The 65,103-nt window shown below is 41.3% G+C and overlaps 2 protein-coding genes and 2 long non-coding RNA genes across 7 annotated transcripts; 2 read left to right on the forward strand and 2 right to left on the reverse strand.

The window, feature by feature from the left end:
- The first annotated feature begins 12,102 nt into the window (after window positions 1–12,102).
- LOC306826974 lies at window positions 12,103–13,632 on the forward strand. Its single transcript, XR_013779554.1, has 2 exons — window positions 12,103–12,620; window positions 12,735–13,632. It is a non-coding gene; the product is annotated as an uncharacterized lncRNA (long non-coding RNA).
- A 5,336-nt stretch (window positions 13,633–18,968) lies between these two features.
- LOC306826489 lies at window positions 18,969–20,415 on the forward strand. The gene is made up of 3 exons (XR_013779434.1): window positions 18,969–19,499; window positions 19,581–19,750; window positions 19,832–20,415. It is a non-coding gene; the product is annotated as an uncharacterized lncRNA (long non-coding RNA).
- Window positions 20,416–26,850: 6,435 nt separating this feature from the next.
- LOC306826470 (uncharacterized protein) lies at window positions 26,851–60,217 on the reverse strand. 4 transcript variants are annotated; one of them, XM_079347830.1, is made up of 5 exons: window positions 60,057–60,217; window positions 47,047–47,160; window positions 46,260–46,319; window positions 27,308–27,354; window positions 26,851–27,229 (listed from the first exon to the last, which is right to left on the reverse strand). In XM_079347830.1, the coding sequence occupies exons 1-5, from the start codon at window positions 60,061–60,063 to the stop codon at window positions 27,137–27,139; spliced, it is 321 nt and encodes a 106-aa protein (XP_079203956.1). In that variant the 5' UTR covers window positions 60,064–60,217; the 3' UTR covers window positions 26,851–27,136. The 4 variants fall into 4 exon arrangements, 1 of the variants encoding a protein (XP_079203956.1); XR_013779406.1 differs by lacking the exon at window positions 27,308–27,354; XR_013779407.1 differs by lacking the exons at window positions 26,851–27,229; window positions 27,308–27,354; window positions 46,260–46,319; window positions 47,047–47,160 and adding exons at window positions 48,591–48,650; window positions 59,864–59,977.
- On the reverse strand, window positions 29,302–34,845 carry LOC306827149 (uncharacterized protein; the record flags this gene model as incomplete). Its single annotated transcript, XM_079348816.1, has 9 exons — window positions 34,809–34,845; window positions 33,981–34,262; window positions 33,555–33,845; window positions 33,388–33,465; window positions 32,411–32,470; window positions 32,244–32,312; window positions 29,729–29,767; window positions 29,536–29,649; window positions 29,302–29,306 (listed from the first exon to the last, which is right to left on the reverse strand). Exons 2-9 carry the CDS (start codon window positions 34,087–34,089, stop codon window positions 29,302–29,304), a joined length of 765 nt encoding a protein of 254 aa, XP_079204942.1. The 5' UTR covers window positions 34,090–34,262; window positions 34,809–34,845.
- Window positions 60,218–65,103: the final 4,886 nt, after the last annotated feature.

Genomic DNA, 65,103 nt, shown 5'->3' on the forward strand with positions numbered 1-65,103 from the left:
TATCTTATTTAACTTATTTATTTAGTTGTTGTTGTTTAGTGATAGATAGATAGATAGATAGATAGATAGATAGATAGATAGATAGATAGATAGATAGATAGATAGATAGATAGATAGATAGATAGATACTTTATTGATCCCGAAGGAAATTCAAGGTTACGGTTAGTTGCACTTTTCAAACACAAAAGCTCCTGCCTTGACTCAGTTTTCCTCTTCACTCTTCTGCTCTTATCCTATTCTTCTCTCCCTCACTCACTTATTCTACAACAGAGCAACATAAAGTTATATTATTCTTATCTAATCACACATTAAGCAATATATATCAAGACAAAACCACGTTTGATTTAGCTTTTCTCACTCTGTGCCTATTTTCACAAATTAATATTTTTTTCATTTACATTTTTTTCTATTACTGTTACTTTGTCATTTCTTTTCATATCCATGATTTTAAAATGTGGCTGATGAAATGTAATGTGTTGTACTAAGTATTATAATACAATAATAATTATACATATATAATAATATGATCAAATGTTTCTCATCAGATGTTCATAGGCCTGGCTGCTAATATTTGTCAGAAACTTGATGCTGCTGTCTGCCTTGAAAAAGTTGTGTTTAATCTCAATGAGGTTTTCATTGTTCGGTAAAAGTTTAATACAAAAAAAGAATTCATGAATAAAGAGGCAGAATATCAAAACATATAGTACTTGCATTTATGGAGCAGTGTGTTTAGCAGACACTCGGGGGAGTCAGAGTGAAGGTTATTTCTGGTCTGAACAGAATATCAGTCATATGAGGTGATAACAGCAGGGGGGTAGAGGTCATTTAATATATAGAGAGAGTCAATATCAGAGAAGTTCTGAGATCTGGCATGAATAATTAAATAAACACAAGTATATTTTGTCTTTACACAGTCAGATCCTGTGAGTGTGTCTAAAAACATTTTTATACAAACATTTTAAAATAGACTTTAGCTTATATAGATATGTTACTCCTATTAAAACTTTTTAATTCATGATCAATTATTTTCAAATGAACTGAAAGGCCTTCTTTAAAGAAAAAACTGACTGTGTGTGTTGTACATTTACTAGAAACACAACTGGGATATTGTTTGAGATTATGAAGGCCCTAATGTCACCCATAAGAAAAACAAACGATGCTGCTGTTCACCTTGGATCAGGCCGGCAGTCACTGACCTCTATAATCACATTTAAAATCTAAAGACATATTCAGAGTTGTATTTCTGGTGAACTTACTTTATAATCTGAAGAACTCTGAGTTTGTCTTTGTAAATGTTCTCTTTTCTGTTTTTGCTTTAGAAAGGCTCTGATACGCCGTCGTACTTTTCTGCTGTCATGTGTGAAGCTCTTTGTTCTCCTCCTTTGAAAAGTGCTACATGAATAGTCAGTTTGTTTGTGTGTTTAATGTTGTTTCAAACATCCTCTTATCTGTGAAATGTTTTCGTCTAAAGTGAAGGATGAGCGTAAAAGATAGAAATCAAGAAAGAGAAACGTCTACAGTTCAGAGGAATAAATATTCAACACATTATTTAAACCTTTACAAAGAAAACAAAGATACACATGTTCATAATGATGTCTAATGGCTGATACACCGTAGTCTTCTTTCACAGATGAAGACAGGAAACATTTCAGGAACTGGTCGTGGATCTGAGAAGGGCTTCAGTGTGGTCGTTGTGGAGGATTACTGGGAGTATATCTGGACAATAAACTGGACTCGTCCAAGAAGACGGAGGCCGTCTACAAGAAGGGCCTGAGCCGCCTCTTCTCCCTGAGGAGGCTGAGCTCCTTTAACATCTGCAGGACGATGCTGAGGATGTTCTATGAGTCTGTGTTGGCCAGTGCTGTCCTTTTGTGGCTGTGTGCTGGGGCAGCAGGCTGAAGGTAGTGGACTCCAACAGACTGATCCTCCAGTGACGTTGAGGGGATGGAGCTGGACTCTCTGACGGAGCGCTGTCACAGAGCACCATGCTGTCTCAGGTGCAGGTCAGCTTGGAGAATGTCTCCCAGCGCCTCCTGCTGGTCAGACTCAGGAGCACATTCATGGCATTGGGAATGAGGAAAACCTCCATGTCCTTTAAAGGATGAATACACGTTTGATTGAAGGATTGATCCTCCATTATTCATCATTTATTATTGATTTAAACTGTGCAGTACTCTGGATCTTAAACGCTCAATAATCTGTCCATTAACTCAACATGCAATACTGAAACTACTGAGAAATACTCTCTGTGCTTTTGTACATGGCTCATTTATTTCATAATCTGCACTTTATACAAAGCTTATTCTGTAATAACATGCTGCTTGTTACACAGCTGTAACACTCTGTCTTGTACTTAATGCTTTATCTCTTATTTAGATTCCTTATTTCAGTCATATTTCTGTTTATTTCACAACATTTCTTCTTCTATGTTTTGTGTTAGAGCTGCTGTAAGGATCAAATCTCCTCCTGGGGTAAAAGTATTTCTGATTCTGATTCAAAGATTGAACACAAACTTGAAACTTTCCACTCTTCATGATAAGAGTTCCTTCTTGTGTCCCTAAAGTGATTGAAACACATCCACATCAGTGATGAGATCAGTGTGTCTTCACATTAACACCTGTCTATTAACACACAGGAAACAGAGGATGCTTACTGTATCCTGTCTGTTGATACTTAGCTCCGCCTCCTCCCTCCTTCAAAACCTCAGACTCTGTAGAAAACCACACAGCAGCTCCAGCCCAGCTGTCAATCATCAGTCAGCAGCAGGGGCTGATGGGAGTTCTGAGGACCTGTTAGAAAGCACCCGGCTCAGTCTGACCCCACAGCTCGTCCTGGTTTGGCTTCACTTCTCCTCAGGTCCACCAGAGAAAAACAACAAAATGTTTCTCCTCCCTGCTGTGGCTCTGTGCTGTGTGTGCTCAGGTGAGTGTTTCCAGCCAATCAGGAGCCAACAAACTCAACCTTGAATAAACCAGCCCTGTCTCTGTGTGATGAATGTAACTCAACTGTGTGATTATACTGATCTGGTTTTAACATGACCTCATGGAGGAGGTGAAAAAATGAATGTGAATAAACCGTCACACTAACCTTCATCTGTCTGTTTCTCTATAGCGCTGGCTGCCATGACAACAGAGCTCAAACAGGACGGTTTGTCTCTGACCAGGAAAGTTGGAGAAAAAGTCTCCTTCACCTGTGAACGTTTAGACCAGTGTGATCTAGTTGGTAGTTATGTGTTCTGGTACCAGAAAAAAGACAGAGAAACATTCACAGGGATTCTGATGATTGATAGGAGTAACATGAACAAAGATGTTTACAATCATCCTCAGAAAGATGATTTCTCAGCTGTGATCAAACAGAACCTCTGTGAGCTGCAGATCCAGAAGGTTAATTCCTCTCATTCAGCCACATACTACTGCTCCTGTTGGAAAGATGTTCCCCACAGTGAGAAATGATCGGAGCAGGCTGAACAAAAAGCAACAGATGAGCAGAAGTCAGATAAAGTTTGTGACAGGAAGACAGCAGTAAACCACAGCTCACTGAGTCCTTCACCTCCATCACACACACAATGAACTGAGGGATTATTTTACTGCTGTCTGGATTGATTCTTTATTTGATTTCTTTCAAATAGATAATAATCCTGACAGCTAGCTTGACAACCACACATTACAGAATTAATGAACTAACTAATAGCAGAATCATGGGGTTTGGTCAATTCAGCACATTTTCACTTAAGACTTAACTCTAAACAAATTTAAATACAACATAATATAATTCAGTCTGGTTGTCACAACACAGGAACCTTAGAGTAAACCAGTGTCTGGGGGGTCAGAGCAAAGGACAACCAGAAACAACTAGAACAGCCAGAAGACACCGATCAGCTATGCAAATTAGAAGCCTGTCTCAAGAACATCAGGAGCTGATGGCCAGAAACTTCTTACTACTCAACTCAGACAAGACTGAAGTTATTATGCTTGGACCAAAGAACCTCAGAGAGACTTTCTCTGATGATATATAACGGCCCTTAGTGGTATCAGCGTGGCCTCTAGTAACACTGTTAAGAACTTAGGAGTTCTGTTTGATCATGTTGGGGATTTTCCACGGCGGCACCATTATGTAGGGACCTTCCACGGCGGCAATATTACGTTGGGGTTTTAGGATGTAACATTTAGTTGTCGAATTAAATTTAATAATTAAGTTTACTTAATTATGAACGCTAGCCGTCCACGCCACAGAAGCATACTCTCATCAATGCAAATGTTGGTGTTAGGTTGATACATTTGACTGAATTTAGATATAAGGTAATATAAGACAGGGCAGGCTTTGTACAACCTGTCAGTGCTATTTGCTGGCCTTGATTCATAATCATTGGAGTGTAGAAATCTCCATATGATTTCAAACCGGTTGCGGGACATGACCTTGTTGAAGTAGGGGGTGACCAAAATGTCATCTGTAGACCAGTACATTTCAAGGTCAGGCTTACGAATGATATGATCAAGAGCAGCATCATCATTTAGAGGTCCAGGATGCTCAGTGAAAAGAAAGTCTTTTGGCTGCCAGTTCATTTCTTTCCACATCAGATTACCTGGACCAGGACCTGCACCTGGCTGGTTTACAGGGCCTCTTGCTTGGTCACCAGGTACTTGACCTCCACCACACCCATAAGATCCACAGGTCCGACCTCTGCCTCTTTGCTGTGTTTGACCTGTAAATAATTAGAATGACAACTTTTTTATTCAACAGTGTGATGTGCACAAAGAGAGAAACGTTATTTTTCGGCCTCTTCATATCATATCTTACCTTTTTCACCTTGGGCAGGTCTGTATAAAGGACACCTGGGCCTTGAATCCCTGGACTGTGTGTGTAAAATGACAGTAAAATGTCATTCAAATATTCATTTGGTAAATAGTTTGGGGATTTTCCACGGCGGCACCATTATGTAGGGACCTTCCACGGCGGCAACATTACGTTGGGGTTTTAGGATGTAATATTTAGTTGTCTAATTAAATTTAATAATTAAGTTTACTTATTATTTATTATTAAAATAAATCAATAAATATTATTAAACTGAGTTTAATAAACCTTGGGGCACCACCCTGTAAACAGGGAACAACCAAAATATTACAAATATCAGTCTCAAATTATTTAATGAAATACAAATATCATTAATAATTAATAATCTGTATTTAATTGAAGGTGTGAAATCCGAACACAAAGCCCTTTCACCCAGCCTAAGTCACAATGCAGATACACAGTAATCACAAACAACGACTTTTTAAGATATAATAGAATTTATTTAACAAAGCAACATCAAGTTAATCGATGAAACTCAATCAAACAAACAACTATTATAAACTAAACTACAGGTAACAAACAAAAACAAACAAGCGTGGTACTGTGTGTGTGTTTCTGTGAGAGTGAGAGAGAGAGAGAGAGAGAGAGAGAGAGGGACCACACGTGGTCACGTGATGGCGGACACAGGACGTGATCTATGTTTCTGGTCTGGAAAGCCACAGATCTCTATGTGTGTGCGTCTACCGAAAGGTGTGTGTGTAAAGCGAGAGAGCGAGAGGGAAAACAACGCACCTCGAAAGCTCAATCTCGGCCTGGAGCTCACATACAACTCAGAGCATAGTTAACTTCACTTACCAGAAGCCAGTGGCCGAATTTGTATCAGACGGCGTTCACACTAGTCTTTCTGATAGTGAGTCTATTACCCGGTTATGACGCGAGAGTTCACAGGGAAACACACGGGACACAGCGGCACAAATAAAGGAAACAAAATAGGTTTTACTCATAAAACCTAAGACACAGTGGTCAAACACCAAGCAAATATTATCACCGTTTCACAATAATAACTCAGTTATTAAACACTCTCTATATCTAACTGCCCAGACCTAGCTAAGCCTCACTTGTAACCGTTTTGTCCACGGTTGATGAAAGGAAGAAAAGAGGTCCTGGAACGGCCTTTCTGCAGTTGTTGGGTGATGGCGACGCGTCCAAGGGGTTTGAGCAGAGCCGCGGTGTCCTCCGTCGAGCGAGGTGATCTCCGTGGATGTCCTTTCTTTAAAGGACGGAACGAGACGTAATCCTTTCAGTCTCTCTCTATACCATTTTACTACAGGAGAATTAAGACGCTCTTCTTTGAGATGCGTTCAAGTGGATGATCTAGGCTCGGAAATTAGGACGTCGGTATGCTTCAAGGCCTTTGGATCAGCTGCGTGCCAAAACTTTTAAACAAAGAGAAGCGCTTCACACCTGTGTGTTAGGTGTGGCAAAGCATTCTGGGAGTACCTGCAAGGCATGCTGGGATAAAGAGTCTTTTGTCGTAGTTCTCCAAAAGTACCCAGCCTGAACTTTGCCATCCTGGCTGGCCCCCAACAATCAGGATAAGTCCTTTAACTCTCACATTAAACACATTTCAAGGACAGGTTATTTTCACCTTGGTAATATCTCTAAGATCAGGCAGATGTCGCAAAGCCATGAAGAAAAACTAGTTCATGCATTTGTTACCTCCAGGTTGGATTACTGTAATTTAGGGCTGAAACGATTCCTCGAATAACTCGATTACAAAAATTCATTGAGGAATTTTCGTTAAGTTTTTTTTTTTTTTTTTGCGTCATCAAAACTTTGGTATGAGTATAAAACACGTTTAATGTAGCTGCAGCTACCTTCTCCTCTCTCTAACACACAGACACTTCAACACGCACACGCGCGCACACGCGAGCGCGGCGCGCCCCTTTTAACTTTTAGTCAGCACACAGTTGATCCGTGATCCAGACGACCGAGTCGGGAACACGTGATCCGGTCAAACGGTCGGCTTTTCTCCGTTCACTCTCTCCGTGTTTGCAGCTAACATAACGATAGCAACGTCCTCTCACAGTCTCTGTCATAGACACGTCTATCGTCTCTGTAGTCTGTGAGCGCGCTGAATGCACGCGCTGCAGGAGCAGACAGATACACTTTTAACAATATACAGGCTGATAATATGGAAATTGAGAAACGTTAAATATATATTTGCTAAATTATTATTCCACAAACAAGTTATCTCTTGATTTAGCTTTGAAGACATCAGACATTTCATATCTTTTTTTTTTTAAAGGATTATTTTTGGCCTTTTTGCCTTTATTGATAGGACAGATAGAGTCGGAAAGGGGGAGAGAGTGGGGAGAGACATGCGGGAGGGTGGCCACAGGCCGGACGCGAACCCGGGCCGCCCGCGCGAGGAGTAAAGCCTCGCAACATGGTACGCGCGCTGTCGCTGCCGCTGAGCTATCGGCGCCCCCCAGACATGTCATATCTGACATAATGATTGATTCTGTGATTGATTCAACAGAACATAATGCTTTCGCTATTAAATGTACTGTAACAGATGTGTAGGCTACACAAACCAGTATTTGCTATTTCAGCCATTAAAACGTGTTTGGCCTGTATTTTTCATCTACCTGCCACCTTGACCAGTGAATCAAAAGTTTATTTGGGACCCTGTCAGTAATATGGTGAGTGTCAGCAGCTGTGGAGCAGAGGTGGTTGGTTGTAACAAGCAAGCGTTACCATGGTAACTGCAAAGAAGCAGGTTTGTAGGGACGATCCAAGATGAGTTAAACCTTAATTAAGCAAAAGTATGATTTATTCGATTACTCGATTAATCGCCGGGATATTCGATAGAATACTCGATTACTAAAATATTCGATAGCTGCAGCTCTACTGTAATTCTCTTTCATCAGGGTGCTATGGTAAATCTCTAAAGACCCTTCAGCTAGTTCAAAACGCTGCAGCTCGTGTTCTGACGAGAACTAGGAAAAGGGACCACATTACTCCTGTATTGTCCCGAACGGACCCAGCGGCATAGACCACATCCTGCTTCACCTTTAAACCACTAGCGATAGCCTTAACAGGCGAAGTCTATATTCAGAATCTGAAGTTACAGTACATCACTAACGGTCTCTGTGTTTCAGACTGAAATCAAAGAATAATCAAAAATCCCATGCAGGCTTGGTTCTTTGTGTACAAGTGTGCAACATGTTTAACACTAAACGTGTGCCATACGCACCACTGTCCCTCTCTCTTTTCCGGCTCTCCTCCCAGGTGGATGACTGCTGTGGCCTGGCGGTGCCCATTTGTTGGCACAGTAAGCCGTTGGTGCGTCTACCAGGCCCACTCGTGGCCACGTTACTGACGCGGCGGCGCCGTTTGTTGGCACATTAAGCCGTGTTACGCACCTACCAAGCCCGCTGTTGACGCGCGGTTACTCCGGCTTTGCGCAGCTGTCTGCTGGCGCCGTGGGAGACAGGTTGCCGAGTTGGTTTGGAACGAGTGGTACGCGTTCTCGGTAAGTCGCTGTAGTCCAGTTTCCTTTGTCTGTGACACTGCTCCTAGCTGACTGTCCTGCTTTTATGCTGCAGTGTCTCTGCGCTGCGGCCGGGTAGGCGTTCTTTTCCTCTGTTGTTTCGGAGGCGGTGCCTGCATCCCAAACTGACCTGGTATGTACTGTCTATTCATAGATCACATTTCCTTTATTATGGCATTAATCTCTGTTTTGTTGTTTGTCAGTTGTTTCGGCCATCAGCCACAGCACTGCTGTTTCGGCTACCTCATGGAAAACTGGCTTATTTAGGAACGAGCTGTGCGGTCGGCTCGGCTTGGGCGCGGCCTTCAAAAGATGGAAGACTGGTTGCAGGCGCAAAACTAAAATGAGCATGGACATTTTTAGCATTATTGCCTCCTGCTCTTATTATTGGTGTCTCGTTGTTTGGTTTGATAATTCATTTTCTTTTTCAACCCCACCCTCCAGGTGGTGTTGTCGAGAAAATAATACACTGCCCATGCCACATATGGGAGGTAGAGCCTTCAGTTATTTTTCTACCTGAATCAATTTATTTGGCACACCTGTTCATTCAGTTGACAGCGATAGACGTAGATAATACATAGACATACAGCCCGATCATACAGCTGCAACTAGTCTACAGCACAAATGTCTTTATTTTTATATTTTATTGCTGATGCAGCTCAGTGCTCACGTTTTTTAAATAGCAAATAAAGTATATGGTGCAGTATGTTCCTGATATTAAAGAGAACACGAGTTCACAGCGCATGTCCTCTGAACTTAATCCACACACAGGATGCACAACATCACACAGACTCCACAGTCCACAGTTTAACATCAGCGCATTTACTGATGCAATTAAATACGATTTAATGGGATAGAGGACTGAGAGACGTGAAGCTTGTGTTTTGTTTGTTTCCAAACTGCTTGCTCTGTTTATACAAACAGCACACGATCTGTGGAGACTTCTATTTTATTATCAATAATTACGTATTAAACAAACATTATTCTACCTATTGAAATTTGTATATGCACTTACAGTATATTCTCAATTATTGCCTTTTTGTGTTTCAGAACATATCAAAATAAGAATTGACTTCTTCTAAGGCCCTTATCAGACCATTTTAAGTGTTAATTTACTAAAAAGTGTAACCTGCTATATGCTCTTTAACAAGAAACTAAGAAACATCTTTAGAAAACAAACTCTGGAGATGAAAACAGAAAATATTCAATTTTAGCTGAAAAAGTATAATATTAATAAATGTGCTCAGACACGATGCTTCCTCTCAGTGTCATAGACAGACAGACAGACAGACGGCCCGACCAACCGAAGATAGATAGATAAATGAATGGATAGATAGAAACTTGACATGGATGAGTCGTTCAAGAGCTTCTAGCATGGACTTGTGTGTTTATTGCTCTCTGTCTCAATTCATCCCCTCAGTGATCCCAGAATTGGAGTCTGTGCTGATCAGCTTTTCTTCTCGGACCACTTCTACACAACCACTCCTCTGACGGACTGACACACTGTCTTTAAGTTTGCCCCACAGCAATGTAATGTACCAAGAAGGATGATGTGTTTTTGTGGTCAATAAATAGACTTGAGCTTTTACACAGCACGTCACACCTCCGCATTCACACGCTGATGGTAGAGGTTTCTATGTAGAGAGACTATCAGAAGGAACTAATCTCACTCATACAACACCAACGAAGCAGCAGGAGCAACTACAGGTTAAATGTTTTGCCAAAGGACACATCGGACATGTTGCTGAAGGAGCTGGGAATTGAACCCTCCACCTTCTGGATGACACCTGGAGGCACAGCGGACCCAAATACAGGGGGAAAAATACAGCTTTTTCATTTGCACCTTGTCATTGTGTATGAATGAATTATTGATACTGATGGATACTTTACATAGCAGCCTCTACCATCAGTGTCTGAATGTGGTGTGAATAGCTCGATGCTAACACATACAGGAACATTTCAATAACTGGCTAACAGAATTAACATCCTGATTATTTTAATGTAGCAAACATCTATTTTACTTAAAGTAACTCAACAAACACCAGCATACACACTCGTACTTACAGGTATGTTTCCTAAACTCTGTGGAGACAAACTTTAAAAAAACTGCTGAGTCATCCTCGTCTGATCTGCTGCTCTTAATAAACAGTCAATGCTCTGATCCAGTGACACTGCATGACTCGCTCTTGCCTGCTGGATCACATAACTACATTTAGTACTACGTGGGTAATGGACCCTGGACAGTCTGTAGTAATACCGGGGGGCTCGATGGCAAAGTGAAGTGAGAACAGCTTTCTATCATGAGATCATAAATGAGCAAACTAGCAAAGAGTGGAAAAAGAGAGCTCAGATCATCCCCAGTGCTCGATCCACTGGTGGAGTTACAACAAAGTGAAGTCATTGATTTCCTCCTCAGGGGACCAAGAAGGTCTGTACGACTCTTCAAACCAGTCCATTCATCCATTCTTCAGTTCAAACATTGTAAGAAAAGAAACAACAGACATCACTGTTAAAGGAGAAACATTCAGAGAAGAAGAAACAAGGAAGAGACGCTGAGGTAGAAATGTGTTTGAAGTTTGATCCTGGTTCATGATTTGTGTTGTTCAGCAGCAGACAGGTTTTTGTATCACATCTTTTCACTGTGGGGGAGGATACTTGGTTCCCAATCTTTGGCTCTGGAACGAGACTCTTTGTTTCAGGTAAGAATAAACTTTGATTTCCTTCAGTCGTCTGAAATGTGACTTTAATGACTTATTGCTGCTTGAGACGTGAAATATTAAAGTTTTTATAATAAGAGGAGATTGTTTTCAATGCGTGCAGCTATTGAGACATAAAAAGATGTTACCTCTAAATAGATGTTCAAATCTCAACACATAAAGTGATTCTGTTTTCTGCAGTATAAAGCTAATAGATATAAATATGATGTTAATAATGTTACAGACATCCAGAACAACTGTTCTTTCAATGAAACTACATCATTGACAATCTGTCTTTTTTATTTATAATCTCTGCAAATTAACTGTAAAGTTTAAAGAGTTTGAGGCTCAATAAGAGGTTCATTAAAAATAACTAACAAGGTTTCAGGACAAGAAGTACAGCTGACGAGGCGACTCCAAAGAGTTTCTGATCTTGACCGACGTAGAAGAAAAAAGACTTTGTCTGAATGAAACACTTTAAAAAGGATCAAATAGTCAAAGCGATGATTGTTGGACTCAAACTTGAAGATGTTCTTGATGCTCATGCTGCTCATTGATATTATTCTATAATACAGAATGAAAAACTGTTTTTCAGAGACAATCATTTGAACTATATGTTGTCTAATATCACATGTTATCATTCGTCCATTTTAATGTCTCCTCGTGGATTTATGAAACCTTTGTCTTTAGTTTATAAATCAACTTTGACCTTATTTTACATTTCTAAACACAACATTGAATATTTCACAAATAACAAACTGAAATAACTGTGGTGAGGATTATAATATAATGGAATAAGGAATGATAATATACTTTCCTTGAAGGTTGATATGTAATTTGTATTTAAACCCAGATCAATATCAGTTTTTTTATTGAATGAAAATATATTTGAATGAAAAGATAAACTGCATGATAAAACATAATCTAATGTATAAATACAGAATATAACAAAGTATAAAATGATATTATTCTATTGCTGCTATAATCCTACTTTGTTTTTATTTTCATGGATTTAATTTGTACTCACTTCAATGTTTTCTTTTCTTCTTAAACAAATCTAACTGATCTGGTATTATAATCAACAGATTCATGTATCTTCATTCACCATCTTTAATTTGATATTATTCATGTGTTTGTGTTTTCACTTCAACTGAACTTGGAACTGTAGTAACGAGTGTTTCAGAGAGCAGAGTTCATGTAGTTTTAGGATCACACTGAATGCTGCTGACTGTGTGTGTGTGTGTGTGTGTGTGTGTGTGTGTGTGTTACTTGTTCCTCTTTCATAGACGAGCAGGTGGCGAAGCCCGTGGTGAGCGTGTACCCGGCGGCATCCAGAGGCCGGCTGGAGGAGAAGAGCTCCCTACTGTGTGTGGCCTCAGCCATGTTTCCTCCTGTGGTCAGATTCTCCTGGAGACGACGAACGGCGAGCGGACGTTTAGAGGAGCTGCCCTCTGCTGACGGACAGCAGCTGAAGCTGGGAGAGTCTGGATGTGCTGCCTCCATCTTACAGATCGATCAAAGAGAGTACATCTGTGAATACAGCTGCTATGTGCAGCACGAGGGGGGAAAAGATGAAGGTTTGGTGACTTTATGCAGCGTAGATTCATCTTTATTTAGTGATTCTGTTAAAAGAGAGAAAAACAGAAAACTGACATTGTTGATTTTATTTTTTTCTGTTCCATCTCCTCCAGTGGATCCCTCTGTCCCGTCTCCATACAAGGTGAAGCTGCTCTTGCTGCTCTACACAGTGCTGACAGTGAAGAGTCTGGTGTACTGCTGTGGACTCTTCCTGCTGACCGTCCTCAGGAACAAGAGTCTGTCCACAAACTGCACACATGCTGGATGACTAAGTTATATTCTATTTTATATCCCACCATCATCTCTGAAAGGTATCTAATTTATCGCTTAGATGAATTTAAAAATCTCAATCATGAATATATATATAGGATTGTTTTACACTGTAAAACAAATCCTATATTATATACAGTAAAAGTGATTGTTTTGTTTAATACTATAGTAAATGATGCACAGTGTTTAGAGCTATTAGCGGCTGTAATCCATTCTGAATGACTCAGTCTCTCGTAACAAGCTCTCATTAAAGTTTCACACTGCAGAGAATAAATGTACAGGAAGATATGAATACAAGCACGCACATTAACCAGGAACAAAAAGCTCTCAAAGAAAAGTAAACTTGTCAAAAGTCAGTGTGTGGATTTGTCAGCAGGTTCACTGTTGACCCTTTTAAACAGTGGTGTCAGTGTTGATGTAAAGCTCTACGCTGATGATACTCTTCTTTACATGTTAACACAAAACATTTCTCAGCAGCTTCATTGGATGATTAAACATGTTGTTTTGGTAGGGACTTTACATAGACTGCTTCTTTCTGCTAATTTAAAGGAAAATATTTTAAAAAATCAATACAGAATTACAAATTGAAGCAGAAGTTACTAAAGATCTCATGTAGTTTTTTAGTGATGTTATATATTAGATAGTTGACGTGAGCCTGTAATAAAAGTAAATTGAGTGTAAAAATAAAAATGTATGTTTGACTGAGGAGCTGAAAGAATAAAGAAGTCTGCAGATAATAAACATTGTTGTGTCATTTCTTTAAAATGTTTTGATTTCAAATGAATCCTGAACAAAGCTTTCCCTTTACCTTCTGAGCCCGACTTTATACATTATTAGTTTTCAGTGCATGGTGCTGTGTAGCCCAGTGGTTATGAACCATATAAAGGGTTATTTCACCCGAGGCGGGCGGCCCGGGTTTCACTCCGACCTTCTGCTTTTCATCGCATGTCAATCTGTTTCATTGGGCGTCAAAGTGTCAGCGATGGTTCATTTTACATTTAGATGTAAGATGAATGCTTCTAATGCAAAGTGATGTAAAAAAGGACGGTACCTCGTGTGTCTAATACAAATAAAATAATGACTCTATTCATGTAGCACTTTTCAAAGGAGGAGAACAAAGAGCTTCACACATGACAGCAGAAAAGTATGACGGCGTATCAGAGCCTTTCTAAGCAAAAACAGAAAAGAGAACATTTACAAAGACAAACTCAGAGTTCTTCAGATTATAAAGTAAGTTCACCAGAAATCAAACTCTGAATATGTATTGAGATTTTAAATGTGATTATAGAGGTCAGTGACTGCCGGCCTGATCGAAGGTGAACAGCAGCATCGTTTGTCTTTCTTATGGGTGACATTAGTGCCTTCATAATCTCAAACAATATCCCAGTTGTGTTTCTAGTAAATGTACAACTTTTTAAACACAAACATTCAGAGTGTTTTCTTCTAAATTAAAGGCTCCGTTTTATTTTAAAGAAGGTCCTCATGTTCAGTCGGAGTAAAGAAATGAAAATGAAGACCCGTGTTCATGAGTAAATACTCCTGACTTACACAAGGTTTCAGTATTTATCAGCTAAACATTTTAAAGTTTGTATTATTTTTGTTATGTGTCATTATTCAGATTTGTTGTGTTTAACGTCATTCTTCTTCTTCTTGTCGTTATTACACAAAGAGCCCACTCTAATGAAGATTAAATGTGATCTTATTGTGAAAAGAGCTTATTAGAGATGTTTCACATTATCAGAGTCTCAGCTCTGAGTTCATTATATAAACAGATAAAGAGCACAGATCAAACCTGAGACAGTTTTCAGCACTAACTAAAGTTCCTGGAACAGTTATTAAACCACATTCAAAGGTCGTAACTGTCGATGTGTTATTAATGTGACAAACCTCAGATAACGGTGAGGAGGAAGCTGCAGCAGAGAGGAAGCCCACAGAGCTCGTCTGCTGCAGACAACAAGAGTTTGATCCTCTGTTGTTTTATGAGTCCTGATAACCTCCGAGAACAGAAACATATCTGCTGCTGTATGAACCCATCCACTCCTCTACCTCCCTCTGCTGGATTTCAACTATCACTGAGTCTGCAAGGTGTTTTCCACTGAGATAGAGGTGGACCAGAAGAGAGTTCAGAGGCATGAAACCACAAACTGAAACCTTCAACTACTATAGTATTAATTACAGTTTACCGAAGAGCTATGATCAGAGGTGTGTCATCAGAGGTGTATGTATGGATGACTGATGATACGACCCATGAAAATATCAGATGAGCAGTTTTTTACGAGGCCGCAGACATCGCAACTCAGGGAGCCCTTCAGACCTGTGGTCCTCATCTCTCACCTGATGAAGACCATGGAGAGGATCATCCTCAACAACCTCCGCCCCCTGCTGACTTTGAACTTGGATCCCCTGTAGTTCACCTACCAACCAGACATCGGGGTGGATGACGCGGTCATCTACCTGCTGCACAGATCCTGGACTCACCTGGAGAACACCGGCAGCACTGTGAGGGTCATGTTCTTTGACTTCTCCAGTGCCTTCAACACCATCCAGCCCGCACTGCTCAGGGAGAAGCTGGCTGGAAGGGAGAGTCACCTGGCTGCATGGACGACTGACTACCTGTCCAATAAACCACAGTACGTGAGGCTCCAGGACTGTGAGTCTGACATGGTGGTCTGCAGCACAGGGGCCCCACAGGGGACAGTGCCCTCCCCCTTTCTCTTCACCCTGTACACCTCGCACTTCTGCTACAACACTGGGAGCTGCCACTTGCAGAACTTCTCTGATGTCACCGCCATCGTGGGGTGTTTGCCCAAGGGCAGCAAACAAGAGTACAGGCAGGTCATCATGGACTTTGTCAACTGGAGCGAGCTCAACCACCTTCAGCTCAACGCCACCAAGACTAAAGAGATGGTGATAGACTTCAGCAGGAAGTCACCTCAGACTGCACCGGTGAACATCCAGGGTCTGGACATTGAGATGTACCTGTGTGTTCACCTCAACAATAAACTGGACTGGTCACACAACACAGACGCCCTCTACAAGAGGGGCCAAAGTCAAATGCATCTGCTGAGACGACTGAGGTCCTTTGGAGTGTGCAGGACTCTGTTAGGGACGTTTTATGACTCTGTGGGGGCTTCTGCACTTTTCTATGCAGTGGTCTGCTGGGGAGGAGGGAGCACAGAGAGAGACAGGAAGAGACTAAACAGACTGGTCAGGAGGGCTGGTTCTGTCCTGGACTGTCCTCTGGACTCTGTAGAGGAGGATTTTAGTGAAGCTGACATCCATCATGGACGACTCCTCTGGTTCAGTAAAAGTTGAATAAAAGAATAAAGATGCAGAATATCAAAACATGTCGTACTGGCATTTATGAAGCAGTGTGTTTAGCAGACACTAGGGGGAGTCAGAGTGAAGGTTAATTCTGGTCTGAACAGAAAATCAGTCATATGAGGTGATAACTGCAGGGGGGTAGAGGTCATTTCATATATAGAGAGAGTTCATATCAGAGAAGTCTTCTGAGATCTGGCATGAATAATTAAATAAACAAGTATATTTTGTCTTTACACAGTCAGATCCTGTGAGTGTGTCTAAAAACATTTGTATACAAACTTTTTTAAATGGACTTTAGCTTATATAGATATATTACTCTTATTGAAACTTTTCAATTAATAATAAATTATTTTCAACTGAACTGAAAGGCCTTCTTTAAAGAAAAAAAAAGTTGTGTGTTTAAAACGTTGTACATTGACTCGAAGCACAACTGGGATATTGTGTGAGATTATGAAGGCACTAAAAGTCACTGACCTCTTCTCAGATTTATGTTTGTTTTTGTGTTTAATGTTGTTTAAAACATCCTCTTAGCTGTGAAATGTTTTCGTCTAAAGTGAAGTCCTCTTGATTTCAGAGAAATAAATATTCAACACATTATTTAAACCTTTACAAAGAAAACAAAGATACACATGTTCATAATGATGTCTAATGGCTGATATACCGTAGTCTTCTTTGACAGATGAAGACAGGAAACATTTCAGGAACTGTTCGTGGATCTGAGAAAGGCTTCAGTGTGGTCGTTGTGGAGGATTACTGGGAGTATGTCTGGACAATAAACTGGACTGGTCCAAGAAGACGGAGGCCGTCTACAAGAAGGGCCTGAGCCGCCTCTTCTCCCTGAGGAGGCTGAGCTCCTTTAACATCTGCAGGACGATGCTGAGGATGTTCTATGAGTCTGTGGTGGCCAGTGCTGTCCTTTTGTGGCTGTGTGCTGGGGCAGCAGGCTGAGGGTAGTGGACTCCAACACACTGATCCTCCAGTGACGTTGAGGGGATGGAGCTGGACTCTCTGACGGAGCGCTGTCACAGAGCACCATGCTGTCTAAGGTCATCTTGGAGAATGTCTCCCAGCGCCTCCTGCTGGTCAGACTCAGGAGCACATTCATGGCATTGGGAATGAGGAAAACCTCAATGTCCTTTAAAGGATGAATACATGTTTGATTGAAGGATTGATCCTCCATTATTCATCATTTATTATTGATTTAAACTGTGCAGTACTCTGGATCTTAAACGCTCAATAATCTGTCCATTAACTCAACATGCAATACTGAAACTACTGAGAAATACTCTCTGTGCTTTTGTACATGGCTCATTTATTTCATAATCTGCACTTTATACAAAGCTTATTCTGTAATAACATGCTGCTTGTTACACAGCTGTAACACTCTGTCTTGTACTTAATGCTTTATCTCTTATTTAGATTCCTTATTTCAGTCATATTTCTGTTTATTTCACAACATTTCTTCTTCTATGTTTTGTGTTAGAGCTGCTGTAAGGATCAAATCTCCTCCTGGGGTAAAAGTATTTCTGATTCTGATTCAAAGATTGAACACAAACTTGAAACTTTCCACTCTTCATGATAAGAGTTCCTTCTTGTGTCCCTAAAGTGATTGAAACACATCCACATCAGTGATGAGATCAGTGTGTCTTCACATTAACACCTGTCTATTAACACACAGGAAACAGACGATGCTTACTGTATCCTGTCTGTTGATACTTAGCTCCGCCTCCTCCGTCCTTCAAAACCTCAGACTCTGTAGAAAACCACACAGCAGCTCCAGCCCAGCTGTCAATCATCAGTCAGCAGCAGGGGCTGATGGGAGTTCTGAGGACCTGTTAGAAAGCACCCGGCTCAGTCTGACCCCACAGCTCGTCCTGGTTTGGCTTCACTTCTCCTCAGGTCCACCAGAGAAAAACAACAAAATGTTTCTCCTCCCTGCTGTGGCTCTGTGCTGTGTGTGCTCAGGTGAGTGTTTCCAGCCAATCAGGAGCCAACAAACTCAACCTTTAATAAACCAGCCCTGTCTCTGTGTGATGAATGTAACTCAACTGTGTTATTATTCTGATCTGGTTTTAACATAACCTCATGGAGGAGGTGAATGTGAATAAACCGTCACACTAACCTTCATCTGTCTGTTTCTCTATAGCGCTGGCTGCCATGACAACAGAGCTCAAACAGGACGGTTTGTCTCTGACCAGGAAAGTTGGAGAAAAAGTCTCCTTCACCTGTGAACGTTTAGACCAGTGTGATTTAGCTGGTAGTTATGTGTTCTGGTACCAGAAAAAAGACAGAGAAACATTCACAAGGATTCTGATGATTGATAGGAGTAACATGTACAAAGACAATCATCCTCAGAAAGATGATTTCTCAGCTGTGATCAAACAGAACGGTGTTGAGCTGCAGATCCAGAAGGTTAAATCCTCTCATTCAGCCACATACTACTGCTCCTGTGATAAAAAGGTTCTCCACAGTGAGAAATGATCGGAGCAGGCTGAACAAAAAGCAACAGATGAGCAGAAGTCAGATAAAGTTTGTGACAGGAAGACAGCAGTAAACCACAGCTCACTGAGTCCTTCACCTCCATCACACACACAATGAACTGAGGGATTATTTTACTGCTGTCTGGATCGATTCTTTATTGGAATTCTTTAAAATAAATAATAATCCTGACAGCTAGCTTGACAACCACACATTACAGAAATAATGTTGGACTAGTAACAGAATCATGGGGTTTGGTCAATTCAGGACATTTTTCTGAACACTTGAGACTAAAGCCTGGTTCACACGGCAGGATAATCACGCCGATTTCGGCTCCGATTCTCTCCTTCCGATAATCTTAAGGACGCCCGATCATCATAAAATAATCTTATAAGATCATCCTGCCGTGTGTGGTGTGTTCAGACCGCTCTCGTCTGGTCGGAAGAATGTCGGGACCGCTCCGATCTCAAATCGGGGATATTCAACATGTTGGATTGTTTTGGCCCGATCTCTCATCATGTGTGGTGTCCCCCGAGGAGAAAACGAGCACGAGCCTGTTGACGGTTGATGTGTAGCCAATCAGAAAGCGAGGTGACGTAGAGGCGAGGAAACTCCGGGAGCATAAAAAAAAACAGCTGTCATGATGGCGCAACAGAAAGTCCGGTGGACATCGGAGATGGAGGACCAACTCGTCAACCTATGGCAACATCATGAATGTTTATACAATGTTTCATGCAAAGAGTATCATAACCGACAGGACAAGGAGAGGAGTTGGACAGAAATTGCCGCTGCACTTGAGATAAACGGTAACTTTTCTTCTACACTACCAACCGTTAACTTGATGATAACGGTCATTCATGTAAATGTCTTGTTATTGTTAATGACAGTGGAAGAAGTAAAGACACGGGCCACAACTTTGAGGACCCAGTACAGCAAGCTTCTGAAAAGTAAACCCAGTGGGAGTTTGCAAAAGCCACTAACAAGCAAACAAAGGTGGCTCATGAAGACATTGATGTTTCTGAAGAAGCATGTCACCCAACGTCCAACTGAAAGCAGTGTATGTATCCTGATTGTAGACTTCTTATCAATATTTAAGTGTTGTCTAAATATCCATTAATATTTTTTATAACTTTTATAGCTGCCTCAAACAATTAAAGATGCTCTGGCTGCTGAGAGGGACCTCCTGAGTGATGTAGATGATGACCTCTCTCCGGCCTCTGAGGAAACATCTGCTGAGGATACATTTTTTCTACAAAATGATGACGACCCTTCCCCTCCTGTAGCTCATGTACCACCTGCGAAAAAGCTTAAGAAAAGCCAATCTAATGATGTAATTGAAATCGAAAAACTGAAAATTTTACAGCAGATGTCAACAGCTTTTAACGCTGGAAGAAGCAAAGATAGTGACAGCCACTTTGGACAACAAGTAGCTGAGGAGTTGAGGTCAATTAAAAACGCTGTGCTAAAGACAAGAATAAAGAGAAAAATCATGAACGATTTATATGAGGCTCAGGAGAATGATGCACAGGTGCCACCTATTTACCCTGTACCCTCCTCTGTACATATGCCAAACACACAACCAACCCCTCTACTCACACACACAATTCAACAAGAGCCATATCACTACATACATAACTACAGGAGAATGTTAGAAGACGAGTGAATACATACAGGGGGAGATTGTCAGACTCAACTACCTGTTTTGTGGTTATTTTCAAGTGCATCTTCAGTTTAATTGAACTTTTGTTATATATAGGAGTAAAGATTGCTTGTATCCTGAAGTGAATAATAAAGTTATTTATTTGATCCCACAGACTGTTTTTCATGTTTTCAAAGTTGACCTCTATCCAACTGGATAGATGGCTTCAGGATTGAAATATGGAATTTCATGAAAATAATACAAGTAGAAAAAGCAACACAAGTATTTCATTCAAATATGAAGATGCAAGAGCATTTGGACATGGAGAAAGTTTAATTTTTTGCACAGGGAATTTCAGGTAAATCAAATGTCAAAATATAAATACTATATAAATTTGAACACTAAAATAAACAAAGAAGCACAAACAAAAGGTGTGTATATAAAATATTCTAAATCTTGGAATATTAAAAGTTTATCCATTACATTTCAATTTCTAATTATTTTTTAATTTCCAGAAATGTATTGAATGTGTAAACAACATATTAAATGCTATAAAAAAAAAACGTTACGTCAGCTTTAAGAGGCTTTAACATGCCAAAGCCTATATGTAGTTGTCCTGCCAGGGAATCTTGCCTGCAGAGGAAACAAAGTAGCTCTTCAGCTTGTCTCTGTTTTGTTTGGCAGCAATGGAGCTATTGCAGGGTTTTCCTGGTTGAAGAGGGAGCATGGGTGCCAGACCATTTTGTCTCCAGGTACCCTCAACAATTCTGTGGTAACAGTCGTCTGAGTCCATCAGGGCTGGAGGTGCATATGTGGCAGACCTAATCCCACATAAATAATTGTGGAGACAAACACATGCTAAGGCAACCTTCTGTACCTTGTCTGCGTCGAGCATTATGGTGGTGCGGAAAACTCTCCACCTGTTGGCAAGTATTCCAAATCCATTTTCGACCACTCTGCGTGCTCGAGAAAGCCTGTAGTTAAAGACTCTCTGCTCATAGTCCATTTGACGAAAGGAGTACGGCTTCATGAGGTCCGTGCGCAAAGGATAAGCATCATCACCCAGGATCACAAAGGGTGCTTCTATGTCTGACTGTGGAAGTGGTTTTGCTGCAGGGATATTTAGAAGGCCCTGGTCCAGCGCTTTCTTGAAATCCGATTCATTAAACACACCTGCATCTGACGCTCTTCCCTGTGCCCCCACACTAACATAAAGAAACTGATACTTTGCATCAACAAGAGCCATCATTAATACAGAGAAATGCCCCTTGTAATTACGGAAGACACTTCCACTATGAGCAGGGGGCAAAATGCTGATATGTTTGCCATCTAGGGCACCAAGACAATGGGGGAACTGCCACTTCTGATGAAAATCTTGCGCAATCTCCAGCCATTCCTCCTCTGTAGTTGGTGTCTGAAATGACAGAATTATGCATATGGGAAAAGACCTCAAATAGTTCAACTTCCATTGACCGACTAGAGTGCCCTGCAAGAGACTCATGGTGAGGACATTGAGGGGGTCACACACTGCACAACTGACTCCATGAACTTCTGTATGGACGTTGTGGATCCCACTAAAACTGTGCGCTGCTTCCCGAACAACAAGCCCTGGATCACCAGCGATGTCAAGGAGATCCTTAACAGAAAGAAAAGGGCATTCAAGGAGGGAGACCAGGCAGAGCTGAAGCGTGTGCAGGGGGAAGTCAAGGTCAGACTCCGAGAGGCAAAGGAGGAGTACAGAAGGAAGGTAGAGCAGAAGCTGCAGCAGAACAACATGAGGGAGGTCTGGGAGGACATGAAAACCATCACAGGCTGCAAGAAGCCTGTTGCCCCGTTGCTGCAGCCAGTGCCTGTCCCCCAGCACCCCTCTATACACCCCCTCCCTCCATCTCACTCCCCCCAACACCTCCACCAGGACAAACACAATCTCCAGAGACAATCCATCCCCCCCCCCCCCCCCCCCCCCCACCATCACCAGAGACCAGGTGAGTAAGGAGCTGAAGAGACTCCGCCTCAGGAAGGCAGCAGGCCCGGACAAGGTGTGTCCCAGGATGCTAAAGGCCTGCTCTGCTGAGCTGGGGGAGCCACTTCAGCACATCTTCAACATGAACCTGCGGCTTGGGAAGGTTCCTGTGCTCTGGAAGACCTCGTGCCTCACCCCGGTTCCCAAGAAGAAAAACCCCAGTGAGCCAGACGACTTCAGACCAATCGTTCTGACATCCCACGTTATGAAGACCTTTGAACGGCTGCTGCTCCAACACCTCAGACCCCAGGTCCAACACGCACAGGATCCCCTGCTGTTTGCATACCAGGCAAAGGTGGGCGTGGACGATGCCATCCTCTATCTTCTACACAGGGCTTACTCTCATCTGGACAAAGGGAGCAGTGTGATGAGAATCATGTTCTTTGATTTCTCAAGTGCTTTCGACACCATCCATCCCCTCCTACTGAGAGACAAGCTGACCGAGATGAGGGTGGACTCGCACCTGGTGAGGTGGATCACTGACTACCAACTGCAGCTAAACACCTCCAAGACCAAGGAGATGGTGGTGGACTTCCGAAGGAATCAACCACATCTAGAACCTGTTTCCATCGGGGGGGTCGACGTGGAGGTGGTCAGGACCTACGGGTATCTGGGGCTGCAACTGGATGACAAGCTGGAGTAGTCGCCTAACATGGAAACTACCTGCAGGAAGGGACAGAGTCGTCTGTACTTCCTGAGAAGGCTGGGGTCCTTCAACATCTGCAAAAAGCTGCTGCAGATGTTCTACCAGTCTGTGGTGTCCAGCGTTCTCTTCTACGCAGTGGTGTGCTGGGGAGACTGGTGGGGAGGGCGGGCTCTGTGGTGGGTACAGAGCTGGACTCACTGGTGACAGTGGTAGAGAGGAGGACTCTGGACAAAATGCTCTCCATAATGGACAACGCACAACACCCTCTGCACAGCACCTTCATCGGGCAGAGGAGCATGTTCAGTGACAGACTGCTGTCACAGTCATGCTCCACGGACAGACTCAAGAACTCTTTTGTCCCCCTGGCCATAAGACTGTACAACACTTCACTGTCACGGCAGGGAAGAAGCACACGGTGAACCCTGGACTCATTTTTCACTTTTTTTCTCACCCCTCATCTGCACTGCTGACCTCAGAGTCAGCCTCCAGTTGGACACTTTAATGCATATTGATAGTCACCTTACTGTGCACTGGTCACTTTAACGATAATCACCCTAATCATGTCTGGTTTCACCCTACTGTTGTGTTATGCTACATCTGTAATGGTTGACATGATCACCCTAACTAGGTCAAGTTTCACTCTATTGTCTTTGACACTTAATGCTAATCTGCTCCTCAATAGTTGGGTACTTTAATGGCAATCACCCTAATCACTCCTGGTTTCATCTTATTGTTTTGGACACTTAATGCTAATCACTGCTCCTTTATGTTGCTGAGAATGCCAATGGCCCAATCTGCATCCCTGCATTGACTGTTTAATGACTGTACTCACACCTCTGGCACTACCTCAAACACCTCTGTACATGCACATGTAACTAGTTTCTAGAAGGTCAGCACTTTGTTTCTAAGGCTCTTTAACTGTTTTACAGGTCTCTTTTAATCAGCACATGTTTTTCTCTCCTTCTCAGGTTATGTACATTATGCTATATAAGTTTTAAGTCTAATGCTAATGCTAACTGCACAGGTTTAACTTGTAATTATGTTTACTCTTAGTCACATAATGGCTACTAAGTCTTGTTTGGGGATTATTGTATACAGTGGGGAGGGGGGACAGCGGGTGTGTATTGTAACTAATGTCTTGTGTCCTGCCTGTCTGTATACTGCTACTGGATGCCTTGAATTTCCCTCGGGATCAATAAAGTATCTATCTATCTATCATCTATCATCTTAAATTTGCTTTGGGTCAGCTTAGTTACAGGCAATAAGTTACAACTGAGGTGTTCCTCTAACATCCTGACAAACAACTACATACCACCCGCCCATCAATAAGATCAGCCACAACAGCCAGCAAGCAGCAGCCAGCATTAAAAAAAAAAAAGAAAGAGAGTCAGACCCATTGTGTTTTTTGAAACATGCTGTAAACATGTCAATATCTGCTGTGAAATGTTCTTTTGTGTGTATTGTTGTAAAGGTTATTTCCAGGGCTGTAGCAGCCAGTCTGAAGTGGAAACTGCAGCACTGGCTTCATCGACACCCCTGAAGTTGCTGCTTGAACTGTTCAGGTTGAATGGAGGCGGAGCATTGACACTTGCGAATAAAGTTTCTGATGAAAACGCCGACAGATTGAAGTCAGATCAGTGTGTGTACAGTGTCTCATACAAACACCTTTGATGCAGCTAAATCAGACTTAATCCCTGTCAGCCAGAGGTCTGCAGGTACTTCCTGCTGTTTGTTGTTTTACATCTTTGTTAAAAGGTTTACAAACAGGCCTGCCTGCTGTTACCATGGTGATTTCAGATGGGGTCTGCCAGTTTGCACTGGTATAATCCAGGACAAAAGGCCTGAAGTTGAGAAATCAGCTTTCACCAACTGAATGCCGAACACCAATCATGCACGCTGCCTTGAAGGCTGTATTCGGGGCACAAAATACCTCACAGACTGTGGGTGCAGCGCCCTAAGTTACCCGTGTAGAACGTTGCAACGCATTAGTTCTGTTTTGGGACTTCATAACTGTTTTATTTGGTGGCCACAGGGGGGCCACAGGAGGGATCAGAGACATGCCTACAGGGGCACGGGCCCCTGTGTAGAACCGCCACTGCGGACAACATTCGAGGGACTGTCATGCATCGGAGCAGGGTTATGGGCGTAATCACCAGTCCCGCTGTGAATGTTCTCCTCGCCCTCGACATCGAAGAAATCCTGAGTGGGACGATAAAGACAAACGTGACTCCTCACCGCGTCCATCCTACCAATACTCCAGATATGGTCGACATGACGATGACACTGACAGATACTGCCGCAGTCCAACTCCATCTCCACGGGGTCACAGAGATGCAAGTCCACACGCTAAGAGTAGTGTTGGCTTCCAGTCTCCAGGGAAGCCCTACAGCTGCTGTTGAGGGCCAAACATCAGCTCTTGTATCACAGCCCCAGGATGACTCCCTGCAGTTAAAGCTTGAGGACAGTGGCTCACAATCAATGATGTGTTTTTGTGGTCAATGGTAAATAGACTTCAGCTTTTACATTGCATGTCACAACTCCACATTTACACACTGATGGTAGAGGTTTCTATGTAGAGAGACTATCAGAAGTATTTTACATTCAATGCTTCTGCTGACATTAGCATGACCTCCTCATGTGTACAGTGACACACAACAAGCTTCTTTTAAAAGCCATCCACAAAACATTTCTGTTTTGTAGACCATTCAAAGATACATATGTAACAGGGAGAACATGTGTGTGATGTATTAGACCTTATAACAGCTCTGTGCATCTTACAGAGAAACATGGAATTAAATGAAGCATGATTCCTATAGTCTTGATGGTTCACTATTAATGGTATCATCGTAGCACCTTTACCTTGTGTATTTGGCTTGTTAGAGGGACCAGAGAGGCTGCTGGAGCTCTCTTGGATTCCTATTTTTCTTTTGTTAGGACTTTGAACATGCATCGTCTCTTTATGTCCAACAATGAAGGAAATAAGATTGATATGTTGCAACTCTGCAGTTTTACCTTCAAAAATCAAACCAACATAAAAAATAACATCCCAGAGTCTATTCAAAGTGAGGATGAGGAGTGTGTGTGTCTGTGTTTTTGTGTGTGAGGTGTGCTGTGTGTGGCTAACACAGATTGTGTCAGATCTAAAATGGACCAAATAATGAGACAAAACCCCACACTAAATACTTAGGTTGTTTCACACCGGGTCGCTCACATTCAGTAGGACTAAATTAATTCACCTTTATTTGAATTATACTAAGATTAAAATGTTTTGCACGAGGTCTATAACATACATTATTTGTGCAGAAGTAAGCAAACGACAAGTCTGAGGTGAAGCATTATCCACAAATATTTTCAGTTCTTACCTGAAAGTAAACAGTCAGTTCAAAGCAGGTTTAAACTTGTTTATTTTAACTGTAACACCCTAGAAAATGTTGGCATCATTTTAAAACTTGGTTGATTTGAAATGAAGAATAACAGAAGCTCAGAATTACTCTACATCATGGGTCCCCAACCATCGGGCCTCGGGCCGTTACCAGGCTTTGGGTTGTTTCACACCGGGCCGCTCACATTCAGTGGGAAGCAAGAGAGTGGATTTAAGTGCCATAAATTTATTCCTTTGACTTCATCACAAGGCGTTTTTTTTTTTTTTTTTAAATCAGGTTGATTTCAGTAAAAGTCAGTAAAATATGAAAATAAAAACATTTGACTGAGGTCACGTGTGGGTCGAAGCTGCGCATGCGAGTGAGGATCATGAAGAAACAGGCGACATTAACACATTCTTCTTTTCATTGGGGCTCCGCAGCAGAGTCTACCTGTCAGTCACACACAAAACGCCACGCTATCACCCCATTGTCCCCAGAAAACTGGCTCAGAGCTCACACTGATGGTGAGTTAAGTTTTGATTTTCAATCGTTTTCTTCAGTAGTTTGAGTTGCATTGTGCTTTTACTGAACTTCACATATCTCAAAGTGACATAAGTAAAGGATTGCCATAAAGCGTAATATAATCCTTCCCATCGGCCCGTCACAAATATGACAGCTGCTGTCTGGTCTGTCAAGTCAAAATGGTTGGGTACCCCTGTTCTACATCACATCAGTTAACTTTCCTCTTGTTGACTAAACTTTTAAACTGCACGTCAGTGTGGCTGCAGCATGCTGTAGATCATGTCATTGCTGGCTGTTGCAGTCGTCCTCTCAGGGATGGTGTGGTACAAATGGTACAAAGACCGCTGGAAAAAGAAAGAAACCAACTTGAACATCTGTTTTATCTGGAAAATAATAATTATTGTTCTTCTTGTCAGACTTACGTTGCTTTTCCGAGACTCAGTCCTTTTCAGTCCCTCAGAACTTGAGACTGAGGAAGACACACAATGAGAACATTGACTGATGGCTCCGGTTTGTTGTTTGTTAGAAAAGGAGTAACTACAGCATGTTTTAGAGAAGTTGGGAAAACCAGACTGAGGAGAAGCATTTACAACATGAAGTAAGTCATGTAACAGGCAGTGAGGGAAACATTTACACAGTTTTGTGGGAACAGGGTCAAGAGGACATGTAGAGGATTTCAGATGCTTGACCACCTCCTCAACATCAGTAATGCTAACAGGTTAACCCCTTATCTTCTGCCACTAATAGTGGTCTACAGTCCAGAGAAATCAATTTAGCGAGTGAATTTGTAAGTTTATCAGATATTGTATTACAAATGGTAATGAAGACAGTCATTTGGTCGAGTTTAGGCTGCAAACTCTTCTTGTTTGTACTTGTGGCGAAGCTAGCGATCAGCAAGCGCGAAGCCAGGTCGAAGCTAGCACGTAGCAATGACAAACAGTTCTTAAAAAATGTAACACGTTATTTTCTTGTAATTAGTTAATCGTTATTAACTTGTTAAAGTCCCACCCCCAGTAAAAAATATATCTGAAGCCATTGTGTTCAACATTCATGTTCATTTTAGTTCATGTATATCTGAATAAACATCATATATAACAACATACAATAACATTATAACAACTTCATTGCAATGTCTTGTTGTCAAGCTTATTTTAGAAATAATGCAGAAGTGATCTGAAATTGAAAACCCGTTACTGCGATACTGTGACCTTTAAATAGAATCAGGACGTTGGTGTGACCTTTAACACGCTGTGAGAACTCAAATGCTTCTAGCATATTTAATAATAGTTTTGTGGTCAGACAATAGGGATGTTCACTGTGAATATAAAATCACCAGAAACTTCAACGCAGTCAATGGAAACTTTTGAAATGTTCAGTAAACACATCAGTAAAAAGTGAGGTTTTCCAGGTAAACGCAGTGATAGTTTACTTCCTGTCTTAAATTCGGTCTCGAGATGCAGAAGCTCAAGTCCCCTTCACTGTCTCTGTTCACTTTCAACTGTAAATCCATCTCAATCCAAAAACAAACATCTGTTTGAACATTTACAAACTCCGCAGAGAACAGTTATTGAACATGTTTTCACAGACACCATCTTCACGTCTCAGCACTGTGGTCTACCACGCTTGAGTTTTGCTCAGTTTGAGCTGCAGCTCTTTGTGGTTATTGATGCACAAGCTGACATTTACCACAGAAAGTATTTTAATAAGCTCACTGTGAAAGTCAACTCAACAGTCCCCCCCCCCCTTTTTTTTAAAGTCCAAGCAAAAACGTCAGGGACTGACCTGAACCTCAATAAAAAAAAAATAAATGAACAACTCAGCTAAAATTAATAAATTAACAACTCAGCTGTGCATATGTCTCTTCAGCTGAGTCTTCAGTCATGCTTCACTAAAACCTTTACAGCTGGGTGCCTGTTAGAGCAGCCAATCAAACCTGACTATTGTTATTGATACTGACTCACACATTCATGTCATCAATGTTTCTTAAAGGATTCTCCAAATGCAGCTTCTGTATTGTATTAAACTAAATGTAATTCTATTTGATTCATTGTAATAAAAATGCATTACAATTTGTTTTCAATGTGTCTGACTGAAGTAGTAGCTCTTGCAAGTAGATATTCAAACTAGATTTTTAATCCTTGTAAATGGATTTATGGGAAAACTGTGTCTCAGTGGTAGAGTCGGTCATCTCTCAACTAGAAGGTCAGGGATTCGATGCCCAGCCTCTGCAGCCAATTCTGTACTTTTGGCACAACTTAACTCCAAGTTTCTCCCACTGGTAATGCTTTTTTGTCAAAGTGATCTTCAATCATACAATGTCCTACCTGTGGTCGTGATGAGTGACGGTGTCCTCTGGATCCTTCTGGACTCTTTCTCTCTGATACCTGCAGCAGAAGAGGTTAGAGTGATGTCATTATCAATCTGCAGGAAAACATGGGACATTTCAGGTTTTCTATGGATTTCTGCTCCTGCAGCTACATGGCTAATGGGTCCTTAAGCAAGACACTTAACCACAAGTTGCTACACAAGCTCAAGTCATTTTAACATTACACATATTTCAATATAAAAGAAAGACTGAACGAGTAAAGCTTTACAGTTTCATATTTCAGTCTTGTAAATTAAAAAAAGATTCTGACTTCCTTCGACTCACCAGCTCTTCTTTTGATCCGGAGAATAACGTTAACAATCCCAGTGACGACCACAGTGGATCCACAACCAGCGAAAACCCAGACAAACGTCCATATCCACGATTCTACAGTCAGACCTAAGTGCACAGCCAAAACACTTTTACAACAAGAACAGAGAAACATTTTATTCATGTAGTGATATTAATATTGGTCTACCTTTCACTTCATCCTCGGGTGCCGTCGATATATCTGTATCTTAAAAGCACACAAAACAATATCAACATTAAAACCTAGCCTTGTGTTGGGTCCAGCCAGGATAACAAAGTTCAGGCTGTGTCCCTTTGGAGAACCATGACAAAAGACTCTTTATCCCAGCAGGCCTTGAAAGGACTCCCAGAATGCTTTGCCACACCAAACACATAGGTGTGAAGTTTGGGAGGGATAAAACCTGTTGCCTCCCATTGTTCACTCTCTTTCACACGTCGTCTGGCGACGTCCGAGTAAACCCTCTGCGTCCTGTTCACAGGTTCAAGGTTCAAGGTTCTTTATTGTCAATTCCAAAATATGTCAGACATACAGTGAAATCGAAATTACGTTTCCCCCCTCCCCACGGTGCAATGTAGATAAAAAAGGAATGGTAAATAAAATAAAACAAGGTAAAAAAGATGAATAATAATTACATTAATATACCTAAATGTGCAAAAAGTACAAAGTTAAATAGCAGTTAAACAGCACCCATTATCTTTGTTTAAAAGATTTGGCGCGCAGCTAACCCAAGGCCTTGAAGCATACCGACATCCTGAATTCCGAGCCTAGATCATCCATTTGAATGCATCTCCAAGAAGAGCATCTTATTTCTATTAAAACGGTATTGAGAGAGACTGTAAGGATTACGTCTTGCAAAGACGCCACGGCTCTGCTCACCCTCTGGGATGCGCCGCCATCACCGAACAACTGCAGGAAGATCGTTCCAGGACCCCTTTGCTTCCTTTCATCAACCACGGACAAAACGCTTACAAGTGAGGCTTAGCTAGGTCTGGGCAGTTAGATATAAAGAGTGTGTTTAATAACTGAGTTATTATTGTGAAACTGTGATAATATTTGCTTGGTGTTTGACCACTATGTCTTGGGTTGTATGAGAGTAAAACTTCTTGTTTTCTTTATTTGGGCCGCTGCGTCCCGTGTGTTTCTCTGTGAACTCTCGCGTCATAACCGGGTAATAGACTCATTATCAGAAAGACTAGTGTGAACGCCGTCTGATACAAATCCGGCCACTGGCTTCTGGTAGTGAAGTTAACTATGCTCTGAGTTGTGTGTGAGTTCCAGACCGAGATTGAGCTTCTGAGGTGTGCTCTTTTCTCTCTCTCACTCTCACAGAAACACACACACACGCACCTTTCGGCAGACACACACACAGAGATCTGTGGCTTTCCAGAAACTTCAGAAACATAGATCAGGTAGAGACAGAGTTTGACTCCGTCTCTGAACAATAGACCTGTGGTCAGTGTCCGCCATCACGTGACCAATTTTGATCTCTCTCTCTCACACTCACTCTCACAGAAACCCGCACACACACACACACACACACACACACACACACACACACACACACACACACACACACACCACGCTTGTTTGTTTATGTTTGTTACCTGTAGTTTAACTTATAATAGTTGTTTGTTTGATTGAGTTTCATTGATTAACTTGATGTTTCTTTGTTAAATAAATTCTGTTATAATTTAAAGAGCAGTTGTTTGTGATTACTGTGGGTGACTTTGTGGGTGAGGGCTTTGTGTTCGGATTTCACACCTTCAATTAAATACAGATTATTAATTGTTAATGATATTGGTATTTAACTAAGTAATTTGAGACTGATATTTGTAATATTTTGGTTGTTCCCTGTTTACAAGGTGGTGCTCCGAGGTTTATTAAACTCAGTTTAATAATTATTGATTTATATGAATAATTAAATAAACAATTCAGATTACATAATTTACATAAGCAAAACTACATTTCTTCAGGTCTGGTTGTAAGAAGTCCTCACTGATAGATATGTGTGCATGCTGCAGGTCTTTACAAATGATCTTCTTTCTCCAGATGAAATCATAAAACAAAACCGTCCCCTGCTGTCTCTGTGCCGTCTGTGAACACTTCTGCTCCCTGCACCTGTTTGTTCTGTTACACTACTCATTTGTATTTATTTTGTATATTTGTATAATAATTATTACCATGTTGTTGATGTGAGTGAGCTCACAAGCTAACCAACTTGGCCATGGATCACTCTCTAATCAGCCATTGACCCACCAGATTCTCATCACTCTGCAATCCTTTACCTGCTATGTGTCTGCACCTGGGTTCAACCAGAACCTGTGACACAAGCAGCTGAATATAAAACATTAACATGCAAGTGAAGCTATACTGTAGATGGTTGCTTTGTTGTTAAAATAATCTAATGGATCTTTTGCACAGTTTCAGGATTCATCTGCTCTCCGCCTGGTTTGAACACAATTGATGCCTTCAGGCTTTCAGGTTACTTGAATTATTCAACCTCGAGTGTAAAACACTCTTTAAAGCAGTCACATAATCCCAGACAGCAGGGACTCTTTCTTCACAAACACTTACCTACATGTCCATCACCCATATCAAGTTAAGCAATCAATAACCATCAACTGTCCAAGTTATCTCGTGCTTAAACAGACATTTAGGTTAAATGCAAAATTAAACATGTCACCTGGTTTCACTGGTGTAGAGGGGGAAAAGGTGGGGCCATCCTTGTTACTTGCTGGACCAACAGTCCAACCTTGTTAATATAAAACAGATAATTTCAAACTAATCATAATAAAAAAATAATATTAACTTCATAAGTAATGTCACATGTAAAATATTTTATTTGATTACCTGATGTTTGTTTTAAAGGTGTCACCATTGTGGAAGCACGAGAGCTACTTGTATGTAGAGCTGGTGGATGAAGTCAAATAGAGTTAGTTATACTTGTTTGTTAAAGTGATGTTGAATCATATAATGTTTTACCTGTGGTTGTGATAATTGATGGTGTCCTCTGGGTCCTTCTGGACTCTTTCTCTTCAGTACCTGCAGCAGAAGAGGTCAGAGTGATGTCAAACTTTATTTGGATTTCCAGCACAAAGAAAACCTCTCTTCTTTTTGTCTTTAGTCATAGTTTGGGGACCTGACTGTTTAAAATGAAAAAAACACTCTAATACTAGACTGACTGCCTGATTGAAGTTTAACCCGGACTGTTTTTTTACCATTTACCATTGTTATTTTTTTTTTCATTTTATATACTTTATTACAGGGTATGAAATACCTGGTGGCATTCGGGGGTCCCCCTTCCAACATGGGTCTTTTTTTTCTTTTTCTTTTTTAATCGTGAGTGGGCAGGAGTTTAATATTTTTCACAAACAGGTTATGGAGGATCTGGGATCTACAGCGTTTGCAGTAGTGTGCTTTGTATTCAAAGACCAGCGGACATTGCGCTTTCCTTTTCTCTCTCTGGTTCATTGCAGAGTATAAAGTCAAATACAGGTGATTCTTTATTAATTCCCTAGAGGGAAATTCTATCAGGAATCAACCTTCCTCTCAGAACTGTTAATAACTTTGTCGCAACCCAAAAGTGTATTTATCTTAATTCTCTCCATCCTGATTATTGTCACTGAAGCTCAATGACAATCTGACAGCTCCCGCTGTGTGGGACTTGTTTAAAGAGTGACTGTTTGAATGTCTAAAATATGTTTTAACAGGAGTCTGAAGTTTGAAGAAAATGTGGCACCAAAAGGTTGATGTGACAGTGTTTGTAAATGACTGTAAAAGAGTAGTAGCACTACTCTACAACACACTAACGTATCCAATATACTCACCTTGATCAGCAGGTGATGTTTTAATAGAAACTGAGGTTGTCAAAGTGCTGACACTCTCCTTGTTTGGGTTTGTAGCACCTAAAAATAAAATAAAAGATCTTTCTTCATGACATTTACACCACAGGACTTTTCTTCTGCTGATCCAGCAAGAAGACAGATTTACTTACTTAGAAGAATGACGGAGGAATAATCACTGTCTGGAGATGGAACATTTCTCTCTCCAATCTGAACAGTGTAAAAACATTTCACTTTGACCTCAGCAGGTGAACTCTGATGATCCATCATCAGCAGTTCACTTCCTGTCAGAGTCTGCAGACAGGATAATATCCACACAGTTCCTGCACTTACAGTTTGGTAATAACACTGAGACATAGATGATGGAGTCAGACAGTTCAGTGTGACTGAGTCTGTCTCTCTGATCACTGCTGGATTCACCGTCAGGTCAGGTTTAGGAGGAGCTGAAAATATGAGCATATATGTTGTAAAAATATTAAACTAAATATATATATTTACAACTGCCTAAAACCTGTCTGGTTCTCGCTGATTACATAACAAAACTATATATTAATATTTACAACTCTACTATTACTCACTGTGTATGGTGATGGAGACTGTGTCACTGTGTGGAGATAGAACATTTCGGTCTCCAGTGTAAAAACATTTCACTTTGACGTCAGCAGGTGAACTCTGATGATCCATCATCAGCAGTTCACTTCCTGTCAGAGTCTGCAGACAGGATAATATCCTCACAGTTCCTGCACTTACAGTTTGGTAATAACACTGAAGCCCAGATGATGGAGTCAGACAGTTCAGTGTGACTGAGTCTGTCTCTGTGATCACTGCTGGATTCACCGTCAGGTCAGGTTGAGGAAGAGCTGAAAATATGAGCATATATATTGTAAAAATATTAAACTAAATATATTTACAACTGCCTAAAACCTGTCTGTTTCTCGCTGATTACATAACAAAACTATATTAATATTTACAACTCTACTATTACTCACTGTGTATGGTGATGGAGACTGTGCCACTGTCTGGAGATCGAGGATTTCTGTCTCCAATCTGAACAGTGTAAAAACATTTCACTTTGACCTCAGCAGGTGAACTCTGATGATCCATCATCAGCAGTTCACTTCCTGTCAGAGTTTGCTGACAGGATATCCTCACAGTTCCTGTACTTACAGTTTGGTAATAACACTGAGACATAGATGATGGAGTCAGACAGTTCAGTGTGACTGAGTCTGTCTCTGTGATCACTGCTGGATTCACTCTCAGGTCAGGTTGAGGAAGAGCTGAAAATATGAGCATATATGTTGGAAAAATATTAAACTATATATATTTACAACTGCCTAAAACCTGTCTGTGTCTTGCTGATTACATAACAAGACTATATTAATATTTACAACTCTACTATTACTCACTGTGTATGGTGATGGAGACTGTGTCACTGTGTGGAGATTGAACATTTCTGTCTCCAATGTAAAAACATTTCACTTTGACCTCAGCAGATGAACTCTGATGATCCATCATCAGCAGTTCACTTCCTGTCAGAGTCTGCAGACAGGATAATATCCTCACAGTTCCTGCACTTAAAGTTTGGTAATAACACTGAGACATAGATGATGGAGTCAGACAGTTCAGTGTGACTGAGTCTGTCTCTGTGATCACTGTTGGATTCACTGTCAGGTCAGGTTTAGGAAGAGCTGAAAATATGAGCATATATATTGTAAAAATATTAAACTAAATATGTATATTTACAACTGCCTAAAACCTGTCTGTTTCTCGCTGATTACATAACAAAACTATATTAATATTTACAACTCTACTATTACTCACTGTGTATGGTGATGGAGACTGTGCCACTGTGTGGAGATGGAACATTTTGGTCTCCAGTGTAAAAACATTTCACTTTGACCTCAGCAGGTGAACTCTGATGATCCATCATCAGCAGTTCACTTCCTGTCAGAGTCTGCAGACAGGATAATATCCTCACAGTTCCTGTACTTACAGTTTGGTAATAACAATAAGGCCCAGATGATGGAGTCAGACAGTTCAGTGTGACTGAGTCTGTCTCTGTGATCACTGCTGGATTCACCGTCAGGTCAGGTTGACGGAGAGCTGAAAATATAAACCATGAATATGTTGTATGAAACTCAAACATAAGCTGCATGCTTAAACTCTTCAGTAGTACATCGATCTCAGCACAGTTAAGAACAATAAGAGATCACAGACTGACCTTCTGTGTGAATCCCATTAAAGACATCTGTTGGAAATACAGAGAGAAAGTAAGGTGACTACACACAATAATAAGTTAAAGAGTTCACACTTTCAAACTCATCCAAATATTTAATTATTTCAAACAGAGAATTATTAACTGAGACAAAAATAGATTTTATTTGTCACAACGTGCAGAACACACAAAACACAATCTCACCGACTCAAAGCTTTAGCACAGACATGATGATGTCATGAACGTCATGTTTCTATGTATTAATCTGCAGTGCTTTATAACAGTCCATGATAATAATGAATAAATCAATAAAGGTTTAACTTACACACGAAGAAGACAAACAGCAGACGTGCGGCCATGATGAAACTGAACACTGAGACTGTGCAGAGGATACTCGTGTGTCTGACTGTGAAGACTTTGTGGTTAATGACACCAAGTTCTTAAAATGTGACATCAGAACTATCACCAGAAATTATACTCACTGACAGAGAAACCACAGCTGAACATTTTAATCTCCCACATCGGAAACTATCATCTGTAGAAAGATGACATAGTGAATCTTCAGGTGTAAAACATTCACTTCATGAACACACTGAGCTTGTTCATAGTCTGCTGTATTAAAGTTTTTTTCCATTTTGCCTTTATTACTAAAACAGCTTACTGAATATTCACTAATTTGTCTCCTCAAACTGGATGTTTTCTTCTGCTTCTTCAAGTTTTCAGTCATTGTATGAATAATATTTTACATACAGATGTGATAGATTTGTGGTTTCCTCTTTCTCCTCGTTGTATTATAATGTGTTTAATACTCAAGTTCTTTTATTTTTTGCTCTAGTCTCCACAGTGGACAGCTGAGTAAAAGCTGTTTTAGGCTAACTGGAGGGGTTTCGATGGAATGGTTTAACATCGATTGATTCTCAGGAGTCCATGACCCATAGCTTGAGGGTCCACGGAATAATTCACAATAAAATTGTAAAAGTTTGGTTATCATTGAAAAAGCATGTTTATGAACTGGGACCTCTTGCACCAATAAAATCTATTAAAAGCTATTGTATCCAAGCCATTCTAGTTTTGTGCCGATAGATTAACTGACATTATTGTGACGTCTGTCACTTCATAGTGTGCAACACACAAGAAAAAAACTCAAAGTTAAAAAAACCAGCCAACATTTTCTCAAAGTTTATAAAATGAATAACTTGGAAAGTATAAATGCAGCCTACTTCTATGGTTGCAAAGTACTCCATAGTACATTAATACACTGCATTAATATATGATTATCAATGTTACGATAATGAGGGGGTCCTTGGAAAAATGTCTCACCTGAAAGGGATCCATGGTCTAAAAAAGAACCCCTGCTGTAGAGAACATTAAAAAGCCATACACTGCCACCCACTGGCCAGCTGTAGTAAGTGTATCAAACTCTTCAAACTCAAGATGATCATCACAAACTCATCATTGCTCTTGCTGATTTGTATTTAAAATGAGAGTGTCCATAGTGTCCAGAGTGTCCATGCAAATAGGGGCAGCAAACAAGACAAGGTAATTGAGTAAGTAAGTATTAAGTAATTGCATAAGTAATTATTAATTGTATTATAATGTGTTTAATATACTATTTTTATAGGTGTGTAAAAAGCTTTTCTCTGTTTAACGCAAAGCTCTGTTTTACTCTTACATGTGTGTGTCTGAGAGAGAGAGAGAGAGAGAGAGAGAGAGAGACATATACCCACTCTGAATTAATTCAGTTTTATATGAATTATGCAAACAGTAATACATTCTGTGCACAGTGTTTTTGCAGAAGTAAGCAAACAACAAGTCTAACAAGCGACTTTAACTGAAAGCAAACAATTAAGTAAAAGCAGGTTTGAACTTGTTTGTCTGAGACCTCAAAACGTTGGTGTCATTTTAAAGCTTGGTTGATTTGAATAGAAGACATGACAGAAGCTCAGGATTACTCTACATCAGGGGTCCCCAACCATCGGGCCATGAGCCGTTACTGGACATTGGGTTGTGATAGTATGTATTTTTATGGATTCATTCATCTTGATAAATTTGTGTATATATCTTTTAAATGTGTCAACCATGTGAGAGTAATTCTTTTAGGTTTGTGAAGATGTACTACATACATGTGTAAGATATCTTATTACAGTAGCAGCAGAGTTATATTTGGTTTGAAGCCAACGGTCTGTTGTTGTTTTCTGAGAGATTTAGCTTCACATAGATGTTTGACATTTGAGTCAAGGAGAGGAGTTCCTCATGCCTTATACAGAGTCAAGTATTTGTGGGATGTCTGTCTAGCAGAATATAAGGAACACTGTGAAGAAGGATACTTTGGCCAGTGACTACGGAGTCCTGGTCCACCACCACTATGACAGTGATTGTGAGATCCTGGTTCAGCAGCATGTCAGTGATTGTGAGATCCTGAGCAGCATGTCAGTAACTGCTAAGTTTCTGGTCATGAAGCGTGTTGTCAATTATTGTAAAGTCTCGGTCAAGCATGTCTGAATGATTGTCTGTGATGTAGTTATGTTATTTGACCATGGCTAAATAAATCTAAGATGATCCACAAGTCTGTCTGATAATGTCCTCCTCATTCATTCAACACAGATATAGAAACCCCCACCTTACATAAGGATTGCCATAAAGTGTGATATAATCCTTCCCACCGGCCGTCAGAAATATGCCAGCTGCTGTCTGGTCTGTCAAGACAAAATGATTGAATACCCCTCCTCTGCATCACATCAGTTAACTTTCCTCTTGTTGATACACTTTTAAACTGCACGTCAGTGTGGCTGTAGATGGCTGTACATCATGTCATTGCTGGCTGTTGCAGTCGTCCTCTCGGGGATGGTGTGGTAAAAATGGTACAAAGACCGCTGGAAAAAGAAAGAAAAACCAACTTCAGCATCTGTTTTATCTGGAAAATAATGATTACTCTTCTTGTTAGACTTCTTATTATATAAAGTTCTTATTGTTGCTTTTAAGAGATTCAGTCCTTTTCAGTCCCTCAGAACCTGAGACTGAAAAAGACACACCCAATGAGAAAATGTTCCCTATATTTTTATTAAAGCACACTCTGTCCATTAATTAGCTTAATTACCTTTTAGACACATTAGATCAGTTTTCTTCCAGACAGAGAAATTAATAATGTAGTTCTCCATATTACTTGACTGACATTGTTTAATTGTATTTATTTTTTCTTTATTCAGGGGTGTTGGGAGACAAGTCAACTTGAGATGGGGATGATGTAAGGTAAACCTAGAAACTGGATTGGAAAAGATTTGAGTTTTTTTTACATGCATTGAGGCAGTGAGGGAAATTTTTACACAGCTTTGTGGAAATAAGGTCAAGAGGACAGGTATAGAATTTCAGATGCTCGTTGGTGCTTTGCACTCCTGTGTCTTTCTTGAGAACAGAAATGTTATTGTGGGAAGTCCTTGTGACCGGTGCCCACGCACTGGTTCCTACAGCACCATATTGCTGGCTGGCAGCTCTTGGTGTCTTTGTCAGTGTCCTGCAAGTCTCATTTTCCTGGCACCTATTTTGTCACTCACCCTGGATACTCCAGTATTCAGAGTTGGCTTCAGAGCTAGCTTCAGAGTCCAGCATTCACTGCCATAAAGGAGAACAGATTCCACCGTTGCATAGAAGAAGCTGAGTTTGATTTGTGCCTTTCTCACTTTCAGATCTTGCTCTGTCGAGTTGATCCATGAGTCCAGGTACTTGAAGTCGTTGACTTCCTTCAGAGCAGTGCCTCCTCACAACCATGCTTGTGTCCCTGTTGTGTTATATATGTTAACCATTTTCCCCAGCCTTTAGTAAACTGTTCTTCCTTAATTTTCAACTTGTAGGTTTTCTTTTCCATCACAAGGATGTTGTCTATGATTGACAGCCACTGCCTGTGCCTTTGGTATGTCAGTCTTTAGCCAGTTCTTAGTGATGATTTTCTTTGCTGCTGCAAGTATCAAGTAGTAGTTGCTTGCATGTACAGTTCCTTCAAAGTGTCCCAGGTATAGAACAAGACAAGCAATACATTTAGCGAGTGAATGTTTAAGACGTTGAATTACTAATTTTGGTGAAAATAGTAATTTGGTCGAATTTAGGCTGCAAACGCCTCTTGTTTGTACTTGTGGCAAAGCTAGCACGGAACTAGCGATAAGCTAGCATAACATAGCCTAGGCCTAGTTGAATTTTCATTTCAGTTATCGCAACACGTGAGCTCACGGGGAATAGGCTTGTTAGTTGGTTGTGAAAAACATAAGAGAGAGCAGAAGAACAATGGCCGCATCAGTTAAAATAACAAGATTATTTGTTCCATCGCCAGGGGCGTCGTAGTGGTGGGAAAAGTAGGATTGACTATACAGGGCCCATGTGGGGAGGGGGCCCTTAATGGGCGAGAAATAAAACAATATTTTTATCAAGTTATTTTCCCTGAATTATAACGGCAATAAGATAAGTAAAATTGTATGAATAAAAAATGAAACAAATATTCAGAAAATGTGGAGTTTCTCTCAAAGGCCTCTCTCCCCTTCTTACTGCACAGAATGGTTTAGTCTGCCTCATACTTCTTCACTAGTTGATCTTTCTGTGGTCAGTGAGTCAAGAGTGAAATGAAGGATGTTAGAGGCTTAAGTGAACCCAGATGATAGAGGAATTCAGCCAAGAAAATTGTTTGGATCATGTTTGTGTTTTATGTGTAAATGTATTGGTACGGTTTCATATGAACTTTGTGAAATATTATATTGTGCAATATTTCTCACCTGTGCGCCGACGTGAGTGGCCGCACATTCAGTAGCTCCGTCCCTGTCGTACTTGTCTGATATGTTATTCGTTTGTTGTGGCTCTGTGCCAACTTCTACGTTTATAGTTTATATAGTACTATACTATATAGTTTTTATAGTACACCTTCAGTGTATAACTTTATGTATCCTATGGATACTTTTTCGTGTTTTCGTGGAAAGAGCAGCGGAAAACTTTCCTATTCACGGGAAACGCTGCTCTCGCTCCGGTCAGCGGGACAAGCCGGCATCGTTCACCCGATACCAGAGGAGCTGAGGCGGCGGTATAGAGGCTGTAGAGCCGGGGCTCTGGTAAGGGCTAAGCTAGCGGCTAAGCGATGGAGGTACAAGCCCTCGGTTCCGGTGATAGTTATGGGGAACGTAAACTGTCTAACCAACAAGACAGACGAGCTGGCTGCGCTTGTGAGGAACAATCGGACATTTAGAGAGTGCAGTTTAATGTGCCTCACAGAAACCTGGCTGACTCAAAACACCCCAGACGCTAACGTGGATCTACCGGGCTTCACTACAGTGAGAGCGGACAGAGACACGAAACGCAGCGGCAAACGGAAAGGAGGAGGACTCGTGCTGTTTATTAACAACAGATGGTGCCACCATGGACATGTTACTGTGAAGGAGGCAACGTGCAGCAAAGACATCGAGCTGCTGGCGGTAAGTCTCCGTCCTTACTACATGCCGAGGGAATTCTCTCACGCGATCGTGCTCTGCGTCTACGTTCCTCCCCGGGCACACGCCGAAACTGCGTGTGACGTCATCCACGCGACCACCGCAAGATTACAAACGCTGCACCCGGATGCTTTCATCGCCATCTCAGGGGACTTTAACCATGTTACTTTGAACTCCACACTACCGGACTTTCACCAGTTTGTAAGCTGTCCCACCAGGAAGAACAGGACAATAGACCTCCTGTATGCAAACGTGAAGGACGCCTACACTGCCACCCCGTTACCACCTCTGGGTAAGTCAGACCACAACCTGGTCCTACTCAAGCCACAGTACAAAACTATGATCCAGAGACAACCGGTAACAACACGCACCTTCAGAAAGTGGTCTCCCGAGGCAGAGGAGGCCCTCAGAGACTGTTTTGAGACCACTGACTGGAGTGCCCTACAAGAGACCCATGGTGATGACATTGAGGGGGTCACACACTGCACAACTGACTACATGAACTTCTGCATGGACGTTGTGGTTCCCACTAAAACTGTGCGCTGCTTCCCTGCAGCCAGTGCCTGTCCCCCCAGCACCCCTCTACACACCCCCTCCCCCCCTCCACACACCCCCTCCCCCCCTCTCACTCCTCCCCCCCCCAGCACCCCTCCTCCCCCCCCCAGCACCCCTCTACACACCTCCCCCCCCCCTCTCACTCCCCCCAACACCTCCACCAGAACAGATACAACCTCCAGTGACAATCCATCCCCCCTCCCCCCCACCATCACCAGAGACCAGGTGAGCAAGGAGCTGAAGAGACTCCGCCCCAGGAAGGCAGCAGGCCCAGACAAGGTGTGTCCCAGGATGCTAAAGGCCTGCTCTGCTGAGCTGGGGGAGCCACTTCAGCATATCTTCAACATGAGCCTGCGGCTCGGGAAGGTTCCTGTGCTCTGGAAGACCTCGTGCCTCACCCCTGTCCCCAAGAAGAAAAACCCCAGTGAGCCAGGCGACTTCAGACCAATCGCTCTGACATCCCACGTTATGAAGACCTTCGAACGGCTGCTGCTCCAACACCTCAGACCCCAGGTCCAACACACACAGGATCCCCTGCAGTTTGCATACCAGGCAAAGGTGGGCGTGGACGATGCCATCCTCTATCTTCTACACAGGGCTTACTCTCATCTGGACAAAGGGAGCAGCGTGATGAGAATCATGTTCTTTGATTTCTCAAGCGCTTTCGACACCATCCATCCCCTCCTACTGAGAGACAAGCTGACCGAGATGACGGTGGACTCGCACCTGGTGAGGTGGATCACGGACTACCTCACAGAGAGACCACAGTACGTCAGACTGAAGGACTGCACATCTGACACTGTGGTCAGCAGCACCGGAGCACCACAGGGGACCGTGCTCTCCCCCGTCCTGTTCACCCTGTACACCTCTGACTTCCAGTATAACTCTGAGCTCTGCCACATGCAGAAATACTCGGACGACACTGCGATAGTTGCTTGTGTCAGGGATGGACAGGAGGAGGAGTACAGGAGCCTGATCGAGGACTTTGTGACGTGGTGCAGTGCCAACCATCTGCAGCTTAACACCTCCAAGACCAAGGAGATGGTGGTGGACTTCCGAAGGAAGAAACCACATCTAGAACCTGTTTCCATCGGCGGGGTCGACGTGGAGGTGGTCAGGACCTACGGGTACCTGGGGCTGCAGCTGGATGACAAGCTGGACTGGTCGCCTAACATGGACACTACCTGCAGGAAGGGACAGAGCCGTCTGTACTTCCTGAGAAGGCTGGGGTCCTTCAACATCTGCAAAAAGCTGCTGCAGATGTTCTACCAGTCTGTGGTGTCCAGCGTCCTCTTCTACGCCGTGGTGTGCTGGGGAGGAAGCTGCAAGAAGAGGGACGCAGCACGCCTGGACAGACTGGTGAGGAGGGCCGGCTCTGTGGTGGGTACAGAGCTGGACTCACTGGTGACAGTGGTAGAGAGGAGGTCTCTGGACAAAATGCTCTCCATCATGGACAACACACACCACCCTCTGCACAGCACCTTCACCGGCCAGAGGAGCATGTTCAGCGAAAGACTGCTGTCACAGTCGTGCTCCACGGACAGACTCAAGAACTCTTTTGTCCCCCTGGCAACAAGGCTGTATAACAATTCACTGTCACGGCAGGGAAGAAGCGCACGGTGATCCCTGGAATCTTTTTTCACTTTTTTCTCACTCCTCATCTGCACTGCTGACCTCAGAGTCAGCCTCCAGTTGGACACTGTAATGCATATTGATAGTCACCTTACTGAGCACAGGTCACTTTAAAGATAATCACCCTAGTCATGTCTGGTTTCATCCTACTGTTGTGTTATGCTACATCTGTAAGGGTTGACATGATCACCCTAATTAGGTCAAGTTTCACTCTATTGTCTTCAACACTGAATGCTAATCTGCCCATCAATAGTTGGGTACTTAACGATAATTACCCTAAGCACTCCTGGTTTCACCATATTGTCTAGGTCACTTAATGCAAATCACTGCTCCTTTAAGTGGGTGAGCCAATTTACATTCCTGCATTGACTGTTTAACGACTGTACTCACACCTCTGGCATAAGCTCAAACACCTCTGTACATACACATGTAACTAGTTTCTAGAAGGTCAGCACTTTGTTTCTAAGGCTCTTTAACTGTTTACAGGTCTCTTTTAACCAACACATATTTTTCTCTCCTCACAGGTTATGTACATTATGCTATATTAGTTTTAAGTCTAACTGCTAATGCTAACTGCACAGGTTTAACATATAATTATATTTATTCTTAGTCACATAGGGGCTGCTAAATCTGTTTGGGGGATTTGTATACAGAGGGGAGGGGGGACAGCGGGTGTGTATTGTAACTAATGTCTTGTGTCCTGCCTGTCTGTATACTGCTACTGGATGCCTTGAATTTCCCTCGGGATCAATAAAGTATCTATCTATCTATCTATCTATCTATCTATCTATCTATCTATCTATCTATTTAGCGCCTTTCCCAGCGAGCTACAGTAACAGCTTTGACATCATCATATTTATAGTAAACTGTAAATTAATATATATCAATGTTGTTGCGCTAGCATTAAAACTAGCGAACTGCCTAAAAAACATAATTTTTAACGTCAGGTGAGACAAATGATTGGTAGAATAAAAGTAAACTCAAAACCGAGAAGAACTAATACAGCCTCATTTTAAAGTCTTGATGACAAGTGTGGCAGAATCTAATTCAGAGTTATTTTCGTTTACAGGTTATTATTAATACTAGAATAATTTTTAATTCAGTTATCTCTGCAATAAGATCACATTTAGACATTAAAAGCCTTTAGAACATTAATAAGTGAGTTAAAAAGTCAAACTCTGCCACTAGAAATCGTTCAAATGGATGAACAGTGCTTATGACAATGTTTAAATTATTTTAAAACTATGACGAAATATATATATATATGTATATGTTAAATCTTTTCCTGGGGCCTGGCATTCCTGGCGGCTCCCCTGCCCTTCGCTGACTGACTGTCTCAGAACTGCTTTGTTGGACTCTCTGATGTTAATGTCTCTTGTTCAAAGAGTTTGTTGTGCTGTCATCCAAAGTGCGAACCATAACTGTGCAGATAACTGTTTCTAAAGCCCTGTTGGTTTGAAAAAAATCTAACAAACTGTTGCATATAACCAGGATGGTTTTCAGCAGAGGAGCAAAAGGGGAGGGGAGACAGGTCTGTGTGGCAGCATGCCAAATGATATGCCCCGTACCATGGCTGTGGAACAAAATGGTCTCGGTGCGACGCACATTTTGCGGCGTTTCCATAGACTAATCCCGGGAAAGATTCCCAAATAACCGATCCGCAGCGTCCCACTTTTTGGGACCCTTTAGTTGGGGTGCCAAGAATGTGGAGCTGACCCGAAAAAGTGGAGCTAAACACTGCAGTTTGTTGATTGGTTGAAAGAATCGTCACTTCCCGTCTTACGTCGGCAAACAAAACCCCGCCGTGTTTAAACCATACAGAGCTGATTGTTTACGTCTGTATTTCTCCTCGCGGCACACAGCCTTCTCTGAAACAAAGCTTGATTGAGTTTTTGTAATAAAGAGTCATATGTCAGTGACAGAGGAGATGAACTGCTTGATGTCTTCCAGCATTGGTTTTGTTTGTGTAGCGTTTTTCTCCTTTGTTGAATTTATTAGTTAGCGGTTAGCTGTTAGCTGCTGTCATATGACGCTATTTACATAGCGGCTATCGTCATCCGGCTTACACACCGCCTACCAAATAGGGCACAGGTGGCTGTGGAAACGCAAACGGGATCGGGCTTAATTTGGCTTAACCAAACCGTACTGATCCGTACCGGACTGCTGTGTGGAAACAGGGCTATCAGCCCCCTTCACATTCAACTATAAATCCATCCCAATCCAAAAACAAACAGCTGTTTGAACATTTACAAACTCTGCAGAGAACAGTTATTGAACATGTTCTCACAGACACCATCTTCATGTCTCAGCACTGTGGTCTACCACGCTTGACTTTTGCTCAGTTTGAGCTGCAGCTCTTTGTGGTTATTGATGCACACGCTGACATTTGCCACAGAAAGTATTCTAATAAGCTCGCTGTAAAAGTGAACTCAAGTGTTTCCTTTTTTTTAAGTCCAAGCCAAAACGTGTGAAAGACACCTCAGGGACTGACCTGAACCTCAATAAAAAAAAGAAAAGAAATGAACATCTCAGCTGTGCATATGTCTCTTCAGCGGAGTCTTCAGTCATGTTTCACTAAAACCTTTACAGCTGGGTGCCTGTTAGAGCAGCCAATCAAACCTGACCATTGTTACTGATACTGACTCACACATTCATGTCATCAATGTTTCTTAAAGTGTTCTCCAAATGCAGCTACTGTATTGTATTAATTAAACTAAATGTAATTCTATTTGTATGAATACAATATGTTTTCAATGTGTCTGACTGAAGTAGTAGCTCTTACAAGTAGATATTCAAATAACATTTTTAATCCTTTAATATGGATTTATGGATGTGTCTCAGTGGTAGAGTCGGTCATCTTTCAACCTAGAAGGTCAGGGGTTCGATCCCCAGCTCCTGCTGCCAATTCTGTACTTTGGCACAACTTAACCCCAAGTTTCTCCCACTGGTAATACTTTTTTGTCAAAGTGATCTTCAGTCATACAATGTCCTACCTGTGGTTGTGATGAGTGACGGTGTCCTCTGGGTCCTTCTGGACTCTTTCTCTCTGGTACCTGCAGCAGAAGAGGCTAGAGTGAGGTCAGCATCAATCTGCATGACAACACGGGACATTTCAGGTTTTCTATGGATTTCCAGCACAGAAAAACCTTCTCTGTAGTTGCAGTTGGAAGAGACTATAAAACTGTGATGATTTTGTTAGAGCTTTCATTGAATCAATTCTCTCTTGTTTTCTCTTGGGTCATGGTTTGGTTACCAGACCTAAACAAAGAAATAAAAAAATACAGCTCTGAATCAGAACTTTATTGTTGACAGCTGCAGCATAAAGCAAGCTCTATTTTCCAAGACTGTTCTCCCCCTTAAAGAGTTTCAGCTTCTTCCCTCCAGCTGTCGGCTTGTTGATCAGTTGGTAGAGATGGTCGTTTCTGAAGTGGAAGGTTGGAGGTTTGATCCCCAGCTCCTGCAGCTTCAGGTTTTCTATGGATTTCTATGGATATCTATCAGTCTTCACTGATAGATATGTGTGCATGCTGCAGGTATGGGTGTAAGAAATCCTCACTGATAGATATGTGTGCATGCTGCAGGTCTGGGTGTAAGAAGTCCTCACTGATAGGCTGATGTGTCCTTAGGCAAGACACTTAACCCCAAGTTGCTAAACAAGCTCAAGTCATTTTAACATTACACATATTTAAATATAAAAGAAAAACTGAAAGAGTAAAGCTTTACAGCTTCATATTTCAGTCTCTTAAAGTAAAAAAAAGATTCTGACTTCCTTTGACTCACCAGCTCTTCTTTTGATCCGGAGAATAACTTTAACAATCACAGTGACGACCACAGTGGATCCACAACCAGCGAAAACCCAGACAAACGTCCATATCCACGATTCTACAGTCAGACCTAAGTGCACAGCCAAAACACTTTTACAACAAGAACAGAGAAACATTTTATTCATGTAGTGAACATTAAAACCTAGCCTTGTCTTTGTTCAAAGAAGAAGCCTTGACTCTGTAAGTGGCCTGCTTTCGAGGAGTATTGTTGTTATTAACCATTATGTGTGCATGCTGCAGGTCTGGGTGTTAGAAGTCCTCACTGATAGATATGTGTGCATGCTGCAGGTCTGGGTGTAAGAAGTCCTCACTGATAGATATGTGTGCATGCTGCAGGTCTGGGTGTAAGAAGTCCTCCCTGATAGATATGCGTGCATGCTGCAGGTCTGGTTGTAAGAAGTCCTCCCTGATAGATATGTGTGCATGCTGCAGGTCTGGGTGTAAGAAGTCCTCACTGATAGATATATGTGCATGTTGCAGGTCTGGTTGTAAGAAGTCCTCCCTGATAGATATGTGTGCATGCTGCAGGTCCTCACAAAGGTCCTCATCTTCTTTCTCGAGATGAAATGTATAAAACAAAACCGTCCCCTGCTGTCTCTGTGCCGTCTGTGAACACTTCTGCTCCCTGCACCTGTTTGTTCTGTTACACTACTCATTTGTTTTTATTTTGTATATTTGTATAATAATTATTACCATGTTGTTGATGTGAGTGAGCTAACAAGCTAACCAACTTGGCCATATATCACTCTCTACTCCTCAGCCATTGACCCATCAGATTCTCATCACTCTGCAATCCTTTACCTGCTATGTGTCTGCACCTGGGTTCAACCAGAACCTGTGACACAAGCAGCTGAATATAAAACATTAACATGCAAGTGAAGCTATACTGTAGATGGTTGCTTTGTTGTTAAAATAATCTAATGGATCTTTTGCACAGTTTCAGGATTCATCTGCTCTCGGCCTGGTTTGAACACAATTGATGCCTTCAGGCTTTCAGGTTACTTGAATTATTCAACCTCGAGTGTAAAACACTCTTTAAAGCAGTCACATAATCCCAGACAGCAGGGACTCTTTCTTCACAAACACTTACCTACATGTCCATCACCCATATCAAGTTAAGCAATAAATAACCATCAACTGTCCGAGTTGTCTCGTGCTTAAACAGACATTTAGGTTAAATGCAAAATTAAACATGTCACCTGGTTTCACTGGTGTAGAGTGGGAAAAGGTGGGGCCATCCTTGTTACTTGCTGGACCAACAGTCCAACCTTGTTAATATAAAACAGATAATTTCAAACTAATCAGAATGAAAAAAAATTATTTTAACTTCATAAGTAATGTCACATGTAAAATATTTTATTTGATTATCTGATGTTTGTTTTAAAGGTGTCACCATTGTGGAAGCAGGAGAGCTACTTGTATGTAGAGCTGGTGGATGAAGTCAAATAGAGTTAGTTATACTTGTTTGTAAAAGTGATGTTGAATCATATAATGTTTAACCTGTGGTTGTGATAAATGATGGTGTCCTCTGGGTCCTTCTGGACTCTTTCTCTTCAGTACCTGCAGCAGAAGAGGTCAGAGTGATGTCAAACTTTATTTGGATTTCCAGCACAAAGAAAACCTCTCTTCTTTTTGTCTTTAGTCATAGTTTGGGGACCTGACTGTTTAAAATAAAAACACTCTAATACTAAACTGACTGCCTGATTCAAGTTTAACCCGGACTGTTATTTTACCATAATCCACCTGAAGCCCAGCGACTCTGCATCTCTCTCTTTCTCTCTTATACATAAGTGTATATATATATAATCTGTGAATGTTTGCTGAAACACTGGAATAAACTCAAATGAAGTGTTGCCCTGTTATGACTCTTGCTCCTGTTTGTTTTTTTCATTTTATATACTTTATTACAGGGTATGAAATACCTGGTGGCATTCGGGGGTCCCCCCTCCAACATGGGGCTTTTTTTTCTTTTTCTTTTTTAATTGTGAGTGGGCAGGAGTTTAATATTTTTCACAAACAGGTTATGGAGGATCTGGGATCTACAGCGTTTGTAGTAGTGTGCTTTGTATTCAAAGACCAGCGGACATCGCACTTTCATTTCATCATCATTGCAGAGTATAAAGTCAAATATAGGTGATTCTTTATGAATCCCCGAGAGGGAAATTCTGGTTTGCACTGTGTTATTTTAAAGACATGTTTCTCAAATACACAGGCCTGAATCACACACATGCACTGATTCTTTTTTTCTCATAATCCATCTGTAGCCCAGTGAATCTTCATTGTCTATTATCTCTATACTGTCTTCCTCTGGGAAAGATGATATCACCATGAAAAGGAATCAACCTTCCTCTCATAACTGTTAATAACTTTGTTGCTACCCAAACGTGTATTTATCTTAATTCTCTCCATCCTGATTATTGTCATTGAAGCTCAATGACAATCTGACAGCTCCCGCTGTGTGGGACTTGTTTAAAGGGTGACTGTCTGAATGTCTAAAATATATTTTAACAGGAGTCTGAAGTTTGAAGGAAATGTGGCACCAAAAGGTTGATGTGACAGTGTTTGTAAATGACTGTAAAAGAGTAGTAGCACTACTCTACAACACACTGACGTATCCAATATACTCACCTTGATCAGCAGGTGATGTTTTAATAGAAACTGAGGTTGTCAAAGTGCTGACACTCTCCTTGTTTGGGTTTGTAACACCTGAAAATAACATAAAATGTTTTTTTTCATGACATTTACACCACAGGACTTTTCTTCTGCTGATCCAGCAAGAAGACAGATTTACTTACTTTCAACAGTGACAGAGGAATAAACACTGTGTGAAGATCGAACATTTCTGTCTCCAGTGTAAAAACATTTCACTTTGACCTCAGCAGGTGAACTCTGATGATCCATCATCAGCAGTTCACTTCCTGTCAGATTCTGCAGACAGGATAATATCCTCTCAGTTCCTGCACTTAAAGTTTGGTAATAACACTGAGTCATAGATGATGGAGTCAGACAGTTCAGTGTGACTGAGTCTGTCTCTGTGATCACTGTTGGATTCACCGTCAGGTCAGGTTTAGGAAGAGCTGAAAATATGAGCATATATATTGTAAAAATATTAAATTAAATACATATATTTACAACTGCCTAAAACCTGTCTGTTTCTGGCTGATTACATAACAAAACTATATTAATATTTACAACTCTACTGTTACTCACTGTGTATGCTGATGGAGACTGTGTCACTGTGTGGAGATGGAAGATTTCTGTCTCCAATCTGAACAGTGTAAAAACATTTCACTTTGACCTCAGCAGGTGAACTCTGATGATCCATCTTCAGCAGTTCACTTCCTGTCAGAGTCTGCAGACAGGATAATATCCTCACAGTTCCTGTACTTAAAGATTGGTAATAACACTGAGCCATAGATGATGGAGTCAGACAGTTCAGTGTGACTGAGTCTCTCTCTGTGATCACTGCTGGAGTCACCGTCAGTTTCGGTGGAAGAAAAGCTGAAAATATAAACCATGAATATGTTGTATGAAACTCAAACATAATCTGCATGCTTAAACTCTTCAGTAGTACATCGATCTCAGCACAGTTAAGAACAATAAGAGATCACAGACTGACCTTCTGTTTTAATCCCATTAAAGACATCTGTTGGAAATACAGAGAGAAAGTAAGGTGACTACACACAATAATAAGTTAAAGAGTTCACACTTTCAAACTCATCCAAATATTTAATTATTTCAAACAGAGAATTATTAACTGAGAGAAAAATAGATTTTATTTGTCACAACGTGCAGAACACACAAAACACAATCTCACCGACTCAAAGTTTAAGCACAGACATGATGATGTCATCAACGTCATGTTTCTATGTATTAATCTGCAGTGCTTTATAACAGTCCATGATAATAATGAATAAATCAATAAAGGTTTAACTTACACACAAAGAAGACAAACAGCAGACGTGCGGCCATGATGAAGCTGAACACTGAGACTGTGCAGAGGATACTCGTGTGTCTGACTGTGAGGACTTTGTGGTCAATGAGACCAAGTTCTTAAAATGTGACACCAGAACTCTCACCAGAAATTATACTCACTGACAGAGAAACCACAGCTGAACATTTAAATCTCCCATATCAGAAACTATCATCTGTAGAAAGAAGACATAGTGAATCTTCAGGTGTAAAACATTCACTTCATGAACACACTGAGCTTGTTTGTAGTCTGCTGTATTAAAGTTTTTTTCATTTTGCCTTTATTACTAAAACAGCTTACTGAATATTCACTAATTTGTCTCCTCAAACTGGATGTTTTCTTCTGCTTCTTCAAGTTTTCAGTCATTGTATGAATAATATTTTACATACAGATGTGATAGATTTGTGGCTTCCTCTTTCTCCTCGTTGTATTATAATGTGTTTAATACTCTAGTTCTTTTATTTTTTGCTCTTGTCTCCACAGTGGACAGCTGAGTAAAAGCTGTTCTAGGCTAACTGGAGGGGTTTCGATGGAATGGTTTAACATCGATTGATTCTCAGGAGTCCATGACCCATAGTTTGAGGGTCCGCGCAATAATTCACAATAAAATTGTAAAAGTTTGGTTATCATTGAAAAAGCATGTTTATGAACTGGGACCTCTTGCACCAATAAAATCTATTAGAACCTCTTGTATCCAAGCCATTTTAGTTTTGTGCCGATAGATTAACTGACATGATTGTGACGTCGGTCACTTCATAGTGTGCAACGCACAAGAAATAAACTCAAAGTTAAAAAAACACCTCGGAGCCAACATTTTCTCAAAGTTTATAAAATGAATAACTTGGAAAGTATAAATGCAGCCTACTTCTATGGTTGCAAAGTACTCCATAGTATTTTAATACACTGCATTAATATATGATTATCCATGTTACGATAATGAGGGGGGTCCTTGGAAAAATGTCTCACCTGAAAGGGATCCATGGTCTAAAAAAGAACCCCTGCTGTAGAAGACATTAAAAAGCCATAAACTGCCACCCACTGGCCAGCTGTAGTAAGTGTATCAGACGGTCTTCAAAATCAAGATGACCATCACAAACTCATCATTGCTCCTGCTGATTTGTATTTAAAATGAGAGTGTCCATAGTGTCCAGAGTGTCCATGCAAATAGGGGCAGCAAACAAGACAAGGTAATTGAGTAAGTAAGTATTAAGTAATTGCATAAGTAATCATTAATTGTATTATAATGTGTTTAATATACTATTTTTATAGGTGTGTAAAAAGCTTTTCTCTGTTTAATGCAAAGCTCTGTTTTACTCTTACATGATTGGTTTATATACTGACATCCTGTTAGATATCAGGTGCAAAAACAGAAAGACAAAGTTGTAGATATCTGTATCTATATCTTAGCTGAATTAAGAGCTTAGTTTGTTGTTCCAGGTGTGTGTGTGTGTGTGTGTGTGTGTGTGTGTGTGTGTGTGTGTGTGTGTGTGTGTGTGTGTGTGTGTGTGAGAGAGAGAGAGAGAGAGAGAGAGACATATACCCACTCTGAATTAATTCAGTTTTATATGAATAAAGCAAACAGTAATACATTCTGTGCACAGTGTTTTTGCCGAAGTAAGCAAACAACAAGTCTAACAAGCGAACATGTTTGTCTGAGACCTCAAAACGTTGGTGTCATTTTAAAGCTTGGTTGATTTGAATAGAAGACATGACAGAAGCTCAGGATTACTCTACATCAGGGGTCCCCAACCATCGGGCCATGAGCCGTTACTGGACATTGGGTTGTGATAGTATGTATTTTTATGGATTAATTCATCTTGATTAATTCGTGTATATATTTTTTAAATGTGTCAACCATGTGAGAGTAATTCTTTTAGGTTTGTGAAGATGTACTACATACATGTGTAAGAGATCTTATTACAGTAGCAGCAGAGTTATATTTGGTTTGAAGCCAACGGTCTGTTGTTGTTTTCTGAGAGATTTAGCTTCACATAGATGTTTGACATTTGAGTCAAGGAGAGGAGTTCCTCATGCCTTATACAGAGTCAAGTATTTGTGGGATGTCTGTCTAGCAGAATATAAGGAACACTGTGAAGAAGGATACTTTGGCCAGTGACTACGGAGTCCTGGTCCACCACCACTATGACAGTGATTGTGAGATCCTGGTTCAGCAGCATGTCAGTGATTGTGAGATCCTGAGCAGCATGTCAGTAACTGCTAAGTTTCTGGTCATGAAGCGTGTTGTCAATTATTGTAAAGTCTCGGTCAAGCATGTCTGAATGATTGTCTGTGATGTAGTTATGTTATTTGACCATGGCTAAATAAATCTAAGATAATCCACAAGTCTGTTTGATAATGTCCTCCTCATTCATTCAACACAGATATAGAAACCCCCACCTTACATAAGGATTGCCATAAAGTGTGATATAATCCTTCCCACCGGCCGTCAGAAATATGACAGCTGCTGTCTGGTCTGTCAAGACAAAATGATTGAATACCCCTCCTCTGCATCACATCAGTTAACTTTCCTCTTGTTGATACACTTTTAAACTGCACGTCAGTGTGGCTGTAGATGGCTGTACATCATGTCATTGCTGGCTGTTGCAGTCGTCCTCTCGGAGATGGTGTGGTACAAATGGTACAAAGACCGCTGGAAAAAGAAAGAAAAACCAACTTCAACATCTGTTTTATCTGGAAAATAATGATTACTCTTCTTGTTAGACTTCTTATTATATAAAGTTCTTATTGTTGCTTTTAAGAGATTCAGTCCTTTTCAGTCCCTCAGAACCTGAGACTGAAGAAGACACACCCAATGAGAAAATGTTCCCTATATTTTTATTACAGCACACTCTGTCCATTAATTAGCTTAATTACCTTTTAGACACATTAGATCAGTTTTCTTCCAGACAGAGAAATTAATAATGTTGTTCTCCATATTACTTGACTGACATTATTTAATTGTATTTATTTTTTCTTTATTCAGGTGTGTTGGGAGACAAGTCAACTTGAGATGGGGATGATGTAAGGTAAACCTAGAAACTGGATTGGAGAAGATTTGAGGTTTGTTTTACATGCATTGAGGCAGTGAGGGAAACTTTTACACAGCTTTGTGGAAATAAGGTCAAGAGGACAGGTATAGAATTTCAGATAGTCATTGGTGCTTTGCACTCCTGTGTCTTTCTTGAGAACATCCAGAAATGTTATTGTGGGAAGTCCTTGTGACCGGTGCCCATGCACTGGTTCCTACAGCACCATATTGCTGGCTGGCAGCTCTTGGTGTCTTTGTCAGTGTCCTGCAAGTCTCATTTTCCTGGCACCTATTTTGTCACTCACCCTGGATACTCCAGTATACAGAGTCTCGTTGATTACATGTGAGCTCTTGCTGATGTTCAGCACTACACGTAGTAGGTGTAGCCCCCATCTAAAGCCTTCTGCAGAGTTGGCTTCAGAGTCCAGCATTCACTGCCATAAAGGAGAACATATTCTACCGTTGCATAGAAGAAGCTGAGTTTGATTTGTGCCTTTCTCACTTTCAGATCTTGCTCTGTCGAGTTGATCCATGAGTCCAGGTACTTGAAGTCGTTGACTTCCTTCAGAGCAGTGCCTCCTCACAACCATGCTTGTGTCCCTGTTTTGTTATATATGTTAACCATTTTCCCCAGCCTTTAGAAAACTGTTCTTCCTTAATTTTCAACTTCTAGGTTATCTTTTCCATCACAAGGATGTTGTCTATGATTGACAGCCACAGCCTGTGCTTTGGTATGTCAGTCTTTAGCCAGTTCTTCGTGATGGTTTTCTTTGCTGCAGAATCTTGATCAAGTATTAGTTGCTTGCATGTACAGTTCCTTCCAAGTGTCCCAGGTATAGAACAAGACAAGTTCAAGGGATTACATAACCCAGCACCTTACAGAGAGCCGAATGAACATAATACCAGAAAGACTTTATCTTGGGGCAATACCAAAAAATGTGAGCATGGTTCGAATCCATGTTGTTGCACATTCTCCATTAGTTGCTTGCATGTACAGTTTGGTACTTGCAAGCATGGTTGTTGTACTTTCATTTGTTTACTTTTATTCTTTGGAGTGATGAAGCATCGAATGAGGTTTCTCCAAATGAATTCTCTCCATATCTGTGATTGTGTAGTGGTTTGAGTAATTTTCCACAAACTATACCAAACAGTCTCTGGGATCTCCTCACTCAGCTCGCTTTCCCATTTAGCGTTGATATTAGGAGTTGGACTTGAGTAAAAAATTGTAACTAATTAACTCAGGGCTTTCTAATTAATTAATTGAAATTAGTCGCATTTTCAGTGCATCACAATATTTGCCCTCAAAAGCAACAGTTCTCAGTCTAAATGGATTTTGGTGGATGAATAAATGCAATGCATTCAATTATACTTGCTTTTTATTCATAAAGCTGTTGGAACTTGTTTGAAATAGTTTATCTGCAGAGCAGCTTGAAAGTTGGATCACATGTTGGTATCTGTCGCACATTTTCTAACCCCTTATCTTCTACCATAAATAGTGGTCTACAGTCCAGAGCAATCAATTTAGCAAGGGAATTTTTAAGACGTTGAATTACTAATTTTGGTGAAAATAGTAATTTGGTTTAGTTTAGGCTGCAAACGCCTCTTGTTTGTACTTGTGGCGAAGCTAGCACGGAACTAGCGATAAGCTAGCATAACATAGCCTAGGCCTAGTTGAATTTTCATTTCAGTTATCACAACACGTGAGCTCACGGGGAATAGGCTTGTTAGTTGGTTGTAAAAAACATAAGAGAGAGCAGAAGAACAATGGCTGCATCAGTTAAAATAACAAGATTATTTGTTCCATCGCCAGGGGCGTCGTAGTGGTGGGAAAAGTAGGATTGACTATACAGGGCCTATGTGGGGAGGAGGCCCTTAATGGGCGAGAAATAAAACAATATTTTTATCAAGTTATTTTCCTTGAATTATGACGGCATTAAGATAACTAAAATTGTATGAATAAAAAATGAAACAAATATTCAGAAAATGTGGAGTTTCTCTCAAAGGCCTCTCTCCCCTTCTTACTGCACAGAATGGTTTAGTCTGCCCCATAATTCTTCACTAGTTGATCTTTCTGTGGTCAGTGAGTCAAGAGTGAAATGAAGGATGTTAGAGGCTTAAGTTAAACCAGATGATAGAGGAATTCAGCCAAGAATATTGTTTGGATCATGTTTGTGTTTTATGTGTAAATGTATTCGTACGGTTTCATATGAACTTTGTGAAATATTACATTGTGCAATATTTAGCGCCTTTCCCAGCGAGCTACAGTAACAGCTTTGACATGATCATATTTATTGCAAACTGTAAATTAATATACTGTATATCAATGTTGTTGCGCTAGCATTAAAACTAGTGAACTGGCTAAAAAACATAATTTTTAACGTCAGGTGAGACAAATGATTAGTAGAATAAAAGTAAACTCAAAACCGAGAAGAACTAATACAGCCTCATTTTAAAGTCTTGATGACAAGTGTGGCATAATCTAATTCAGAGTTATTTTTGTTTACAGGTTATTATTAATACTAGAAGAATTTTTAATTCAGTAATCTCTGCAATAAGATCACATTTAGACATTAAAAGCCTTTAGAACATTAATAAGTGAGTTAAAAAGTCAAACTCTGCCACTAGAAATCGTTCAAATGGATGAACAGTGCTTATGACAATGTTTAAATTATTTTAAAACTATGACGAAATATATATATATATATATATGTATATGTTAAATCTTTTCCTGTGGCCCGACCTTCCTGGCGGCTCCCCTGCCCTTCGCTGACTGACTGTCTCAGAACTGCTTTGTTGGACTCTCTGATGTTAATGTCTCTTCTTCAAAGAGTTTGTTGTGCTGTCATCCAAAGTGCGAACCTTAAATGTGCAGATAACTGTTTCTAAAGCCCTGTTGGTTTGAAAAAAATCAAACAAACTGTTGCATATAACCGTGAGGGTTTTCAGCAGAGGAGCAAAAGGGGAGGGGAGACAGGTCTGTGTGGCAGCATGCCAAATAATATGCCCCGAACCATGGCTGTGGAACAAAATGGGATGGATATTTGTTAATTCCATTCACCACCAGCCTAAATGGCTAATAACTCTACAATGACACCCGTAGTAAAAGTGAAATTTTACCCGCAATTGGTGGGTTGGCCGGTGTTAATTTAAAGCCCTGGTTGTATCTATGTATATACATATATAAGCATATTTTCTCAGAGGATGGGTCTTCTGAGTGTCCCAAAGGTCAAAAAGAAGACAATTGATGAAAAGGTTGAAGCTAGCAGTTTTTATTTCTGTAAAGTTTTCCAGGTGAACACTGTGATAGTTTACTTCCTGTCTTAGATTCGGTCTCAATATGCATATTTATATATTTCCACCGAAGGGTCCGGCTCGGTTTGTCTTGGTGCGACACATTTTGTGGCGTTTCCATAGACTAATCCCTGGAAAGATTCCCAAATAACCGATCCGTACTGTCCCACTTTTTGGGACCCTTCAGTTGGGGAGAATGTGGAGCTGACCCGAAAAGGTGGAGCTAAACACTGCAGTTTGTTGATTGGTTGAAAGAATCGTCACTTCCCGTGTTACGTCGGCAAACAAAACCCCGCCGTGTTTAAACCATACAGAGCTGATTGTTTACGTCTGTATTTCTCCTCGCGGCACACAGCCTTCTCTGAAACAAAGCTTGATTGAGTTTTTGTAATAAAGAGTCATATGTCAGTGACAGAGGAGATGAACTGCTGGATGTCTTCCATTGTTGGTTTTGTTTGTGTAGCGTTTTTCTCCTTTGTTGAATTTATTAGTTAGCGGTTAGCTGTTAGCTGCTGTCATATGACGCTATTTACATAGCGGCTATCGTCATCCGGCTTACACACCGCCTACCAAATAGGGCACAGGTGGCTGTGGAAATGCAAACGGGATCGCGCTTAATCGAACCAAACTGTACTGATCCGTACCTGCTGTGTGGAAAACAGGGCAATACAGACGTAAACAAGCAGCTTGAATTTCCCTTGGGATCAATAAAGTATCTATCTATCTATCTATCTATCTATCTATCTATCTATCTATCTATCTATCTATCTAGCCATCCATCCATCCATCCATCCATCCATCCATCCATCCATAAGCCCCCTTCACATTCAACTTTAAATCCATCTCAATCCAAATTTGAACATTTACTAACTCCGTAGAGAACAGTTATTGAACATGTTCTCACAGACACCATCTTCACGTCTCAGCGCTGTGGTCAACCACGCTTGACTTTTGCTCAGTTTGAGCTGCAGCTCTTTGTGGTTATTGATGCACACGCTGACATTTGCCACAGAAAGTATTCTAATAAGCTCGCTGTAAAAGTGAACTCAAGTGTTTCCTTTTTTTTAAGTCCAAGCCAAAACGTGTGAAAGACACCTCAGGGACTGACCTGAACCTCAATAAAAAAAAAAAAGAAATGAACATCTCAGCTGTGCATATGTCTCTTCAGCGGAGTCTTCAGTCATGTTTCACTAAAACCTTTACAGCTGGGTGCCTGTTAGAGCAGCCAATCAAACCTGACCATTGTTACTGATACTGACTCACACATTCATGTCATCAATGTTTCTTAAAGTGTTCTCCAAATGCAGCTTCTGTATTGTATTAATTAAACTAAATGTAATTCTATTTGTATGTATACAATATGTTTTCAATGTGTCTGACTGAAGTAGTAGCTCTTACAAGTAGATATTCAAAGTAGATTTTTAATCCTTTAATATGGATTTATGGGACAACTGTGTCTCAGTGGTAGCATTGGTCATCTCTCAACCTAGAAGGTCAGAGGTTCAATCCCCAGCTCCTGCAGCCAGTTGTACTTTGGCACAACTTCACCCCAAATTTCTCCCACTGATAATTCTTTTTTGTCAAAGTGATCTTCAATCATACTGTGGCAAGCTGCGTGGAACGAGAGCTGGTCTCATTCACTGCACACTGGCCCAAGCAGGTGTTTTTATTTAGACAGAACTCAACAACCACACCACACTGCCAACAGCAGGACGTGATGAACAGCAAAACCCCAAACACTCATGGTTTAACCAAAAGTCCCGAACACCCATAATGCTTTGCAGCATCCAGTCCCCGCGATTGGCTCTACGATCGCTACAATACAATGTCCTACCTGTGGTTGTGATGAGTGATGTTGTCCTCTGGGTAATTCTGGACTCTTTCTCTCTGGTACCTGCAGCAGAAGAGATTAGAGTGATGTCATTATCAATCTGCATGATAACATGGGACATTTCAGGTTTTCTATGGATTTCCAGCACAGAAAAACCTTCTCTGTAGTTGCAGTTGGAAGGGACTATAAAACTGTGATGATTTTGTTAGAGCTTTCATTGAATCAATTCTCTCTTGTTTTTTCTTGGGTCATGGTTTGGTTACCAGACCTAAACAAAGAAATAAAAAAAATACAGCTCTGAATCAGAACTTTATTGTTGACAGCTGCAGCGTAAAGCAAGCTCTATTTTCCAAGACTGTTCTCCCCCTTAAAGAGTTTCAGCTTCTTCCCTCCAGCTGTCGGCTTGTTGATCGGTTGGTAGAGATGGTCGTTTCTGAAGTGGAAGGTTGGAGGTTTGATCCCAAGCTCCTGCAGCTACATGGCTGATGTGTCCTTAGGCAAGACACTTAACCCCAAGTTGCTAAACAAGCTCAAGTCATTTTAACATTACACATATTTAAATATAAAAGAAAGACTGAACGAGTAAAGCTTTACAGTTTCATATTTCAGTCTCTTAAATTAAAAAAAGATTCTGACTTCCTTCGACTCACCAGCTCTTCTTTTGATCCGGAGAATAACTTTAACAATCACAGTGACGACCACAGTAGATCCACAACCAGCGAAAACCCAGACAAACGTCCATATCCACGATTCTACAGTCAGACCTAAGTGCACAGCCAAAACACTTTTACAACAAGAAAAGAGAAACATTTTATTCATGTAGTGATATTAATATTGGTCTACCTTTCATTTCATCCTCAGGTGCCGTCGCTATATCTGTATCTTAAAAGCACACAAAACAATGTCAACATTAAAACCTAGCCTTGTCTTTGTTCAAAGAAGAAGCCTTGACTCTGTAAGTGGCCTGCTTTCAAGGAGTATTGTTGTTATTAACCATTATGTGTGCATGCTGCAGGTCTGTTTGTAAGAAGTCCTCACTGATAGATATGTGTGCATGCTGCAGGTCTGGTTGTAAGAAGTCCTCACTGATAGATATGTGTGCATGCTGCAGGTCTGTTTGTAAGAAGTCCTCACTGATAGATATGTGTGCATGCTGCAGGTCTGGGTGTAAGAAGTCCTCACTGATAGATATGTGTGCATGCTGCAGGTCCTCACAAAGGTCCTCATCTTCTTTCTCCAAATGAAATTTATAAAACAAAACCGTCCCCTGCTGTCTCTGTGCTGTCTGTGAACACTTCTGCTCCCTGCACTTGTTTGTTCTGTTACACTACTCATTTGTTTTTATTTTGTATATTTGTATAATAATTATTACCATGTTGTTCATGTGAGTGAGTTCAAAACTAACAAGCCAACTAACTTGGCCATGGATCACTCTCTACGTGTCTCTATGTGTCTGCACCTGGGTTCAACCAGAACCTGTGACACAAGCAGCTGAGCATAAAACATTAACATGCAAGTGAAGCTATACTGTAGATGGTAGCTTTCAAATGTGTTTCTCTTTCTGTTAAAATAATCTAATGGATCTTTTGCACAGTTTCAGGATTACAACTGCCTCTGCTCTGTAGGAAATTACATAGACTTCCTGAAGCCACCAAATGGTCTGAAAGAATAGAGGTGCGAGAGAGTCACAGGAGGGCATCCTCTTTCTCAGACAACACCATACAAATGTAAATGTCATTTCATTATCAAGAGTCACTGTCTCCAGAAGGACAGGATACAGTAAACTTCAAAGAACCCTTGTAATGTAAAGATCACCATTTGTCACTGTAAGGTAACCTCCTCTCTGTATGCATATAAGGATTTGTAATGTGAAGGTTCGAGAGAGAACGCTGCAGACTGCGGCCTCCTCTCCACGCTGCGTGTTATTAAAGAGATCTGATTCAAGCGCCGAAGTATGAAGTTCTTCTGAGACTTAGCAACTCTCCACCTCACAAAGGAGAATTTCCACGACAATATGGCGACGAGGGATGGGGATGGACGTTCCGCTGATTGCTACCTGAGCCTGGACTAAAGGAAGCTGCTGGCAGGGAAAATTCCACTCCGACAAACGGAGATTTTGGATCCCATTTGATGTTGGGCACAGGTGCAGACAGCGGACGCTCCATCTAAGTGAGTACGGCGTTTGAATCATTTGCTCAATTTGTAAAAGCCTATGTAGCTGAAACGTAATTTAAGTCCTTTGTGGTGGTTTCAGTTATGCATTCGGGGCCATATAAAGCTGTGTGTTTATGGACGCCTTGAGAGCTCATGCGGAGCTTGTTTTCCCATGTAAAAGCCGGTCTTGGAGGTTTATGTTGTGTGTTAAAGGCTCGTGTTTAGAAGCGTTGCCCATGTAAAACCTGTGTGGTCTTGGAGGTTTTATGTGAAGTATGTTTTGAAACGAGAAAAGTTAAGAAAAATAAAAAAATTAAAAATGAGGCTAAAATACCTAACAAACAGCACGAGGCTGTCTGCACTTAAAGAATAAAGCATGCGAAACAATTATATTATTATATATATAAGGCCCCACTACAATAAAATGGGCGTATGAGTGATAACAAATAACAAAACCTTTGTTGCGACATTCAGTGTCTAGTGTACAGAAATGTATGCTATCAAGGGGGTTTCTCGGAACGAATGTGTCATACAAACCACCTGGCTGAATAAGTTGCTCAAAGTTAGAGTGTGTTTGATAAGATCCAACCATGCAATGTATGGGAAGATCAGTGTGATTGTGTAGTCTGTGTGAATGATAAGTCCATTGAACGTTTAAGCACATCTGTCCCAGTGAGTCACTGAAAACATGAGAAACAAAACGGGGAAAATAAAAATTATATCTGACTTTTTCCTTTTCTGACAGGCTCTGCTAAATTAAGAGCAGACAAATGGGGAATATGTGATTAAAGAAACTTTAGCATTTTGTCACACATGAGATGTCTTCTATTAAAAGACATTAAGCACAGACTGTTTATGATGGCGTTGAGTATGTTAGACTAAAAGGTAAAAATGAAAGTAGGGAAGAAAAGATAGACTGATTATTTTGTTTTTTCAAAATTAGTAGAGATTGAAAGGAATGAGAAATGAGGGTTTTAAGTAAGAAAAGAAGGAGAATAAAAGAATGTAGGGTTAGATTTTAAAATGTGGATCTCCTCCCTGCTGTCTCCACACCTACAACTCTTCAGCAACACCTTCTCCACATGAGGTCAAGCACACCAGAATGACTCTCAGAAAGAAGGGGGGCGACCAACACACCCTGATTTAAAACCATTCTTTCTATCTCCTAAACAAGTAACCCTGTTTCTCCAAGAAAGAATTTTTACAACAACTTCCGGTTTGAGAGGAGCCATGTGAAGACGCACGTTTTTGAGCTCCTCGCCGGTGCCGTGAGTTCTGTTCTGTTAGCAACCTCCTATCAACCCCCTACTGTTTATTTTTCTAGTTGTGACCGTTCTTCTCATTCTCATTTGCATATCTGCAAACGTCTATCCACCAGAGAAAAGGTGCCCCTACCACGGACCCGAAGGCTAAGGCTAGCTGCTCGGCTAAAGACAGTGAGGCGGAGCTCCCTCCGGCTAGTACAGTGGGAGACGGAGACTCTATAATCCTGCAGGCTATCCACTCGCTGAGGGAAGACCTGGTGAAGAAAATCAATGGTAATGCTGACACACATTCTAGGGAACTACGCCGGGAAATTGTCCAGCTGAGAGACGAATTGAAGACATCTATTGACCAAGTTAGTGGCCGTATTAAAGCCATCGAGGACCGAGTGGGGGACCTGCATGTAGCCACTAACGAAAACTCTGACAGGATAACTAATCTGGAGCACGATATGCAGCGGCTAAAGAGAGACATGAAAACCATAGCCGACAAGAACGAGGACCTAGAGGCAAGGTCGAGAAGATGTAATCTACGGATCACCGGGATAAAGGAGAAACGGGAGACGGGGAAGAATTCATCTGACTTCGTGGCTAAGCTGCTTCAGCAGACGCTAGGTCTGGAGTCGCCCCCCCTGCTTGATAGATCCCACCATGCCCTCCGTGAGCGGCCCCAGGAGGACCAGCCACCCCACACCTTTGTGGTGAGATGTCACTATTATCGGGAGAAGGAGGCTATTCTCCGCAAAGCAGCCACATCTGACGAACTGGTGACACCACAAGGGGACATTATCAGGATCTTCCCTGACTACACGCAGGACTCTTGGGATGTCTGACCTATACTGTCACAGGTAGCAGGGATGCAGAGTGCGGCTAGGGCTGCGACCACCTTTGTGAGCTGGAACGTCAGGGGTCTCAACCACCAGGTGAAACGTAGTAAGGTTTTCTCCACCTTACGTAAATTGAACTCAGACATCGTCTATTTGCAGGAAACACATCTCAGCTTAGCGGACCACTCTAGACTTCGGCAAGGTGGGTTCTCCCAAGTTTTTCACTCTAAATTACAGACCAAGCATAGGGGGACAGCTATTCTAATCCAGAGACATGTGCAGTTTGTAGAGTCCACCGTCATTGCAGACAAAAACGGTCAATATGTTATTGTCAGTATAATCAACCAGTCGTATTGGCTAATATTTACGCCCCTAACTGGGACGACTCGGTTTTCTTTAGTAATGTGTTTGCCCTACTTCCAGATCTGGATTCGCACTGTCTCATTCTTGGGGCAGATTTTAATTGTGTCCTCCACCCTAGCTTGGATCGTTCTGCGGTGTCGGCTAGACCTCTGTCTAATTCGGCCCGTGTGGTTAACTCCTTTGCCGAGGGTTACGGCATGCTGGACCCCTGGCGCTTTAAAAATCCCACGGTAAACAATTTTCCTTCTTCTCTGCGGCCCAACAGTCATATTCACGGATAGACTACTTCCTGTTAGACAAAAAGCTGATTTCTTTTCTCCATTCTACTGAATACGGGAACATTGTGGTCTCGGATCACAGCCCAGTAATGTTACAGCTCTGTACGTTGATAGAAGACATTCATCTATGCCGACTGCCGACCTGTATAAAGAACGCATTTCTCTGCAGACAGAATATGACTCTCTGGCAACCGCCCATGTGGAGGACCTGTTTCTTAGATCTAGACAGTCTCATTATGAACACGGGGAACGGGCAAGTAAATTACTTTCCCATCAATTAAGGCAGGCGGCTGCAGATAGTCTAATAACGGAAGTCACAACAACGACTGGGGACACTACGACTGACCAGAAGGGTATAAACGATCAGTTTAAAGGTTTTTATGAGACACTATATTCTTCTGAGGTCATTGACGGCTCCTCTATTACACGCTTCTTCAACAACCTTGGGCTTCCCACATTAGACCTGGGCGAGGCTGCCTCCCTGGAGGGGGACATCTCTAACGGAGAAATAGAGTGCGCGTTAAGGCTATGAAGAGCGGAAAGGCCCCTGGGCCTGACGGCCTACCGATAAAATTCTATAAAACATTTTCCAATAAACTAGCTCCGGTGCTTCAGGAGGTATAGAAGGAGGCCTTTAGCCGTGGGTCACTGCCTCCTACCCTGTCTCAGGCGATTATATCTGTCCTACTCAAGAAGGGAAAGGACCCGACGAGATGTGACTCTTACAGGCCGGTGAGTCTGGTCTGCTGCGATAATAAAATACTTTCTAAAGCTCTCGCGTTGCGTTTGGAGTCAGTTTTACATAAGGTTATTCACCCGGACCAGACTGGGTTTATGAAGGGTAGGCAGTCCTTTGGCAACCTCAGACGCCTCTACAATATAGTATACTCTAGTCCTAGCCCCACTGCGGAGGTCCTTATCTCACTTGATGCGCATAAAGCGTTCGATCGCATTGAATTTGAGTATTTGTTTACGGCACTTGAATGATTTGGGTTCAGTCCAGGCT

The sequence above is a fragment of the Symphodus melops genome, assembly GCF_947650265.1.
Source record: "Symphodus melops genome assembly, chromosome: 7".
In the NCBI taxonomy this organism is placed as follows: domain Eukaryota; kingdom Metazoa; phylum Chordata; class Actinopteri; order Labriformes; family Labridae; genus Symphodus; species Symphodus melops.

Excerpts from the sequence above, each read along its gene's own strand:
- LOC306826470 (XM_079347830.1), bottom strand. Across the intron at positions 46,320-47,046 it reads CCGGATCAAAAGAAGAGCTG|GTACCAGAGAGAAAGAGTCC; the intron begins GTGAGTCAAAGG and ends CTTCTGCTGCAG. Across the intron at positions 27,355-46,259 it reads GTCACTCATCACAACCACAG|TCTCAAGTTCTGAGGGACTG; the intron begins GTAGGACATTGT and ends TGTCTTCCTCAG.